Genomic DNA, 60,948 nt, shown 5'->3' with positions numbered 1-60,948 from the left:
GAGGGAGGTGCCACATGGCTTTAAAAAAAGAGCTGCATGATTTTGACAGCAAGTATCTGGACAGAAGACAGTGCTGATAGAGAAAAGGCTGGAGATAACCAAAGCTGAGTGAGACTTTTTGCTAAGAGGTCGAAGAGAGTCATATTTTTGTTATATTGCATAGGGAGAAGCAACATGACTGGACAGTGGAGATCAACAGAATATAAATGTGAAGCTTGGTCTTAAATTTATTGAGTGAGGCAGTGATAAAATATCCCAAGCAGAAATTTAAGATACGCAGTTAAGATGTGGGCTAGAGAGGTAGTGCTGGATGTCAACAGCATATAGGCGATACTGAAAGCTGTGGCATTTGATAAGAGGCACCCAGGAACAGTATGTAGTGAGAAAGCAGGCAGCTCAAAGAGCCTCGAGAGGCTCTAATGGAAAGGGGGCAGGATGAACTTTCCTTGTAGAAACACTGACTAGCAAAGCAGAATTACACAAAACAAGAATGCATACTTTCAGTACTAATTAAGCATATTTGTATATCTGAGCATTCAACTGTCTATATCATGGAATATGGGTTTCTTTGGAGCAAAATTTTGATTTTTCCACCAGCTCATTATATTTCCTTAGAAATATAATGGTGCATCAATATTACAGACAGTTTGTTTAAGAAAAACTGGGATTGGAATATTAACACCAAAGCCATGTGGAGCGATTCTGCTACATAAACTTAGTAGTAGGAAAATGAGTTATCTCTAATTGCCATCATTTAGTCAGTTTCAGAGAGGAAACTTTGAATTATCTAAAGGTAGTTTTGGCGCAAAGCCCAAAACCCAATGTTAAAAAAAGGGGGGGGGGAATGGTTGGAGAGGCAAAAGGTTCATAATGCTCATCTGCTTTTCACCAAAATTGAGATGGGATTAAACAGTATTTCATGCCAGTCTGCACATTAGTTTTACATAAATCCCAAACTATCAAATTTCTTGATTCTAGAAGCTTTCTAGGAGGGGAAGAGACCTGGGGGTCAGATCCCTATTCAACATTAAGCTCACTGGCTGACTTTGGGCCAGTCAGTTATCTTAGCTTAACTCACCATACAGGATTGTTGCGAAAATTAAAAAAAAAAGCCATGTTCATTGTTAAGCTCCTTGAAGGAAAAGCATATGAATGTTAAAATAAAATAAACAGCACTGTCTTGGAACATGATTCTAAAGAAAATGTCAGCTTGCAAGTCTAAGACAATTCTGCTGTGCATTAGCATCTCTCTCACAATAGAGACAAGCTATCCCTGCCCCATTTCATAATAATCTAACTGCACCATCACAGACTCCAGTCAATTTAAAATGGATATTAGAACATCTCAAAGTAGATCCAAGTCAGCAACATTTGAAGCCACACCCTTATTTGCAAACCTGTACTCTGCAAATTACTCAACAGGTGCCTGCAACTGTGGAAAAGATGGGGAAACCACCTGCAAGAAACAGCATGTTCTAGTCTAGCCAGAGAAGGAAAAATCTCACAGCTGGTCTGCTGAGTCCAAGGTGTTATATGTGCACACAGACACAAGTACAAAAATCAAGGAGTTCAGTAAGATTTTATTCCTAAAACTCAACATTCTTCCAAGCTGACAGGGCAGAGCTAGCTCAGATGTAGTATTTTGCATCCACATGGTGGGTTTCAAATAACTGCTATACACACAGGAAGGGTGTGTTTTTTTTTTTTGGTTTTTTTTACAGGTCATTAATACCAGTTGGCTCAAAACACCAAAGCTTGGATGGCTTTAACAGGGGCTTAGACAAATTCAAAGAGGACAGGTCTATCAATGGCTCCTAGCCTGGTGGCTATAGGCCACCCCCATCCTCAGAGAATATGCCTCTAGGTATCAGTTGCAGGGGAGCAATAGCAAGAGAGGACATACTGTCCCCTCTCCCCTGTGGGCTTCTCAGAGGCATCTGGTGGGTCACTGTGTGAGACAGGATGCTGGGCTAGATAGGCCTTGCGCCTGATCCAGCAGGACTGTTCTTATGAATCAGTTTTCTTTTGTAATCCAGTAGTCCAGCCTCATCAAACAGGGCTGCATTTGAATCAAATGCTCTTGTAACACATTTTGGTGGAACAATAGTCTATTATATTAATTCTCCTGCATGTGCCTTGGAATGTGCATCCTAGTTCCCAGCTGATTGGCTGGGCAGCAGACACACCTGATTGGCTGAGGTGCACCCAGGAGAATTGGTCACTGTGGCGGTGGCGGGCTGGCCGCAGAGGCCAGAGGCAGCAGCAGGCCCAGCCCGGCCACGGAGGCAAGGCCCAGGAGGAAAAAAAGAAAGTGGGGGGCAGAAGTGGCAGTGGGGAGGAGAGGCGGCTGGGCCCGGCGCAGCTGGCCGTGGTTAGGAAGAGGAGACTGGGGCAGGGGGGGGGGGAGAGGTAACCGCTGGCCCTAAAGAGTGCACAGATGCTCTGTGCGGGGTTGGCTAGTAAGAATTAAAGCTCCTCATCCCATTCACATGGTAGGCAGAATAGTGTGGAAGCATGTGAGCCAAATTTAACATAAAAGCTTTTATATGAGGGATAGGTGTGTATTCAGTTTGTTGCCTTTTATTCAAGGGGGGACTCTTAGTTGAGACGATGAAGAAATAGATTTAGAATCATGCTTAATCATATGTCAGACTGCCATTGCCCATAATCAAATACTTAAGCAAACAGCAAAGCTAAGGAAACCATACATCACTTGTCCTTTTGAACTGAACCTACAGACACATCTGTCAACAAGGACCAGAACTTACCCTCATGACACTGGAGACCAACGCTGGTGTTCACTTACAAGATCTAAAAACTGATTGTGAGCAGCTTTACGTGATTTCAAAGAACATGCTTCCAGAAATGTTTACAGAATAAACATCATGAGTGGTAGTTTTAGTCATTCTTAACTGGTTTCACTGACATTTTAAAAATGCAGTATTTTATGCTCCAGTCTAGAAGGTTCTGACGGAATCTGCAGCTGCAGATTCCATACATGTGAATACAGCGAGGACATGAAGTAAAAACACCGAAATACACACAGCAGTGTTGTAAGAAATTTCACAAAGAAATCTGTTAAACCCAGGTGCATACATTAAGTTTCTGTTTAAAGTTAACACATTTTGGTATTTAAGTCTGGCACTGCTTATATCTTGTTACATTTCAAGAGAAATGAGGGGCGGAAAGTTTACCATATTTTTATTCTGGTGCAAGATTTTCCATTTCTAAAGTTTCCTTGGCTGACATGCCGACTAATTGTGCACGTGAAGCAGTGTGGTAGTTCCAGACTACCACTGCGCTGTGACTTGAACAGGGGAAGGGATGACTTTGGCCAATCTTCCCTTCCCTCTGAAGCCTACTGTGTATCACCAAAACATGTCCCTGACATTGCATTACACTCAGGGACATTTTTTCTTAATGCACAATGGGCTTTAGAGGAAAGGGAAGATTGGCAAGAGTTGCTCCCTCCCCTGCTCAGGTGACAGCACAGCAGTAGTCTGGAACTCACAGTTCTGCACATGTGCAATGCTAGTCCAGATGCCCATCATTTCATAAGATCCATTAGTAACAATGGACATCAATGCAATTTTAGGTTCAATGCTGCCATTTTAGACAAGCTCAGCAATTAAAAGTGGTAATTAATGTTTTTCAGGTGATTATATCTAGGAAGTATGTGAGAGGGTACATCGGTTTTACTGATTTATTATTTTAATAAAAAATTCTTTCTACATAAAGCTTTGGATTTGTTTCAGTATAACAATTAAAGCACATGAAGTGTCTATATTGATTCCCTCCCCATCAAATATTTCAGGTCAATTACTTGGCTACTTGAAAAACATTTGAAATACTGTGTGGGAAGATATGGTGGTGGTTTTTTGTTTTACTGTAAAAATAGGTCAAACATACCAAATCAGACAATCTATTTAAGGCATCAAGAAAATTTGTATAGTAGAATTTGAGGAATGAAAATGTCATCCATGAGGAGGAAATTTGCATGAGAAAACCTAACACCCCCCCCTCCCCATTTCTATTCTCCTAAAGTGGTCATTTCCCCCACATAAGTAGCAACTTGTGAAGAAGTTTGCTTTTTTGTAGTCAGGAAACCCAACAGCACACTGGGGAGCCACAACTGCTGTTCAACCATTAATCTGAAGGTGGTCATGTGTGATGCCAAACATTGCTCTGAATCATATTTTCTGTACTTCTAAACTCTCATCCAATAAGTTCAGAACAATATCAAATAACTACTGTAATTTGAAATATCCATGACTGAGCATTCATGATTGTGTCAATATTAAGCTTTGTCCATAGGACATCCAAATATGCCAAGAAGGGCAAGTGATTTCATGAACAAAGATTGGAATAACCAGTCAGACTTCAAATCAATTAAACAACTTTACTAAATGAAAAAAACCTACATTTAATATATGTTTAAAACAAAATGGAATTAGAAAAGAGACTTAAATCCATTTTAGAGAACTTTTCACTTTGCAGAAATCACTTGCATAATACATGTCAGTTCATTAAATGCAAGTTACCAGAATCCTCAATTTAACATTTGCAAAGACAATATTAAAGAGTTTTACATTTATTGTTGCACATTTAGAATGGTATAAATCAGAAGGTTCCCTTCCAAAGAATCGTACGAATTTGACAATGTTCAATAAAAATTTGTACTCTTATCCAATCAAATCTCTGCCCTTCAATGTTTATCCTCCTACAAACTTTCATTTCTTACATTTTGCCATTAATATGAAACCTTTAAGGAAAACAGGAAAAGAAATACTGCATTAACTCTTGATCATGTACAGAAATTATTGCTACTATAATACACTACAAAGCAGAAGTCTTTACAATAGTATATGAACTTCGATCATGAAAATCCAAAGGTTATCATCTTTAGTGACGTAAGCCTTACAATCATGTAGAACATTCACATGGCAATATTAGACAGTCCAACCACCACTAGCCATAGTTAACCTACTGCTCACTGATCAACATCCATTTAAATACACCCTCCTGGAGGGCGGGGCAGAGTGCAGAGGAGGGTGGGGGAGAAGAGTCAGCTTTTCAAGGCTTGTCAAGAAGGATCTTCATGTTCGATGAGCTATGCAGGATGCACTTTAATGCAAGTATGGCATTACCAGGAAGCTAAGCATGCCAAAAGGTGTTTCATGCTAATAAAACCTAATGCACGGTACCACATAATCAAGTTACCAACTAAATAATACCATTCTTGCCCTATTTTAGTTAAATGAAGTGCCATTGTGAGTGTAATGTTAATTTAAAATGGTGCAGTGCACAAAGTCATTCTGTGGCAGTCAAAGAGAAAAAGCAAGGAGTTTTTTGTCAGAAATATTGACTGCTGGGCTGTCTAAATAGGGAGCTTTATTGAAGTCATCATCTTAGACTTAGTTTGTCTTTAGTCACTATACTTCTAATGGAGGGGCACATGTTTAGTTAGCAAGATTACTAGAAAGGAAAACAGCAGCAGCTGTCCTAAAAAAAAAAAATCCCTTCCACAATTCGTTTTCAGCCAGGGAACATGACTAGATACTTTGCCATCATTCTAGCTACAAAATAATAGAAATAAAAGCAATCAAGCAACAGTAAGACCACATTACACAAATGAAACATCATGCTCTCATCTGGTTTAACTATTACATCAAGCTTAAATTGGGATGTTGGTCAGCTTTAAAAACTGTGATGTGAGTATGCAACCAAAATAATTTGTTTAGATCTGATTTCACTCTATGTTGGTTATTAGAACTTGGAGTATACGTGTTACAACACAGTGTTGCACATCTGTCAACTAGAAAATATTAAAGATCCTTTACCCGTCTCTTTAAGTTAAAGATGTGACATCATAAAGGGTGTCAAAATGGCTGGATGGTTTTACAGTGCACACTTATTATATACTGTATATATGGAGTTTTGTCCTTTATAGATCTGATGGTTTTTCTACTGTGTTCCTTTCTTCACCTCTTCTTCGGTGGATTAGCTGTGCGAGGTGGAGTGACTGGACGTCCAGAGTTCAGTCCACCATACTGGTACTTTGCTTTCTTTTCAGATGGTTTCAGAATCTGAAGAGGACAAAAATATTTTCTTGTAAGCAATCAGCAAACCACTCCAACTACTCCTTTGAGTTAAAAACCACTGTGAAGATTAAACTCTCTTGAGCGAGCATTAAAATGATAATGTAGGTAGCTCATATTACTGATTAATCTAATCCCAGCTATCTGGGCAAAGAGGCACCTTTCAAGTGATGATCCTCTATATATTAAGCAGGGAGGAAAAGCAACTGTCCTTACTGAACCCCAGCACAGCATCCCTCCAGTGACTGTTGCTGGTTTCTAACTTGTGTTTCTATTTCAACAGTGAGTCCTTTGGGAACGGAGAATCATCTTCCTCTTATACTTTTTCTATGTAAACCACTTTGCAAACTTTTGTTGAATAGCATTATCTACATAGTATTAGTAGCAACTGTAACCCAGGAGGGACTATAGCTCAGCAACAGACGGAATGCATTTCATTTAGAAGGCCATAGTTTTACACCCAACATCTCCAGTTTAAGAGATCTGATACCGATTTTTGCCCAAGACTCACTGCCAGTAAGAATAGGCAGTATTCTGCTGGGAGGGACCATAGCCTGAGTCTGTATAAGGCAGCTTCAACTGTTCATGTGCATTCAGCTGAAGAGTAATTAAGAGCTGAGTCACATTAATCCTATCCAGTTCAGAGCTACTCATTATTTTACATGTCATCCATAACAGTTCCCACATTGAGATTCCATCAGGAGTTCTACCCTTTCTTGACCTTCGACTACATCGAGTATTTATATACCGCTCTTCAACCAAAGTTCTCAAAGCCGTTTACATAGACAAATACATAAATAAGATGGTTCCTTGTCCCCAAAGGGCTCACAATCTAAAAGCCCACATAAGGCAGATACCAGCAACAGCCACTGGAGGGATGCTGTGCTGGGGTTGGAGAGGGCCAGTTGCTTCCCCCCTGGCTCTTAATGGGGAAAACCTTGTACAGCTTTGTCCCCAAAGTCCACTGCTATGAACAAAACCCCTTTTGCAAATTGGGGGGTTCACTGCAAAGATCTTAGCATTCAGCCAGAATGCCAGCCTTCAACAAAAAAGACTTGATCAAAGATGCATCTTACTGTTCAAGCACCTTTTTTCTTTTGCAGTTCTTTTAAAACTCTATACAGTGCTAGTAATTTAAGACATTCAATCTATCCTCAAGTTAGAAACACTAAAAGCAAGCTGTAATCTAAGTTTACTATACCTGAAAAGAGCACATCAAAGTTTCATCCACACTCATCATGCCACCAGCATTGTCGAACTCTCCACAGTAATTAGGAGCAGAAAATAGGGTTACCAGCTGTCGTTTGGCAAAGAATTCATAGCCATCTTCAACCACCTGTTAGTGAAGGGAACACATATAATCACAATTAAACCTACTAAGATCAAGCAATGCCTTAAGCTAAGTATTACACTTAATAACCTGAACTGTTTGGGAAAGTAACTGAATGCACTATGGCAGTAACAGCCATCATGGGACTGAGTTGTCAGGGGCAGCTGAGGAGTTCATAGCTGCCATGACAACCGTGGACCTACCCCAAGTAGTCTCTGGGCTGATGCATGATGCAGGTCACAAGCTCGATTTGGTCTTTTGCTCTGATCGGGTGATGTCCCGTGGGTGGGGACTACTGTTATCTCCCCACTGTCATGAACGGACCACCATCTGGTTAAGGTAGGACTTGCAGCCATAACCCACCTCTGCAGGGGTGAAAGACCCATTAGGTTGCTTCGCCTAAGAAGGTTACTGGATCCAATAGGATTCTAAGTAGTCTTTGAAGGGTTTCAAGCTGGCCCTGCTAGTGATTCTGTCAATGCTCCGGAGCAAATATGGAATCATGAACTTAACAATTCTAAGTGTCCTCTCCAACCTGCTTTAAAGTCAGCCCCATGGCATTCGGATGAACTGCCCGAGTTGAAGCAGCGAGGCAGACGACTAGAGTGCACGTGGAGGAAGACTCGGTGCGAATCCAACAGACTGCAACATAGAGCTCATTTGGAGATCTATGCTCTGGCAGTGCCGACAACAAAGAAGCGGTTCTTTTCTACCTGCATTACTTCTGCAAATTCATGATCCAGCTGAGCTGTCTAGGGGTGCGAGGGGGCTAGTTCATGCCCCCTCCACATTGAATTGGAATCTGGAACTATCCGTCATTCGCTATGATGTTTTAAACAACTTTTTTGTGGATAAAATCTCTTGTATTTGTGCTGAACTAGACTCCATAGTTACTGCACAGTCTATTGTATAGGTGCCAGCAACCCCTCTTGTAGGACTGAACTGGATCACTTTCAGTTTGTTACTTTTGAGGATGTGGACAAACTGCTTCAGACTTTACGCCCCACCATCTGTTCTTTTGACCTTTGTCCAACTTGACTTATTTCATCTGGCAGTCATATTTTCAGAGGAGGTCTGGAAAAATATAAATGCTTCTCTGAGGGAGGGCAGGATACCTCGCCTTAAGGAGGCTATTAGACCTTATTTGAAGAAATCTGCATTGGATCCCTCAGAGTTAGCGAATTGGAGACCTGTCTCTAATCTTCCTTGGTTGGGCAAGGTGACTGAGGAAGTGGTTGCTCCTCAGCTCCAGGCAGTTTTGGATGAAAAAGATTGTTTAGATCCATTACAAACTGGCTTTCGGTGGGCTATGGGGTTGAGACTGCCTTGGTTGGTCTGATGGATGATCTCCAATTGGCGATTGACAGAGGGAGTGCGACTCTGCTGATCCTTTTGGATCTCTCAGAGGCTTTTAATAACATTGACCATGGTACTCTGCTGGGTCGCCTGAAGGAGGTGGGATTGGGTGGCACTGTTTTACAATGGTCCCGTTCCTACCTCTCTGGCAGATTCCAGATGGTGTCACTTGGAAACTGTTGTTCTGAAAAACAAGAGCTAAGTGTGGGGTTCCACAAGGCTCCATACTGTCTCTAATGCTTTTGAACATCTACATGAAACCGCTGGGAGAGACAGTCAGGATGTTTGGTCTGGGATGCTATCAATATGCTGGTGACACCCAGATCTATTTCTCCATACCAACTTCATCAGGAAATGGCATGGCCTCCACTAAGTGCCTGCCTGGAGGCTATATTCGCCTGGATGAAGGATAACAGGCTGAAGTTGAATCCAAACAAGACGGAGGTACAGTCTGTAGGGGGTCGTAATCCGAGAGATTGTTTAGATCTGACTGTTCTGGATGGGGTTACATTCCCCCTAAAAGATCAGGTTCGTAGTCTGGGAGTGCTCCTGTATTCCAAACTCTCTCTGATTTCTCAGGTTGTGGCTGTGGCCAAGAGTGCTTTTTATCAGGTTCGGCTGATACGCCAGATACATCCATTTCTGGAGACAAATGACCTTAAAATGGTGGTATAAATGCTGGTAACCTCTAGGCTTGGCTACTGTAATGCACTCTACATGGGGCTGCCTTTGTAAGTAGTTCAGAAACTACAACTGGTACAGAATGCGGTGGCTAGATTGGTCTCTGGGTTTACCCAAAGGGACCACATATAACACTGATTCTAAATGAACTGCACTGGCTGCTGCTATGTTTCCGAACAAAATACAAAGTGCTAGTTATTACCTATAAAACCCCTAACAGCTTGGGTCCAGGGTACTTAAGAGAACACCTTCTCTGTTGTGAACCTGTTTCCTGTTAAGATCTGGAAAAGATCTGATTATGGTTGCTGCCAACTTGTTTGGTGGTAACTCGGACTGGGCTCTCTGTGGCTGCTCCAGGGCTTTGGAATACACTACCTACTGAAATAAGAACATCTCCTTCTCCATTTGATTTTAGGAGCACCCTGAAGACGTACCTGTTTCCCCAGGCTTTTAACTGAAATTTAAATTTTAAATCTTAATGTGGTTTTATCTATTGTGATTTGTATCTGTTTTATGAATTTTAAATGTTTTATATTTTATATCTGTACACTGCCTAAAGATTTCCATATCAGACAGTATAGAAAATCAATAAAATAAAACAAAAATGCACATTTCTAGAGCAATCTAAGTGCCTTCGAAGAAGTCATAGCAAATGAATGTGACAATTTTTTAAAATAGAAGCACAACTAGTGGTGCCAATTACAAATAGGTTTAAAGAAAATTATTAATGGTGCTGTAAACACATCTCTGCAAAGACCTCCCAGCTTTTTTGCTGGTGTAGACAGAGGCATGTTGTAAAGCTGCCATTTGTCAGAAAAACTATTAGGTTGCACAGTGTTCAAGCTGGGTTCTGCCTGTCACCCAGCTAGGCTAGTATCACAATACTGTCTGGACCTCTACAAATCCACCTATCCTTTCCAGTTTTTTTAGTAATGCATTTTAACCTGTGCAAATGAACACATGTATACATTCACATTTGGCCTTGGGACCAATCATTTTTGGCAGCCAGAAGAGAAGTGGATAGCATTTTTCAGTCTGATCTACACTAGTCACCTGTTTGCTAGTTCAGAATAGCACCCTGTACTGCTTAGTGATTCCAGAGGGCAGATACCCAGAAACTAGGGGGTGGGGTGGGGAGGACAGATCAAAGCTAAGTAGCAGTCAATTCATACCTGATGAGCTCGACAAATCAAATCCAAATCATGACGGTTCAAAAATTTGCTGACCACATCAGCTCCAAAAGTGAAGGAAACTCCACGATCATTTTCACCCCATCCTTGTACATCCTTGTCTGGATCAGACCACAGCAGGTCACAGAGCAAGCCTTGGAGAAAAACAACAACACTTGTTTAAAAACTGAATCCTAGTATGCAAGAAATGTACCTAGCATGGTTAAGATTCTGTTAATCATGTTTTATGCACTTGATAATATGGATGCATAAAAACAGGTTGCTCAGTTGTAACTGATGATCTGGTAGAGATCCGTTGTATTCATAATGAATGGGTTCTGTGCCTGCACAGGAACCTCGCAGATAGATTGACTAGCTCCTCGTGATGCCCCCACTGCCCTGCACATGCTCTGTGCTTCCGTTGTATTCGGCAGTTGGAGCATCCTCTTACTCAGTTTCTTGCAGACCGCCATGTATTGACGATCTTTTAGTGTCCTTGTAAAGTAAATATGTTTGCTTTAAACTACTGTTGTGGGGAGGTTAGGGTGGGTCTTATGAATACAATAGATTATTACCAGATCATCAATTACAGGGAACAACCTGTTTATCTGGATCATGATCAGCTGCATTCATAATGCATGGGTGATTAGCCAGCTTCCCAACCAGTGGTGGGCACAGTAGCACCTGAAGCTATAGCAGCACTCACTTTAGAACACTCCTCCTGAAGCCTGCCTCTTTTGCCTGTCACATGTCAATGGTGTAATGCTTTATGAATGGCTGCTGAGACGACCATGTAGCAGCTTTACAGATATCAACAATTGATACTCCTGATAGATGAGCTGCAGAAGATGCATAAGCTCTTGTGGAATGAGCCTGAATGGTACATGGGGGGTCCTTCCCCTGTTTATATGCCAACACAATCAGTTGCACTCACCACTGGGCAAGTCTTTGTCTTGATATTGGTTGCCCTTTGGCCTTTCTGTTGTAAGCAATGAATTATCCCAACTGCCGAAAATAACGGAAGCACAGAGCACATGCAGGGCAGAAGGGACGTCATGAGGAGCTAATCAAGCTATCATGCGAGGTTCCTGCACAGGCGCAGAACCCATTCATTATGAATGCAACGGATCACAATCCAGATCTTCTAGATCCTGAGTGCATTCCTGTTCCTACTGGAACCAATAGCAAAATCCCCACTGGTTCAAATAAAGCAGAACAGCAGCCTGCCTTTATTTCCAACGTCTCTCAACAGTTTACAAGTGTCCATGGACACCAGTTTAATGCTTTCCTTATACTTACGAGCAGGGCTGTCTGTCAGGCATCAGACCCAATAAGCCCTCTGTTGCACATCATCAGAATAGTTCAGCAACAGGAGGGTCCCCTGATAGTTGGAACTCTGACTAAATTCCCTCCTACCATTGTACAACTCTGTTGGAGTCTTGACATGCTTGCTGGATGTACCCCTGCACTGCTCTCTCCTGTCCCTCTGCCTTACCTGGGACCATATAGTAGGAGAGGGCAGGCACTATCCTCTTCACTCCTGCAATACAAAAGGTCAGCCTCTTGCCTTTCACTGCAGCTTGAGTTGGGGGGTGGGAAGAGATCTTTCTCCCTTTAAATTTCAAGCGACACTGAAGGCAAGCAGCTTGCTGGCTGGCTTTTGAACTTTAGGAGCAAAGAGAGCAGGCAGTGTGCAGCTCTTGGGCTCCTGGAAAAGGGGGAAGGAGAGTTCCCTATGAGAAGCTTGTCTTTCCTCTTCCTTCTCTCCACCCCCAGTTTCTAGGATGCAGCCCTTCAAACACATTCAGAACCAAAAAAGATTCCCCCACATCCTGCTTGGCTCAGAGGATGTTTTTGAAGAGCTGCATCCTGGAAATTCTGTGGGCGAGGGAGGAGAGAGAATAAGGGCAACCCATAGAATCGGGGGATCCTCTGATTCTGTGGGCCCCCATTAAGGCTGCTCTCCAGGATGCAGCCCTTCTCCTACTCTTTTTTGACTCAGAGTACTTTTGAAGGCTGTATATACTGAATATCAAGGGGTCAAGAGAAAGGACGAGCACCCACATGGGGAACGCATGCAACTTTCCAGGATGCAGACCTCACCAGGCACTGAATGTACCTCCCTCTTCATACCTGAAGCAGAAGAGCTAGCCACAGTGGCTTGCTCAGGAGCAAAGAGAACATTATGCCTGCCCTTTTCTGCTTCCCACATCATCCCAAGGCAAGGGTTTGTGTGTGTGTGTGGGGGGGGGGGTCCACTGAATGTCAGGAAAACGTTGGTGTTCCAACCCTAATGTTTTGGAGGCCATGTTGGCCTTCCTGTCAATTTGCATATTGGATCAGATCTGACATTTTTCAGCACGTAAAGGTTTAATTATTAGATCTTATTTACCACTAACAGGAAAAATCAGATTTGAGGATGTGTGCTATTCAGCAGAACTCCAGAATACCTTGATATCTATTTCATATTGACCAATCCGGCACTAACCACAAAAAAAATCTACAGAGTACAGGTGGTTCTTGTTTTTTGCGGGGGTTCCGTTCTCGCCTATAGGTGTCAATACAGAAACCACGAATAATGAAGCCTTACCCCTATGTGAGTCCAGGGGTTCGGTTCCTACACGCACAAGAGAGCTAACAAAGCAGGGAGCAGGCACAAATGAGAAGAGTTACTGTACCTTGCTCTCCAGCAATCACGCCCCCCCATTCTTCATGGGAAAATGTTTCTCTTGAAAAAGAGCCACAAAATGGCTCTGCCCTGTAAAATGGCTGCAGGAAACAACATCTGAAGTCATTTCTGGCCACTCAAATGAATTTCTAGCCCCCCTTTAGCCTATTTTTATAACGTAGATAAAGAAACTGGGTCTCCAAGACCCATCCACGGATATGCGAAACCGCGGTTGTTGAAACCGTAGGTAACGAGGACCACCTGTAATAATTATATGTTGCCATTGCATTACAGTTGCAACAAAAACAATCTCTTTCATTAAATTTATACAAGTGACTAGAGTTTCCTCAGTTTTCCATCATCTACTATAGAAGCGCAGTCCTTGAACTTCAAGTCAGGCAAGTCTTCTGCCCAATATCTGCTTTTGTCATTAACTCTGTAGGTGGTTTTCGGCAAGTCACTTTCTCAGCCTCACATACATAGGAATAAGGCTAACTAGAATAAAACTTGAGAGTGCTTCAAATAAAGTATCACCCGACAGACCATTCTTAATTCAAGCTATAATCCAGAAAATATAAATTACAAAGCAGCTGATAACACATACTTACACACTCAACCAGAACCAGTTCAAGAGCTAGAAACCAAATAAGCAGTATAGCTGATCTGGATTAATGACTTTCACACCCTTATTACTACTTTGTTTGCATCTACAGAACAATTTAATATACAGTATCGAGAACTAGAGAAAAAAAATACTAACATGCCACCTTCTAATTATTCAAATCCTCCAAAGGGGGCAACTTGCAACTAATGTGATATTTGTCAAGGTGGCAATTTTGTGAATTCTCAGTTCCAAGGCTGCCACACACCAGTTCATATAACTAAGAATCTTAATTACCAAGCAGCACAAAGTGTCTTAGAGCTGGTATATTAGTAACCTCATAAAAATTAGAACATACTAGTCAAAAAGCAACGGAGACAGGTTGGTGTCTGGGTCATCTCTGAGAGACCACATTACTCCTTTGCGGATGGAGTTACACTGGCTGCCGATAGGTTTCTGGGCAAAATACAGAGTGCTAGTTATAACTTATAAAGCCCTAAATGGCTTAGGTGCTGGTATTGAAGACAGCGCCTTCTTCGCGACAAACCCCACCACCCATTGCGGTCATCTGAGGAGGTCCGTCTCGTTACGGCCAACTCATTTGGTGGTCACACAGAGACGGGCCTTCTTGGCTGCTGCCCCGAGATTGTGGAATGCGCTCCCTGCTGAGTTACGATCCTCCCCATCTCTGGCTATTTTTAAAAAACATTTGAAAACCCTTTAACCACCCAAGCGTTCTCAGGTTTTTAATTAAAAAATACTGTTAATTTTATGGTTTTTAAATTATTGTATTGTTTTAACTTTTATATTGTGTTTTAACTGTTAGCCACCCAGAGACTTAAGTTTGGGAGGGGTATAAATTTAATAAATCAATGAATGAATAAACTGCAGAGATGGGTTTTTAGAGATTTCTACTGCTACAACATTTCACAGTTTATGATAAGCAACCAATCTCACCAGTGTCAGGAACATCTGTGGGTCTCATAATTCTTCGGATCTGTTCCATTGACTGCAGATCTGGCGATAATCCTGTCAACATAAAAGAGACAAACTAATTTTTCCTTGTTTGTGGAAGATAAAGGAATGGACCAGTATAGGCTCTATTAAAGTAAAATTTGTGCTGTCGAGTCGGTGTCAACTCCTGGAGACCACACAGCCATGTCGGAGGCTGGGAAACATACCAGTGGGGATTTGAACCAGCAACCTCTTGCTCCCTAGGCAGGTTACTTCCCCGCTGCGCCATTAGGTGGATTAGGCTCTATTAGCTTCCATATTTTTCTCTGCAATAAAGTCTCATCAGTCAGGAATATTTTACATGTTATTTCATTTTTGTAATTATACCCTACCAGATGGCCCAATGGCTACAACCTTTATTTTTTAATTCTGTTTTTCAACTTGAATTTCCAGGGCAGGTTACAATGTTAACAATAGTATACAACCAGTATACAGTACTGGTTGCAGATCGGCACAGCTCTTGCAACCAAATTACAATTGGTCCCAGCAAGGCTAATGGAGGAGATCTGGCTCTGGCCTCTCCCTTCTGTTTCAGTCAGGTGCAATGGCTGGAAATGGATCAAATTCTTAGAGGGGAGGAGCCAAACAGTTGGTCCTAGACAGTATTTACTTTTAAAATGTTTTTTCTACTAGTAAATATCCTTCCCTTTCAAGCAATGTAAGAGTTCTGTTTTATGTCACTCAGAACTATCACCAACATTTAAAAATGGATGTAGAACTAAACGCTGCCGGAAAACTTTCCCAATAAAAGACATACGTCTGCCTAAGTTGAAGTACAGACTGCATGGAAAGATCCATACTTTGTTAGAATCACAAGCTTATTGATCAATGAAGAAAATACATTTAATACAAATGAAGAGGGGTCAAGGTATGTTGGCTCTGTTCATCAGCCAGACAAAAATTGTACTCAAGCTATGGTGGTACATTACTCATCAAGATTTTATTTACTCATCCGGCATCATTTTTCCCTCATCACAGACTAGTGAATTTCCCAAGCCCTGCAAATGAAGGCACTGAACTTAAGATTAATGTCCTTACTTGGAATTGTTTCATCATTAGATACACTTGGCAATATAAATTTCATTCCAAACCCAATGTATTCCATTAAACAACCAATTCAAGTAGCAATCATATTGGGGGACCCACCTAACAACCACTATGATTTGGATATAAACTAATCTTTATCAGATTTTAAGCATTTCCTTTCTTCGAAACTTACTCCTCCACGATGTCTAAACCAACTGCGTCACTGACTTAAGCAATGGATGGAAAATGGACAATGTAGCTCAAATAATTTTGTGCTGGCTCAAAGTCTAAGAACGTAAACTGATATCAACTGATGTGTAGAAGAGAGAGGCAGTTTTTACTTCTGTCTGATCCATTTCTGCTTTTGCAAACCTTTTATGTTCAATGAATGCAGATGCTTCTCAACTATGTTCTCACAGCAAGGTGAAGTAGTAGCAGCAGTGTGAAACGGTACATGTTCCACAAACAGACTGGGAAGCAGCTAAAAATAAACTTCTGGATACGTATTCTCATAGCAAGTACTTGTACAATACTTCACTACTGAAACCAGTATATTGGCTTCCCTACATGATAATTATCTAAGAATTTCTTCCAAGTCTGGCTCCTGCAGTCTTTATAACAATTTATTTCATGACCAAAGATAATCACTTAGAATAAAATTCTTGAATTTCCTAGGAAAGAGTCTAGAAACGCTCAATAGAACATGGTATTCTCTCATGAATGCACCACTGAGAGTTCAGAATATCATTTTCAGAGTCTGATTTCCTTTCAGAGATCCAATAGACTTTGGTAAAAATCCTCCCTATTGAGGGGGTGGGGGACGACACTGGCAGAAAAATGGCTTGATTAGGAACTCTGAAATTTAGCACACATAGTGGAGAATGGCAGAGTTCTGTGCATTTAATTTCAATTAGATTGGTCCATTCTCATTACACTTTTTAAAGTAACCTGGAGACTGTACTCACTTCCAAGAATTTTGACAAAAAGTTATGTAACATCTGAGAATCACAGGGGATATGATGCAACATCCGAGAACCTATCACTTTATTTTTAAATTTGTGAGCAAATAATCACCTAAATAAATAAAGAAATGCATAGGCAGGCAGCAGAAGATGACTCCCCCTCCCAACCACAAGCTGCCAATCAAGGGAAAAATGTGAATTCCATTTTGTATTTTCCCCACCATTTTAGACTCCAAAATACTGTCTCTTCCACAAATTTTCCCCTGAAATAATATCAGATAATTCTGATATAGGTTTCCCCATTTCAGATCTGAATTCTCAAGTATCCTCCAAAATGGCTAATATCAGACTGTTTCCAAAATCTGAAAATGTACAGGCTTGCAAAATACATTAAAGAATCAGGAAGAAAGCATCTCAAATAGACATAACTTAAGTACCCGAGACACCAGAATTTTGACAGAGCTTGCAATGAAATAATATTCCTGAAAACCTAAAGGAAATGTCTTGAAATAACTGGACACTACCAGGCACAAGATTTAAACTTTAGACTGAACAAGATATATGGACCCTATACTGAATCACCTGGGCTTGCATTTGGCAGAACAGGGTTTAGAATACAGTATCAGCAAAAAGCCTAAAATGAAGGCCAGCAATAAGGCATCTTCTCCTATAAACAGAACTATATCACAGGTAACAAAGGTTATTTTAAGAGAAGGAATATTAGGTAAATAACTTGTGGACACAATATCTCTTTATCTTTGATCTATTAAGAGACTCCCAAGGCATGTTTGGTTCTTAATCTTAGGGGTCCAGAAACCTGTGGCTGTATAGATCTAATCTATACTTCAACATTTCAGGCTGTGGAGGGTTTGCTTTTGTGCCTAAGAACAAACTCACTTTCAAAAGCTGCTTAACAGCATATGGAGTATGTGCCTGAATAAACACAGTAGTTGCACATTCAAGTTAATTCATAATTCTCTCTCAAAGTTCAACTGATAGAACAAAAATGAGCTTTGGGACCTTTTCAGGCCTGGCACACACTGTGCATTGAACAGAGAAGGCATGATATGAAATGAGAAAAAACAACAAAAGAGCATTCAGGACAATAATGAGATGCAAAGAAAAGTCACTCAAAACAAGATAGTCAATGTTTGGAGACAGACATGGTTGTCAGTTGTGTAAGCAGTTCTAAGCTACAGATTATCAATATTTAGCTAGATGTGTCTGCCATCTCAACATTTGCTTCTTTTTGTGAAGGAGCTTTTCATGTCAGCCCTCCATAAGGCAGGCATAACAATTAAATGTGTGTAGTATGTACGTGCCAGCACTGTATACACCTGCTACATTGGGGTAAGGCACATGACAATAGCCTTTTAAACATTGCTTTGATAATCCATGTGGAGACCCGAGTTTTCAATCTGGTCCTTCAACTTGCTGGCAAAACCCTTTGAAATCTTGACTAGGTAGCTTTCCTGACTTAGAATTTCCAGCCATTGAGTATGACTTAACTTCACTGAAAATACCACTGCATACCAGTCTCATTTTGCATTTAACTCCCTAGCACAAAGATGGCAGAATTCTGATTTTAAGAAAGCTTTACACTAGACATTGCAACAGTAACGGCTTACACCAGACACAAATGCCACTACATATTACAGTCTTACAAAGAGGCTCTCTTGCCCTTTCTCCTCTGTTCCCCTGCAGCATGCAAACTCTTTTTCTGCTAAGAGAGGCACATGCAGCAACCTTTCTACTCCATCATACTGTTCCAGATGGGAACACAGTAGGGTGTTAATGGGCTACCATTCTCCAAGCTGAAAGGGGGGAGAGGCACTGCATTTGTCATTCCACTGTTTGCTCAGGGATAAATGCTACTAACCCAAAAATTGTGATTTCCATATTCAACATATTAACAATTTAATAAAGGAAATAGACAATTTATATCTCATCTCTATGCCCAAACAAGATATAGAATAAATGAGAACCAGCTGGGGGGGATCAACTGATAAGCTTCATTATCTGGGATGAATGGGTAACACTTTTTATGCCCATGAACTTTAAAAAAAAATAGTGACTTACTCAAAAGGGTAAAATGAAGGAATGTATACATCTCATCTCCTTGGTCATCTAAGTAGTACAGCAACCATTTCTACACAAGAACGGCCCTGCTGGATTAGGCCCAAGACCCATCTGGACCAGCATCCTGTTTCACACAGTGGTCCACCAGATGCCACTGTTTGGACAGTTAAATAGCTGACCAATACAGCTGAGACCTATCCTTCTAATAATCGCTCTCTAAATATTGTAAACAGCCAACAAAACCAGTTATGAAGATAGAAAGATGGGTCTGAGGAAGAGGAAAATGACCCAAAAGGAGGAAAGGTACCACTACGTCCAGGAGGATGCCAGCATGGCTAATGGGTATTGTCAAGGAAGCCATAAAAGGGAAGAAGACTTCCTTCCAAAATTGGAAGGCCTGTCCAAACGAACAGAAAGGAACACAAACTCTGGCAAAAGAAATGCAAGGTGACAATAAGGGAGGCAAAAAGAGAGTTTGAGGAACATTTAGCCAAAAGTATCAAGGGGAATAACAAAAACTTCTTTAAGTACATCAGAAGCAGGAAACCTGCCAGGGAGGCAGTTGGACCATTAGACAATGAGGGAGTGAAAGGGATTATTAAGGAGGATATGGAGGTTGAAGAGAAGCTGAATGAGTTCTTTGCATCTGTTTTCACGGCAGAGGATACTGAGCATATACCTGTTCCTGAACCAGGCTTTTTAGGGATGGAGGCTAGAGAGCTGAGTCAGACAGAAGTGACAAGGGATGATGTTCTAAACTGTCTGGAAAAACTGAAAGCTAACAAATCACCAGGGCCAGATGGCATCCATTCAAGAGTCCTCAAAGAACTCAAATGTGAAATTGCCGACCTCCTTGCTAAAATATATAACTTAGCAATTGGGCTCTGTACTGAAGGACTGGAAAGTAGCAAGTGTAACAGCGATTTTCAAAAAGGGATCTAGGAGCAATCCGGGCCACCCTGCTGCTTACCCCAGCTTCTAGATCATTAATGAATAAATTAAAAATCACCAGTCCCAGTACAGAACCCTGAGGGACCCCAATTCTTACTTCCCTCCATTGTGAAAACTCTCCATTTATACCTACCCTGTGTTTCCTGTCCTTCAACCAGTTGCCAAACCACACATGTACTTGTCCCCTTATCCCATGATTGCTAAGTTTTTTCAAGCATCTTTGACGAGGAACTCTATCAAAAGCTTTTTTGAAGTCCAGGTATACTGTGTGAACCAGATCACCTTTATCCACACCTGTTGACACTCTCAAAGAACTCCAAAAGTTTAGTGAGGCAAGATTTATTTTTGCAGAAGCCATGCTGGTTCTCCCCCAGCAGGGCCTGTTCTTCTGTGTGCTTTACAATTTTATACAGTTTCTTGGTCTCTGTTAGACAAAACTGGTATTGGTCTGGATGATAAATTTATTTCCTGTCTAAAATATTGGACTATGGTAATGAACAGGTGTCAAGAAATGTTGACTCAGTTCACTAACCAAACAAAAAATGTTACTTTTAAAAGAACATTTTATATCCCGCTCTTCCTCCAAAGAGCCCAGAGCGGTACTACATACTTAGGTTTATTCTCTGAGCTATGCACTTGTCAAGACAATTTTATATTTTATATAAAAAACCTGGTAATGAAGGCTCTTTAGCTTATTTTAACAAGTGGACATGTGGGCTTTCTGGAAAATTTTGGACTGTAAAATTTCCCCATGTAAATTTCCCCTTCATCTGCATAAGGTTTACATTAATTTTCTTTTCAAAAAATTACTATACAAGTTATAAATTGTGATCAGATTTGGCATGTTACTTGAGCTATTTATACAGTGAAAAACACTTTGAAAAAAAGTTTTTCAAGTAGACATTTCAGAATAATTTTCCATGGAAAAATAAATATGAGAAAAAATTTTCTACCCTACACCTCTGCTAAAAGGTACATTTCACTTTGGTTAAGCCAACTGGCTTCTTGATAGCCAGTGTCCCAAATGTGACCAGTTGAGAGATGTGCCTTCCACTTAGGAGAACAGAAAAGCAGGGCTTCTTGGTTGAGGAGGAGTTCTCTCAGTAGTGGACTATAATGGGGATACTATTTTTCTCCTCAAGAAATTGTGTATCCCAGTGCTGGGAGTTCTAAATATTGAAGGACCCTCTCTATCTGGGATGACACACAGATGCTGCAGTCACCAGGTATCCTCCAAGCTGCTTTCCTATAACAGTGGCCTGAATGCTAAAGAAGTATAAAGATGTATGCCCTCTTGTTCAAGAAAGGCTGCCAAGATAGTGAGCACAATCTGGGCCTGAAAAACTAGTAAAGGCCAAATGGTTAAGAAACCAATTGAAAGTGTGGGCTGTAGTTTAAAAAACAAACATATTTTATGTTTGAAGTGCTGGCTGCCATAATGCAAATATTGTGGAAGTCCACATTACTGTTCTGAAGGCTCATAGTTCAAACACACCTCTTTAAATCTATAATAATCTTGTAGCCTTCTAGGACTCTCAGGACTGGCAAATGAAGTAAACTACCAAACTCCTCCTTTATAGCTCATGCCTAAAGGAACTGAACTGAGTCATTTGTCAGGATTTTTTTTTTTATGGCTACCTGGGAAGTGGTATTTTAAAAGGTGGATTTGAAATTCATTTCGAATTTGAGGCTAGTTAAGAGGTAAGCTCCAAATTTCTTGGTTAAATTTTTGTCCAGACTTAAATAACATTTAACAAATATAAAAGAGGAATTTGGTTACCTCCATGACAGCAGAAAATCTTCTCATCTACAATGGCTGCAATAGGCAGACAATTAAAGCAGTCTGTAAATGTCTTCCAAAGCTTGATATTAAACCGCCGTTTACCTAAGGGAAGAGTGGCATATTAGGTACATGTCCACCTTGACATTACACATTGTAGCATTACTATTCAAAAGAAGTGCTAGTAGAGCCTATAAACCACCTAAATTAAACAGCTATAAGTGAGAAGAAACCAGACTTACAGTTTGGCAAGTATAAAGAGCACCCTGAACCATTCATTCAGCAAGTTCCAAAGCAATACAGACTTCAAAATGGTTAAATACTAGAAGCATGTGTGGCAATTTTTACTTACATTCATCATAGAATCCATAAATGCGATTAATACTAGCACACTCATGGTTTCCTCTCAGAAGAAAAAAATTCTCTGGATATTTGATTTTATATGCAAGTAATAAACAGATGGTTTCCAAGGACTGTTTGCCTCTGTCCACGTAATCCCCCAGAAAAAGATAATTGGCTTCAGGTGGAAATCCCCCATATTCAAACAAACGAAGTAGATCTGTATATTGGCCGTGAATGTCACCTAACGGGGAAAAAAATAAAACTGTAGATATAGGCATTAGGAACCATATATTATATTCATTCTAAAAAGTGTTGTAGTAACGGAGATAATATGCTCCATTTCCTAATGGTAAGGTATTACCTATTGCTGGTGAAGTACTAAATTCTAGGACTGAGCTTAAAGTTCTCCTAGTTCACCTTTTACCTTTGGGGGGAAAAAATCATTATTTCAGGATAGAATCGCCCTAACCCCTTTATTCTGTTTTTTATGGCTGTTTGCAGACACAGACCCTCCACCCTCACCAATTTGTTGCCATATTTTCCTCTATTTAATTCCTCCAAGTGATCTTAGCAAATCAGGAACCACTACTGGATGCAGAAGTATCTCAGGAAGTATGCTATTTCACTACCTGTTGATGCTGCTAGAGCATCAATAAAACTCTAAATGATTTAGAGTGAAGACAATGCTTCTTATATTGGTCACATCGGTGATCTTACCTGAACACTTTTGCAGCAATGCCTGTAAAGTGTCAGATGGGGTTTCCTCTTCTGGCATGGATGAACCTTTTGCACACATCCCTATGGTGCAACCCTGCTAAGCTCAACTACTTTGATATATAAATTAAAACATACTGACACCTTCCATTAAGCAAAACAGTATGGATAAGATATAAGAGCTTAAAAAAAAGCTGTTTGAATCTTAAGGACCTGGATTTAGAACAAAATACACACTCACTGTTTAGGCTACCAAGCCAAGTTATTTGAATTGACTTACTTTTGTTTCAAAGCTGAAGAACGTTAAAGTGCTTCTGGAAAAACTATAGCATTCTTCCCGCTATTATGGATTAATACTTGCAATCATTACCTGGCTAAAGTTACATAGGTTGTGAGAGGCAAAGCTATTGTGTTATCCAGAACAAAATTCCCTACCAACGTAACTTGGTGAAAAGGCTTGAAAAGGGTATTACAGCTGCTGGAGAGCTCTGACCATTCAACAGAGGCAAAGAAAAATTACGAATGCTCCTGAAATGCACCGAGGAAGGCAACAGAAGTTACTCTGTTGGTGTTTAGAATCACTCGCAGGAAATGAAGTTATAACAAGTTATGTGCCATGTGTTTATTATTGTTTGTTCTAGTTTGGTTGTTAGTAAGCTCTTTTTGGAGGATTCTTCACTCCTGGGATGATGATGATGATGATGATGATGATGATTATTTTACATTTATATCCCGCTCTTCCTCCAAGAAGCCCAGAGCGGTGTACTACATACCTAAGTTTCTCTTTCACAACAACCCTGTGAAGTAGGTTAGGCCAAGAGAGAAGTGACTGGCCCAGAGTCACCCAGCTAGTTTTATGGCTGAATGGGGATTTGAACTCGGGTCTCCCCGGTCCTAGTCCAGCACTCTAACCACTACACCACGCTGGCTCCTTAAATTAAAAATTAAATTGGATTAAAAATTGTTTTTATCTGGAGAGAACCCACATCCATTTTATTTGCTCATTTTTACCTACAGAAAGAGAGAAAGCTTGTAAGTACTGAGTTTATCTTCTCCAAACCTCTCTGCAATTTCAGAGACAGAATATTGTCCAAGCAGACTCTAGAGAGGAATCTTGCTTTAAACATCTTGATTTCTGGATCCACTACTCTCAAGATGCTCTTCACACACACAGGGCAAGAGTCTGTAAACTGGTAATCTTGCAAGCCAGCATGGTGTAGTAGCTAGAGTGCTGGACTAGGACCGGGGAGACCCGAGTTCAAATCCCCACTCAGCCATAGAACTAGCTGGGTGACTCTGGGCCAGTCACTTCTCTCTCAGCCTAACCTACTTCACAGGATTGTTGTGAGGAGAAACCCAAGCATGTAGTACACCGCTCTGGGCTCCTTGGAGGAAGAGCGGGAGGTTCTTTCATGCACATTCTTTAAATATCAACCAAGGAGGCACTCCTGCATGTCCCATCTTTATCAGATGTCTGTTTTGCAAGAACGTGCTAGGAGGCCTTTTGAAGACTGATGCTTAATCCTTGACTCGTTGGTTCTCTATTATTTTATTTTTTTTTAATTTTTGTCATCTTCTCGTCCATGTCTTGTTTGTTTTGGTTTAATTCATTTACTGATTAGCCACCTCAGGTGTTTACATAAGTAGAAAGGGAAGAGTAAAATTGTTAAATAAATCAAATATTCACAGTCTGGAGTGAGCCAAGCATGCACTTTGAATATGGGAGTCTAGGTTCAAATCCGTCAAGGGACTTTGGATTCTTCATATGTCTGTTATAGACACCACTGTAAAATGAAGTATTCAGGTTTCACTTAGCATTTGAAGAGCTCCTGTTTGGGGTGATGAAAAAACTAAATGCTAATGCCTTTTTCTAAACCTGTTTAAAGATATTTAAGATTTCTCCTTACTGTAAATAAAAATATTTCACTCCAAAAGTACATACTGGGTAGCATCCAGATTAACAATTTACCTGCCCTTTTCTTCTCTCTGAAGCCTTTGAAAGGCTGTTCCTGAGAGCCGAGGGACTCCACAGCCAACAGTGTGAACTGCAACGTGTGTGTGTGTGTGTGTGGCGGCAAGTGGGGGTGGGGAAGCAGAGGAATGGGAAATCTCCAGAAATCAAATGGAGACATCTTGTGCGAGTGGGCTTTGTTTGCATAAAGTGTCTCCCTTTCTGAGAATTCCCCCTCCTCCTGCAACCACCTTCAAGAATAGCTCGGTGGAGAGGCAGACAAAATCTCATCTATGAACACTGTTACTCTGGATGCTATCCACTTGTTCCTGTAAGCTGGACTGTGAATACTTCAGTTAATATTACACACACACACACACACACACACACACACACACACACACACGTGCGCAAACCTCACGTACAATTAAAAGCTAAACTAAATCTGGATGGATAGCTAGGTGTTTTTGTTTTTGAATTTGTACTGTTTCCTCCCTCCCCACAGCTACTCAGAGTTGCAGCTCAGCTAGGAGTAGCAAAACTTTCCCAGTTGGTGCTGATTTAGAGGATGGAGAAGATCCAGACAGTGATTGCTGTGGCATGCTGCCACACCTCCAAAGCCCCAAAGTTGCCTAGCAAGCAGCTCTGGCGCTTTAGATCAAAGACATAAGAAGTCTATTTTGGGTCCTACCCAAAAGTGAAAACACCAAGCAGCTTTAAGCAACTTTAGAACACGTGAAACATTTTAGCACTTAGCCTTGACTTATATTGTTTTAATGGAATGGGAATGAATAAATCCATGATTAATTCTATAATATACACTCAGAAACATTTTTTCTGAGTAATAGATTTTGAACATAAGACTATTGGCATGAGTATTTACTATATAAATTACTCAAAGTGTAACAAGTTACAACATCGCAGCTTAAGGAGGCCATCTTTTTACATTAGAAGATTTTGCTGCTCTTTACTAGTCTCTATTACATACAAATATACTGGATTAATTTGTCAAAAATTAATTTGTCAAAAATTCATTGTTACAGGACCTTCATTAGTAGATACCATTAAACAATCATCAGCACATACCACAAATCTTCAGTGGTGCCTCTAGTTCCAGAAGAATGGGCTGGCTAAGAAATATTTCTCGTGATTTTATGCACAAGCCCCGAACTTCAGCTTCTGTCATCTGCACAATCTTGCCTGGACGACATCCTCTCACTGAAAGACAGACAATTAATGCTTATAAATTTATAAAATCTAAAAAACATGGAAAACAGAATGGAACTATGGTTCAAACAGTAAATACCTTGCTGAAACATTTATAAATGATATCATGCTGAAATGTGTTAAATTCATAATGAATTTAGATACAGATAAACATCTACATACAAGAAGTTTTACTGTGATTTTAAGTTTGAATTGGCCCAAATTCCCTCTTGCACTAATTCCATCTTGCACTAATGCCGATATGTTTTAATATACACTTTTAATATACACAGGGATGATCAAAATGCAATTTATGTCCAAAGTATACAACAAAGACTGTATCGGGTGTCCAAAGGAAAAAGAGTAAGCTTAAACAGTAGCCTTCTAACTCAGCATAGGTCTTTAATCATTTCAGAATTGATATACCAGTGACCATTCTCAGTTTCATTTTAGCGAACGCATCAAAGTGTCATCAGAAAAAAACTGGAGCATCAGAAAAGGGAAACCCCTTGCCTCCTCCTGTGTTCTAAGCTCTGTGAGAGACTGCTGTATGTGCTCCTAGGAGTGGGAGAGAAGAGAACCGTTTGGACTGCTGAGCTTGGAGGAAGAAAGAGGGCCTCAGCATAGTTGCACTGCTAATGCAGTTTCCCCCTTGGCTGGAGCTCTTTTGGGGTGCTTTGGTCATATGCCCTGATGGCACAAATGTTTGGGTGCTATAATGCTGAGGTCTCTCCACTGAGTTGAAAGATGAAAGTCTGTCTGAAGCACTTTTTGAATTGACAGTAAAAAAAGCAGCCACTCCTCCCAACAATCTCTGTTGTCCTGCTTGGAGAGGGCTAAGAGATCTCCCCTGAAGGGAACCATTCAAGCCCACAGGATACCCCACCCACCCCCACCCATGGCTAATTAAAATGGGGAAGCGAATAGTTGTTGCTGTTCTGGAAAAAGGGTCCCACATCACTGCTCATCACTGCACAAAGCAGAGCTCAGCTCATCTCCCCTCCTGTCCTTCATATATAGACCTTAGGGAGAGGTATCACACGTCTGACCAGTTATTGCCTCTTGCAATGCCAATAGTTCAGAACCTTCTGTCTAATCAGATGACGACATAAAGCTGCAAACTATATTATGGTTATCTTTGACAGATTTTAAGTTTGAAATGTTGAGTACAAGTCGGTCACAGTCAAGCACGTGCTTAACTTCCTAACTGAAGCAAGACAGACTTGAAAGTACTTAACTTTGAAAAATACAGAATATAGATTTCTATACTCTCTTTTCAAAAAAGATGTTTTAGAGTCTGCTATAGATGGTGGAAGGATGATCAGCACAGCAACAATATATTCAGGTTTAGGAGCGTATATGACCAAAAGGTAATTATACAAAGATAACATTTTTGAAGAAGTAGGCTGAGGAAAGCTCAGTTCTCTGTTCAGCTGGAAATGTCTGAATACTTTGCACATTTGTAGAATTAGTGTCTGACACATCATACAAATTAAATGGCAAACATTTCTGTTAAGTATTCAGGAAGAAGGATTTAGAATCCAACACTATTAACACGTTTAAATAAAGGAAATTACTGTAATGCATACAGATAGTTCTTGAAAAAGACAAACCAAGAGACACAGATTTTCAGAGTTGTTCAGCCAGCTAATGGCGCAGCGGGGAAGCAAGAGTCTGTCAGTTCGAATCCCCTGATATGTTTCCCAGGCCATGGGAAACACCTATATCGGTTAGCAGCAATATAGGAAGATGCTGAAAGGCAGCATCTCATACTCTGAGGGAGGAAGCAATGGTAAACCCCTCCTGTATTCTACCAAGAAAACCACATGGCTCTGTGGTTGCCAGGAGTTGACATCGACTCGACGGCACAATCTTTCCTTTTCCATTACAGAGCCAAACAGCAGGCCAGGCAACAACCGATAAATTAGAGCAAGAGATTCTATTCCCTGTTACAAGCAAGCTGTTATTAGTCATGTGGATGGGGCTCATCTCATGTACCACTTTTTCAGAAGTATGTTATGAGCATAATCAACATAGTAAATCTGGACAGAGTGGTCATAACTGCTGATACAGCACAGTGAAGTACCTTCCCTAAATATATGAAGTACCTTCATATCACCACATCTTTGCTTAAGTCAAGATAACCCTATATTACAATGTTTAACTAGAGAGAAACAATCAACTCAGCTCTGTAAGTTGACCTTCTTGAGAACTATATCCATCCATTAAGATATATAGATCATTTCCCCTGCTGGGGAAAGAGGCACCTTTTACAGTGGTGATTCTCTTTATTTAGCAGGGGGAGAGTAACTGGCCCTATCCACCTCCAGCACAGTACCTCCAGTGACTGTTCCTGGTGTCTATCTTGTGTTTTTTTTAGAATGTGAGCCCTTTGGGGACAGGGAGCCATCTTATTCATTTATTATTTCTCTGTGTAAACCGCCCTGAGCCATTTTTGGAAGGGTGGTATAGAAATTGAGTTAATAATAATAATAATAATAATAATAATAATTATTATTATTATTATTATTATTATTATTATTATTATTTCAAAACAACCACTAGCACTACTGCCAATCTTTGCTAATCCCAAAGGTTTACAGTCATAAAAGCAAAAATATACTAGGTAATAAATGCCCAATAGGCAAGGGTAACCAACTGCTGTCCCCTAGCCCCAGGCCAAATATTACCTCCTCAAGGGATGGGTGCTGACAGCAAGACAACTCTGCCAGGAATCCCCCCTCCCCCAGAAAACCGAATTTCCCCAGACAGAGGTGGGGAGGAGTCCTTATAAAGCAAATGCAAACATGTACACTGCGTGACATCTTTATTAACTAGAGTGAGCTACACAAGTTACCCTGGTCACATTCTTCATTTGCACTGGAGCTTTGGGATGCCCAAAATGTATACTAAAGATAAAGTGTGCTGTCGAGTCGGTATCGACTCCTGGCAACCACGGAGCCCTGTGGTTGTCTTTGGTAGAATATACAGGAGGGGTTTACCATTGTCATCTCCTGCGCAGTATGAGATGCTGCCTTTCAGCATCTTCCTATATTGCTGCTGCCCAATATAAGTGTTTCCCATACTCTGGGAAACATACAACAGGAATTCAAACTGACAACCTCTGGCTTGGTAGTCAAGCCATTTCCCCGCTGTGCCACCAGAATCACCAACTGACATTTTAACAAACAGTGCTCTATATAGTAGTGCGATGTTAACAGATCCAGGACGCAAACCAAGGTCCAGGGTCTGTAGAATTTAGCCTCAGTGCTCAATTTGGGTACAACATAGAAAAGGGGTTTCCATTAGCAGACAATAATGCAGCTCTGGAATGACTGTGCAAGGTATGATACATGGTTTCTTTACCTGCTTGGTAAATACAGCAGAACCCCTTCTGCCCACTATCCTCGGCTCCAGCTCCTGAAATTGATTGCAGTGGCACTGGACAGGATATCCAACCCAGGCCTCATCTAGATGCTAATACACAATGCCACATTACTGGCAGGAAAGACTGTCTGTATTTGTAATGCACTTTATTATTGCTTTTAGACAGAGTTCAACAAGATGTCTCGTAAGAACATAACAGCTCTGCTGGATCAGGCCCAAGGCCCATCTAGTCCAGCATCCTGCTTCACACAGTGGCCCACCAATGCCACTGGAAGCCTACAGGCAGGAGTTGAGGGCATGCCCTCTCTCCTGCTGTTACTCCCCTGCAACTGGTATTCAGAGGCATCCTATGATCTATAGCCCTCCGACTAGTAGCCGCTGACAGACCTCTCCTCCATGAAATTATCGAAACCTCTCTTAAAGCCATCCAGGTTGTTGGCTGTCACTACTTCTTGTTGCTTATGTGTTTTGTGTAAAAAAGTACTTCCTTTGGTTGGTCCTAAATTTCGTTGCAATCAATTTCATGGGATAACCCCCTGTTTCTAGTGTTATGTGAGAGGGAAAAGCATTTTCCTTTGGTAGAATACAGAAGGGGTTTACCATTGCCTCCTCCCGCGCAGTATGAGATGATTCCTTTCAGCATATTCCTATATTGCTCCTGCCTGATATAGGTGTTTCCCATAGTCTGGGAGGGATTCTAACTGGCAACCTTCTGCTTGTTAGTCAAGCATTTCCCTGCTGCACCACTTAAGGTGACCACACAGTAAGTACTTCCATCTTATTTGGATTCATTCTCAGTTTGCTATCTCTCATCCAGTACATTACTACATCTAGGCAGGCATTTAAGGAGGTTATGTCTTTTCCTGATGAAGTTGACATGGAGAAAGATTTGATAACAACCTGCACCAAATCTCCTGATGATCTCTTCCAGCAGTTTAATGTAGATGTTAAAAAGCATTGAACACAGTATGGAACCCCTCAGGACTCCATACAAAAGTTCATGTTTAGAAGAGCAACCATTTCCAAATGACACCATCTGAAATTTGGCCAAGAGGTAGGGGAGGAACCACTGCAAAGCAGTACCCCACTCCCAACTCTCTCAGGTGACCCAGAAGGATACTATGGCCAATGATATCAAAAAATGCTAAGAGGTCCAAAAAGACCAAGAGTCACACTTCCTCTGTCAATTCCCAGTTAGAGATCATCCATCAGGCTGACCAAGGCAGTTTCCATTCCACAGCCTGCCCAAAAACCAGTTTGAAATGAGACTAGAATTCAGGCCTGCTCAACTTAGGCCCCCCGCCATCTGGTTTTGGACTATAGCTCCCATAATCCCCATTCACAATGGCCAATAGCCAAGGATTATGGGAGTTGTATGCCAACATCTGCCAAAGTCGAGCAGCCCTGATCTAGATAATCTGCTTCCTTCAAGACTATCTTGAGCTGAGGGAACACCACCCTCTCAATTATCTTACCAAACCATGGAAGTTTGGAGACGGGCCTAGAATTGCTTAACTCTGAAAGATCCAATGCAAGCTTCTTCAGAAGAGGTCTAATAATTACCTCCTTAAGACAGAAAGGCATCCTGCCCTCCCTCAGTTGTACATCTCTGGTTCAAGCAACATGATGTCAAATTCTGTGGACTTTTACAAAGCCTACAGGTCAAGTTGTTGCACTGTTATATTTCTTCAATTCTAATTGGAACCATAGGCTATATACCACAGAGTCTCTAAGGTTAGCAGTGACAAGTTTACTAAAGAATCTCCCACAATTAGGAGGCATGATTACTTTTGAATTTGAGCTTGCCTGATCAACACCATAAACAAATTATAGCTTTATAAACTAACTACCTCAAGGTCTATCTTTGTCATGAAGCTTTTGGCTTAAGCTAGTTATCATCTGCAAGTGAAAAGAAGCTGCCACCTCTCCCTTTCTCCCACCCTTAAAAATGTTTTGGATTATAAGCTCTTTGTACCAGGCACCTGTCTATTTTAATATGTTTTAAGTTGCCTTGAATACAAATGAAGAAAGAAGAGACATAGTTTTCAAAAATACTGAGCAGGCAAGAAACAGTAACGAACAATATTAAAGTGTTCCAGACCACAGGAAAAAACATCATCTAAACCAGTTTGTTATATTGAAAGGTGCAGGAAAACTGAAACAGCCAAGTTTTAAGCAGATGCAGAAAAGTTTGGAGGGAGCATGCCAGTCACACTTCCTAAGTTACAATTTTGCTCTAGTGCCCAGCAATGCGAGTCAATTCATTTCTCTTTGCATAGACTAGGCCTGCACAACTTACAACCTCAGTCAAATGCAGTCCCCCAAGAGCTCAATAAGTCTCACGTGTTTGCTGCCTGATTGGGTCTGTAGAAGTGGGATTGTGTGCACAAGTATCATCTAGAAAGTTACAACCTAGTTGACGTGTCTAAGGCTTGACAAGCAACAAGCTCTTTAGGAACATAAATCCTCAGTTTCCTTGTTTGATGCAACATGCCATAACAGAGAAATCCAGCAGCCATTCAGAAGTGTTGCTTTAACATACCACAATGCACTAAGTCTTGATCACTGAAGGCGTGGCTTGTAAAAGGCCCTTTATTTCTGTTGATTCATTGTGATAATTTTTAGCTACTGTGAATTATTTGCTCACTTTATTAGGCAAATTATATTGGTATTCTCAACAACAAATATCACAAGAACTAATATCGATTTCCACAGAAGCTGACTGCTGCAGAAACTTTTAAGTGCAGAGCAAGGCTGAGAGAGTAGCCTTAACTTGCACCATTTGTAATACCACCAAGCATTAAAGTCACCACTATGACTATTCTACCATTATGTGGGGTTTTCCCCTTCACCTAGACAGAAACACAGACCAAGGGTGTTTCCTCAATTATGATTTTAGATAATGGGCAATGAGAAGGAAAAGACCAGCTGCTGTGATAATCCCCCACCCCATCTAACATCAGTAAATAAATACCCTAATCAGATAAGCTAGTTGGTTAATGCACAGCTAGCTATAAGCACCTGTTCTTAAATGAGGTATGAAGCCCCACATACAAAAATGGGAGCAATTTTTCCTACTTGTGAAAGTTTTCCTTTTCATAGAGAAACATTTTTTTAACTAGTGCGTTAAGCTGAGGTTGTTACACCATTAATTGTAACAATTACTACTATTACATCTACTGGGCTAATACTGCAAATCTTCTAGAAGATCTAAGATTCAAATATAGTGCTAGACATCCAGAATAAATCCACGCCAATGTGCCAAGGTTTTCTGCTGTGCAAAAGGGGAGATTTCTGACATTAAAAAACCCCTTACCTCTGCAGTTGCTCACGCTTCCCAAAATAATATTATTATTTCGATTTCTATACCACCCTTCCAAAAATGGCTCAGGGCGGTTTACACAGAGAAATAATAAATAAAATTATGTCCATGAGGATTCCCCCCCAACCCTCAGGGACATAACTTGGGGAGGCACAGTTATTTATTTATTACATGTAGAGTCCACCCCATCCAAAGGATCTGGGCAGTGCAGAGGGAAGGGAGAGTAATCAGAAATCATTCCCCTCATGTGACAGAAGAGCCCGGCAGATTGTCAAAGGGTTGGCCTAGATACAGGCATTTGGTAACATCAGTGACAGCACTGCTACAACATACAGCAGTGTTGCAGAACACACAGCATCTTAAGCTATTTACCTGCATTTTATTTATGCTTAAGTTCACCAAGCCTGAGGCCTGCGAATCATATTCTTTCTACTATAAAAGTGACAGGATAGCACACCTTCTGCATCAAGTGAACACATGGATATTTGAAACTACACATACATATCAAGAAATAAAACTTCTGAGAACTGCAAAACTTGTTGCAGTTCATAGAAACTTTCCATTTTCTGAAGTCCATGAAGCTCAAAGTAAAAGTTCAGAAGCAAATATAGATCTTTCAGACAATTATTCTGATTACATAAATACTTTAGTTATGTTAGTATTTTCAAGGATGTATTATTTATGGAGATGGAGTGGAATATAAATAAAATACAGGTTCAAGATAGCTTATGTTGACTACAAATACTATGACACTTGCAACCTATGTATGTTTATTCAGAAGAAATGCCAATTGAATTCAGTGGAGCTTACTCCTAGGCAACTGCATATGTGGGACTGTGGTTTGTGTATGAGTATAAAGAAAAGTTCAGCATTATGAAATCTACCTACATATACAAGTTTATTGCTGCTCCCAAATTATACTACAGGGCTATTTTCTAAGCAATTCCCTCTAAAAAGTTTCTTCAATTGCCATGTACATGCTGAGGAGTACACTGTTACCAAAATAAGTTGTCGTCTTGTTTACTGCAATATTGATGGCTTCTATTTTTAACTTTTTTCCTACTGGCAAAAATGTACAGTTTGGCTTAAGGTGTAGCAGCTTGCAGCACCATTTCTACACTGTGTATCTGTAGGTTTATTTATTTATTTTGTTGTTAAATTTGTATACTGCCTTTCATTAAAAGAATCCCAAGGTGGTTCATGCAGAAAAATTAACACAAGACTATAAAAATTACACAGTTAAAATATTAACCTAGAATATAAAGACATAGATCTGACTAAAAAGATTTAAGATACAAGTACAACATAACCATACAAAATACAAAGCAGCAGCAGTAGACACAATCATAAAAGCCTGGGTAAAAAGCCAAGATTTCACATGCTGTCTAAAAACTGTGATGGAGAAAGTCCTATAAGTAGTAATACTGCTCACTTCTAAAATATTTAGATGTATTTCTTCCCTCTCTACCACCAACTGGGGGGGGGGCACGGCAGGGGCAGAGGTTGTGGCTTCAAAATTTGACAGGTGCTTCAAAATTGCATCTGTCATTAAATATCAGGTTGATTATGACAGGTGCAGTTAAAGGTTGGAGGTTTAAACAGACTGACTTAAAAGTTCCACTGAAATCAGCAGTACTTATTTATATAGCATCATCCAGGTACACAGAGGAGTTACAATTAAGTCATCAACACAGGGGAAGCAAAAGATGGTGAGGGAAATAGAAGTGGTAAGCAAGGAAAAAATATGCAGGCATTTCAAGTACATGCACTTGAGCTTCTTTACACTAGTGAATAGGGATCAATGTGTCCTCCCAAAGGCTTCACGGAAAAGGTGGGTTTTAAAGCACATGAGAGAGGGCATTAGGCAAATGTTTTGGGAGACATAAGGGGCAGCAAGATAAGAAAGGCAGAGATGTTTCAGTGAGCCAGAGACTTTGGATAGTAAAGCTGAGAAAACTGAGAAGTAAAGAGAGGCAAGACCACAAGGGGTTTTGAATGAAAGGACAAGGAGCTTGTGCAGATCCAGGAGAAGACTGGGAGGCAGTGAAGGGATTAAAGAGGGAGTCAAAGTGGTTGGAGCAACAAGGAAGGTGAATCATTTCAGTAGCAGTTTAATGGGGGCAAGGAGACTAGAATTAGCCAAAATGGAAGACTAGCAAGGAGGTAGTTATGGTAATCTTCCTAGTACACGTCTAGAACTACTGTGTAATCAAGGAAAAACAAAGACCATTCATTTGCTTGACCGTGCTTTTACCTATGAAGCAGAGCTCAATGAAAAGAACAAGGAGCTACATTGACCCATAGTACAAGGTGCCAAAGGGACAGCAAGGGAGACAAACAAACAGATAACCAAAATTAAAACTGAAATGAGATCCCCAAACTGCCATCAAGACAAGGATTTTAAGCAATTCAGTCTCCTGGTCTAGTGACACCAGGACAAACCAAGGCATACATTAGTGAGGACCACCAAAGCCATAATTAGGAGCCACTGCAGTAACATACAACTGAAGATAGGAAATAGTAACCTCTCTGATCATAAAGCCCTGCCCCAACTATGTAATTTATACAAGTCATTACACAACTGATAAAACTGCCTCAGTTAAAATCAGTTAAATGCAATGACATTTTCCAGAACTACTTTAACTGAAAAATCTAAGTGCAGCTTCACCTGTTAAGAAGAATATAGCTGTGCTAACCACAGACAGCTTCAAATTTCTAGATCTCCAATGCACTGCAAGCACTTACAAGCTGGCATACTATAAAATTTGCTTCCTCGTCACTTAAAATATGGCCAGTACAGTCATATGAAGTGAAATGAAGTGATAACTGGATAACTGCTTCATGTATTTGAGAATCCTGCCAAGCATAATCAGAAAGAGACTATCCAATATTCAACTAACTTTACTGAAATAACTTCATTTTGTGTTCAAAAGATTGCTTCTTTTTTGACTAATAAAATGCTTTGAGAATGGCCAAAACTATAATAAAGATTCTAGAAAGTCTTAGCTACTTCACTTTAAAAAACGAACATTCAGCCAGTAGAAATAAGGGACAAAACCACACACAATATCACAGGAGACAAAAAGGGACATTGGACTTACCTGTGAAGGGTCCTTTCCCCCGGAACTGGACCTCATCATGAGTGGGATCTGGTAGTGCACCTGCTTGAGATAGGCAGGAAACTCAAACTGCTGGCTCCTCCCACTGGAGGCTCCAACCCCCAGTTCCGGAATGTAGCCAAGAGTTGCAGTACGGAAGATAGCTAAATCATTGATACAATATTGGAGAAAGAAAAAAGAGATAACAGGAAGAGAGACAAGTGACCAGGGAAGGGTTCACTATGACTTATTCCGAGAGCTGCCACCACCCAAAAATGACCGCCATCCCAGAAGAAGTGGCGGATCCCCAACTTTATACATATATATAGATCAGCAAGGAAAAAAGAGGCAGGACATCCGGGAGGGGCTGATGAGATCCAGTTCCAGGGGAAAAAGACCCTTCACAGGTAAGACCAATATCCCTTTCTCCCCTGGAATGGATCTCATCATAAGTGGGACATGCCCAAGCAGCCTGATACATAGGGTGGGACAGAGGATGTCCTCAAAGCACCTGCTGAAGCACCATATGCCCAAAAGCCTCCTGAGGAAAGTAGAAGGATTGAATCTTATAATGGGGTATGAAGGGGGTGATTGAGGACCAGGTAGCCACTTTGCAAATAGTTCCCAATGAGGCATGGGCGGCAAAGGCCGCAGAAGTGACTGCGCTGTGTGCAGAGTGGGCCATGATCCCCTCTGGAACTGGAAGGTGCTGCGCTTCATATGTCAACCAAATGCAAGCCTTTATCCAATTCCCCAGGGTGGCCTTTGACACCTTCTGCCCCAGGGACATAGTCTGGAAGGACATGAACAGGGACTCTGAGAGCCTCCAATCCTTGGTGCGTGTGTGAGGTAAGCCTTGAGTGCCTTGCGGACATCCAGGTTGTGCAAGAGCTTCTCTCTGCGATGCTGAGGGTTGGGACAGAAGGAGGGAAGAACCATGTTCTGTGAGCGATGGAAAAGAGAGTTGATCTTAGGGAGGAATGTGGGGTCAGGCTTCAACAAGATGCTGTAGGGACTGGCAAGGGTGGAGATGGCTCTTCCCGGTGTTGACCCTGAAGCCGTGGTCGTTTAGGCACTGGAGCGTTAAGACGAACGTGAGCTTGGGCCAGATGGAAAAATGAAGACCAGATCAGCAGGTCATCTAGACACCCCCTGCTGTTGCAAGTGTGCTACTATTGCCACCATGAGCTTTGTAAACACCCTCGGGGTGGATGACAGCCTGAAGGGGAGTGACCGATATTGGAATTGCTGTGAATTGTACATGAACCGGAGATAACGCCTGTGGGCAGGGAGGATGGGGATGTGGAGGTATGCCTAGTAGTAGTTTGGGCGGATGGCTTCCTTGATGGAGCGCAGGGACTCCATCTTGAATTTCTGCTTCCTCAAGAATCTGTTCAGGTGCTTCAGATCCAGTACGGGTCTCCACATTCCATCTTTCTTGAGAACCAGAAACAGCAAATAGACACCTAAGCAGTCTTGTGTTGAGGGCATGGGTTCGATGGCCTGAATCTTCAGTAGATGACGAATGGTCTGGTTCATTTGATGGTGTTTCTCTGGCTTCCTGGAGTGTGGGGTGACCACGTAGCCATCGGGGGGCATGGATAGGAACTCTATAGAGTAGCCATCGGGGGGCATGGATAGGAACTCTATAGAGTAGCAATGGTAACCAGCACCCACCGGTCCTGAGTGGAGGACATCCAGGTGATGGTGAACTGAGACAACCCGCTCCTTATGTGGTCAGTGTCATTGCTTCTTATTCTGAGAAGATGAGGGGTTGGCCACCTTGGTTCCTGTATGTCCCCCTGTTGCGGGGCCTCCACTGGGGCCTGCCTGAAGCCCGGGCTCCTATAGTCACCCGAGCAGAAGGATTGAGCCCTCTGGAAGTGTTGCTGGGGGCGAAAGGAGGAGGAAGGGCAAAAGGAAAGCCTAAAGTCCCTCCTAGTGTAAGGCATGGCCTCCTTTTTATCCCTTGTCTTGACTAACACTGGGTCGAGTGAGGGACCAAACAAGTTAGTCCCCGAATAAGGGCAAGATAAGAGAGAAACCTTGGACTTGGGTCTACCTGCCAGCTCCGTAACCAGATAAATCTATGTATTGCAATCCCCAAGGTGAAGGATTGAAAGGCCTGCAAGGCGCAGTCCAGGCTGGAGTCTGCCATGAAGGCAGCAGCCTTAGCCATCTTGTTGAGACCCTGTCTAAGTTTAACATTTGCAGGTGGAAGGAGGGCAGCTAATTCCTTGGCCCAAAGGACCGAGGCCCTAGTGAAGATGGAGCTGGCAGAGGCTGCGCAGACCACGGTCACAGAGGCTTCATGTGCCTTCTTTAATAAGAGGTCGACTTTCCTCCTCTCTATGGTTCTAAGTTGTTCCTGCCCCTCCGTGTTCATGAGGGTCCCCAAAACCATCTGAACGATGGGGGGTCTACACGGGGAGAGGCTAGGAGGGCGGCAGCCTCCTGAGAAAAGGTGTAATACTTCCTTGGGTAAGAACTGATAGGCCTACAGGATGCTGGTTGCTGACATCCCACCAACAATACCTGTTTGAAGAGATCTGGAAAGGGAACTGAGGACAGGGCTGTTGATGCTGTGGGAAAAATGTTCTGATCCAGCTCTGATGTCTGCATGGCGGTGGAGGGAGCCACGTCATTGATTGTGTGTTTAGCCTTAGATAACAATACATCAAAATCATTAGTAGCAAACAATTGTGCAGAAATAGGCGGCACAGGTGTAGTTTCCTCCTCAGAAAGTTCTCCCTCTTCCCGTTCAAGATCAACAGGCGCCTGTGGGTCAAGGGATGTTGGCAACCTAGGGTGTACCCTGCCAGAATCAGAATCCGATCCCAGGGGTACCCCACTGGGGGGGGTAAAATAGGGAGAACGGGTAGAGCAGAGGGGAAGGGGAGACTAGGTTCCTTGGGTGAAAGGATGGGAGTAGAGGGGCCTTTGGGGCAAGGACGTTTGGCAGGTGCCGGTTCCGAGTGTGATGGAGAGGATGAAGAGTGCCTACTGCAACCTGGCTTACGAGGCCTGGGGATGAACTGGCCCCGTTCATGGACAAGAATGGCTGACCGGGCTGGGCTGCAGTCAGGAGAGGAAGATGAGAGCCTCCTACGTGGGATCATGTGTTGCTGTGGAGGAGCTGGAGGACCAGGAGGCTGAACAGAATGACCCATCAATAGCAAGCACTCCCTTGTGAAAAACTCCGAGCCACCCAGTAACGTCGGGGGGAAAGGTTGGGCTGGATTCCCAGAGGATACGGAGGAATTACCTGAGGGTGTAGCAGGTTGGCGATCATCCCCATGGGGTGGAGGGAGGTCGGGCTCTGGCCTGGCTGACAAAGGACTGTGAGGCTCATTATTTGACATGGGTGGGCTAAGTGACCCCGCCAGTTCCCCTCCAGTGCTTTCGCTCGAAGGCGATATTGGGTGTAGGGTCCTACTGGTCTCCAGAACGGAGGCACGGCACCTTTCCTTCCTGGCCTTCTCCAAGGCAATATCACAATGCGGCTGCGTCTTCTTGCAAACCACCTGGATCAATCGCTCACTCGAGTGATGCCAAGGCTTTCAGGCGCTTCCTGGTCTTAGCCTCCTTCTCTTTTTGGCATTTAGCTTTTTTAGAAGACTTGCGCAGGGAGCGCATGACGCCCATTTCAGCAGCAGCCGCCGGAGCGGGAAAGGCTATAGGCTGTGCGACCGATGTAGCCAAGGCGGGCTGGGCAATCTCATGTCTCATGGGAGGCTGAGCAGGGTGTGAGCTCTCAGAGAGCAAGCCTGCAAGTATCTCCTCCGCATGAGAGCATTCCATGGCCGAGGGAAGCGGCCGCGCCCAATGCCCGAGAGCCAAAACAAAGAAAAGGATTAAAAAAGAAAGCAAAAAGCAATGGGCTGAACTGGAAAACAAAAAAAGAGTTTAGAAATAAATTTGCAGCAAAAAAAAGTAATAAAAGGCTGCACCAGCTCTCTTCCCACCCTCGCACAATCGGGGTGGGAGGGATAAGGGAGAGGCAAAGGGCCGAACGGAGTCTAAAGAAGTATTTCCAATAGAGCCTACTGAGAGAGCAAGAATCTGTGCTGCATGTCTCGAGCAGACAGGACTGGAACTAGGGATTGGAGCCTCTGGTGGGAGGAACCAACAGTTTCAATTTCTGGCCTCTCTCAAGCATGTGCACTACCAGATCCCACTTATGATGACATCCAGTCCAGGGGGGACAAAGACAAAGACAGAATCACAAGAGATACAAATGTTACCACAACTGAACTAATAATCATACGCTTTCCACAAACACCCTATAATACAAGCATATATGCCAGATAAAACTGCAGCAAGAATATCGAAATATAAAAGATGAGAAAATATAATGCCTTGGTACTTATAGATGTAAAAAATATCTCCCACCAAAGTATTTATGTATACCAAAGGAAAAATGCTAATAGTTGAAGTGGAACATGCAATGAAGTAATGCTGAATAAGCATGCAAAGTAAACATTAGCAGCTACCAAATAAAAGTGATGCACAGAGCTTAAAAATTCTATTGCACTTAAAAATAAAAATCCAATCTGACACTACATGAATAGAAGTGGCTACTACATGAATGCAGAGTCCAACTAAATTCCAGAAGCAAGAGGATTTTTCAGTGAACTGGAACTGAACCCAAACTTAAAAGTCTTGGCTGCCTTGATTGGACATGAACTGAAGCCTTAATACAAGCAATGGTAACCAGTTCAAAATTAAGTTATTAATTAACTAGGCACTGTGCTTTTAACTGCATGATTGTTTTGTTTCTATCTTGTATTATGTATGTAATAAACCTAATTAAAAATGCAACTTAAAAACATCTCAAATTAGTTATTGTATTCCTTTTATAGAGCAACATTGTAAGCAAAAGAGTGATATTTTCCTGTATGAAATGTATCTGAACCAGATACAAAAATGTCTGAACTGAATACCAATTTTCTGAAGCTGCTATCTGAACTGGAGAGTTAAATACTGAAGAACCTGAACTGAAACAACTTTTTAAAAAATCATGTATATGAGTGAATTAAAACACTCAATTTAAAGTTAGTTATGAGAGAAGATGGGCTGCTAAGATAATGTAGTAGGGATTTTCTTGGAAGTGAGAGAAAGAACTATCAGAATTCCTCCCACTGAAGTGTGATTCTTCTGTGTTCCAAGAAGAAGCTGACAAAGTCTAGTTTGTCAGAGGCTGAAAACCAGAAGAAAAGAAAAAGGTTGTACATCCATTAATGAGTCTTCAAGATACATCATTATGATGGTAAAACACCTCTATTGAACCAAAATCAAGAGGATCACAATATGTGGATCTAATTCTTCATTTTATAAAATTATAAGAGGCATGAATCAAGTATTTAGACTTTGTGGAGTAAAACAAAAGGGTGGACTTTATGTTATGGAAATAATAGTCTCAATGAATGCCAAAATAGGGCAAATATTGCTGCTACACTTCAGGTGCTACAACTGGTTTGTGGAAACTAAGTTACTTTGAGACAAGACATAAGAAGCACTTACTTGAAGGGCTAAACCAAGTAAGTTATTTTCAGTGAATCTTTGAGGTTTGCTCTCATTTTGCATTGCTACCCAGACATACAAATTACAGTGCATGAAGGTCTAAAGCAGGGCTGCTCAACTTCAGCCCTCCAGCTGTTATTGGACTACAGCTCCCATAATCCCCAGCCAGTGGCCCATAGCCAGGTATTATGGGAGCTGTAGACCAACATCTGCAGGAGGGCCGAAGTTGAGCAGCCCTGGTCTAGGGTATTCTGACAGTGGCATTTTTATTTATTTATTCAGCATATTTGTATACTGCCCACTAGCGAAGTATCTAGGAAGTCTAGTGGTATTTTTATTTTAATCCCTCATCTTGTTTCAAGAGGGTGACCATTCAACTTGTAAATACACCCCTTCGGGGGGGGGGGGAGAGGAAAGGTTGTGCCGCTGAGCCAGCGTTGACTCCCAGCGACCACAAAGCCATGTGGTTTTCTTGGTAGAATACAGGCAGGGTTTACCATTGACTTCTCCTGCACAGTATGAAATGATACCTTTCAGCATCTTCCTGTATCACTGCTGCCTGATATAGGCGTTTCCCATATTCTGGGAAACACACCAGCGGTGATTGGAACCAACAGCCTCCTGCTGTCTAGGCAGGTTACTTCCCTGCTGCGCAATTAGGTGGCTTACCCCTTCAGAACTCATGAATTAACAATCTGATACAAACCAAATTCACAGAACATAGGGGAACTTTTTCATTACAATCCAGCAACCTGAATACAAATTATGGTCAGGCATATTATAAGCACTTCCCCTTTAGACCTGTAATTAAAAAACTAAACAAGTCCAAATTCCAAGGATGTTAATCAAGCGCTACTGAATAAGAACATAAGAGAAGCCCTGCTGGATCTAGCTGTCACCCACAGTCATCTACCAGATGCCTCTGGGAAACAGGAGCGGAGGGCACATCTCCTATCCTGCTGCTGTTCCCCCCTGCAACTGGTATTCAGAGGTCTCCTGCCTCTGAATGATTTTCATTCTAAATCTTTAATGTGACTTGGATATTGAAAGTAGCACAAAGTAGGCTCAATTAGTTCTACTTATGAACTACTTGTTACTGCATATACGGATTAGTGCCCAGCCACAATGTGTGGGGGGGGGGGAGAAGAGATTTTAAAAACATTTTTTGCACATGGTAAGTCTCACCCTCTTTTCAAAAGAGTGAAACTGAATGCAGACGTGTAACTGGATGCAAATCTACATACAAGACTCACTGAAAGTATTGCAATGGAGATGGACAGCTACATCATCCTGCCTTAACTAGTCAGTTGTCGTCATGTGTATCAGTTGTCAGCATGTGTGACTGGAGTTGATTAAGCAACAAAAAACTTAGCCATGCAGTACTGTTAGATAATGAAACTGCCAATGCAGCAAGCCAGGAAGCATCAGTCTGGTTGCTGGGACAACTGGAATGCATTACCTTGCAACACTGCCTCTCCCCCAGCAGCTGCAGACTGAAAAAGAATTATTGTGAACAAGCTTGAAAAAGTGTCCCAAAGAATGGAAAGTAACAAAACACGGAATGCCCCGAAACAGCAGCTTTTGTAGTTGAACCTCAGAATTCACAGCAGCACTACTACAGACTAACAGGCCAATGTTCTGATGCATCCTTCTAAGTTTTGAACTATGTAGTTATTCACTACATAATTAAGGCTGTAGAGGAGAGCTGGTCTTGTGGTAGCAAGCATGACTTGTCCCCTTCGCTAAGCAGGATCCACCCTGATTGCATATGAATGGGAGACGTGAAGTGTGAGCACTGTAAGATCACTTAGGGGATGGAGTCACTCTGGGAAGAGCATCTAGGTTCCAGGTTCCCTCCCTGGCATCTCCAAGATAGGGCTGAGATTCCTGCCTGCAACCTTGGAGAAGCCGCTGCCAGTTAGTGCAGACAATACTGAGCTAGATGGACCTGTGGTCTGACTCAGTATACAGCAGCTTCCTATGTTCCTAGTTAAACAGCAAACATGAATGTCTTTTCATGCTGTCTGTTGAATATATAAAATTTGACTTAACCAGATACAAGCAGAGGCCTATGAAGCATCTCTCACTGTTTTCAAGTGCTTCTAAAGCCCAGCATGATGGCAGAGATGAACCCTCACCCATTCCTCACTTAAGGATGAGAGAGGCACTTGCCAGTTTAAAAGGTATTGTTGCTACTGGAGAATTTCTGGAAAACTGTATCAGAAGACTCCCAGAAAAGGTTTCCAAAACTCTAAACTGACTGGGATCCAATTCAGCATTTTGACTTGTATTTAGTAATCTGAAAAGTTAATTTCACATGCTATACAATTCTTAAGAATTCATTCCAATAGCCAGAACTATTTGAACAGAGATTTGATTAGGAAAATAAGTTAAATAAAGCACACTTAACATGTTTTAGGATGTTCTATTCAAACAAGTTGAAAACTTTACTTGGAAGTTTTTTATTTGAATACTTGTAAACATTTAAAGCATGACAATGCAATAGCACATGCTTTGTTTACAATTTGAGAAACAATGCACTGAAAACTAGGGATCCACACGTTTAGGCTCAGCACACCAAGAAGTTAACTCGTTTACAGTTGCCAATATCCCCTCTTCCCTCAAATCCTCAAAGAGAAGTGGGTCTTCTCTTCTAAGAACTCTGTTCATTTGCACTGGCATATGGAGATCGTAAGAAACAGTAGAAGCCTCCTACTGCTCAGAAAGGACTCCTGCTATTTCTTACCTACTCAAAAACAGGAGTGGAAATGAGACCCTTAAGGAGATCTGTGTGGTGCCAAGCCAAGGGAGGGGAGAACATTTTCAGTTATACCTCCTTCCTTCTGAAGCCCCATGAACGAGGGGGGGAAAACATGCCCCAGAACATGATCCATAAGTTTAGGATCAGCTTACTAACAATCCATTATTTGTGATCACAAATCCCTTCTTTTTCTCCAAAATCCTTTCTGGCACACAGGCAAAGGGCTTAAGGAGAGGAGAGAAACAGGTCTTCTCATTTCCACTGGGATATGAAGAGTGTTAAAATAAAAAAGCCTTTCCTGCCATTTCTTGACTTGTGAAAAAAATGGTGAGAGCTCTGGGGGGGGGGGGGAAACCCTGGAAATGAGACTGTAGTGAATAGCGGATTTAAGTCCAGCCTTTGTCTCAAAGTCAGCCAATGTGGGGGCAAAGAAAAATCCTGCATCATTCCTTCCATATTAGCTCAACAAACGCTCTTCCTTTAAAACTTAAATTGCTCCTTTGGTAGTCCAATCGCTGCCACCACACCCACTTTAGTCCCCCATTGCCTCCACGTGCAGCCTACACGTGAAGAGCAAATTTGGTAGTGCGAGTTGCTGAGCAATCAACATTGAGGCATGTTTGCACCAAAGTAAAGCTCCTCCCCCCCCCGATTTAAAAATCCACCCAGAGACAGGTAAAAGACACAGAACAAAAAGAGAAAAACTTTATTCAAAATACTAGACTGCTTCAGCCTGAGGCTCTCTCAGCTTTAAGTTACAAGGTAAAAAGAAATACTCAGTGCTTTACAAGATTACTCCCAAAGATCAATCCAGCTGGTGTTTGGAGTGGGACACTTTAAAATCATGGTTTCCCAGTTGCAAGGATAATTCAACAAGCACCCCCAGGTGCAAGAAGCCTTTAAAAGCACCTTTACAGGGTACAGAGACTTCTACAAAGCCCAGGCTGGATAAAAGGGCTCATGTTCAGTTCCTCTTTGTTACTTTACAGATGAAAACACAATAAACCAATTGTAAGGATTTGCAAAAGCACAAAATCAAAAGAAATCTAACGCAGGATACCTAACACATGGTTCCCTGGCTAAACCTTTCCCCGAAGCCGAAGTCCTTAGTTTCCTTTTCCCTTTAATCACCCCAGGAGATAAATCAAGTTTCCTGCAATCCTGTCTCTCAAGGATCTGCAGATGTCCTTCCATGAGAGTAGTCTCCAGACTGGCTGTTGACCATGAGGCAGCCAGACTTCATGGCTGGTGCTCACGAAGCCTGCTCCCCATCTTCTTTCATCGCCCTCCTGGCTCCTTCTGAGAACAAAGACCCCCTTCACTTCCTGCTGCCAGGCCCTCTAGGTCCTAGCCACTGTGTGCCAAGTGGCTGATCCCTAGAGATCACTGCCTGTTAGTCAGGACAGGGTTCACTTCCGGTCCACTCTTTACAGGAAAGGAAAGGCTGTTACTGCCTGATAGTTAGAAACCTGTGGTGAGAAGATCAATGTGATGTTGAGTGTGCTGTTTGCAAGAAGGCCAGGGGCACTTGTCCCTGGCAAATGGATTTGTGGATGCCTGCCTCAGGGACATATTTTTGAGAAGCACAAGTGACTACAGGTGGAAGCAGGGGGACAGCTGTACATTTCCCCCTCACCTTGCAGCAATGGAAAACACTCTTTCACTGACTCAGCCTGAATGCTGACTACTAGCTCCACACATCCACACAAAGCTATACATTTATTATATACGCTTCCAGTCACCTGACAGACTTTGACTGGTTTGACAAATACCATATTTGACTGGTATTGCATCCATTCAAAAATCACTACTATGAAGCAATACATTTTTAGAAATAAGTGTTTCCATGGAAAAAACATAGCATCAGAAATGTTTTTGTCCCACATCACTGGCTAGATAGTAGCCTTTATGCGTTATATGGGTTCATAAATGTGCTCTTAACAGTCATTCAATAAGTGAACAAATACCATAGTTAGCCTACTTTCCAGTAGGCTTATGAGATCACCTGAAATTCCAAGTGTGTGTCTGTCCATTTGTGTCCCCCACCCCCACCAAACCAACTTCACAATGCCTGGACCAATATGAACCAAATAGGGTACAGCTGTAGGGACACATAGGGATGCCTCAACAGCACAGTTTGTGATTATGTCGTCCATCACAATATAAGCTGGCAGACATGTGAATGTTTGAGGTGAGGAGGCTAACTTATGGTCTGCCTAACTGATTTGAACCAAATTTGCTACAGGTGTAGGGACACATAGGGACAGTTCAAGGACATAGTTTGTAATTATGTCATCCACCCTGATTCAAGATGGCAGATGCATGAACATTTGAGGTGCAAGTGGGCTAACTTGTGAACTGCCTAACCGATTTGGACCAAGCTTAGTCAAGTTGTAGGGATAGTAAAAGTAGGCAGATTAGTTCTTACTAGAACTTGTATTCTATGTGTTATTATGAAAAAGTGTTAACACCAGAAAATACACTCTACAAAAGGAAAGCTGAAGTACTATGAGAACAGTTCAGAATAATCATCTGATATCCCAAATAATGAATAATTTAAGAGTTGTATATAAAACTAATCAGTAAAAAGTATTCTTATACATTGTTTCTTATTCTGATCAGATGGTGTCTGCTCCACATAGCATAGAGGTACTCTCCTTCCTGGAATCTTGAGTTCCCAGCTATTACGCTAGAGAGGAGAATGAGCAACAAGATACAGCTTCTATAGCAAAGGATTGTGCTCTTACCACCACCACCCCACATGTTTCCCCCGCTGGCACTGCATGAAAAATCAGTCCAGCAGGGGCGGCAGCATACCTCCTTGCTGCCCTGGTGTGTCACAGACCAGAAGTGGTCGTAAGTGCCCAGTGCACGTGCGCACCAGGCACTAGGGATGTGAATGGAACTGGTTCGGATGCCTTTTATTGGCCTCCAAACTGGTTCATCTGTTTGAAGGCGGGGGGCATACATTTAAGGGTGTGGGAGGTGACTTCACCCCTCCCGCTGTGTTTTCCCCGCCAGTATTCCATTGATTAAGTCCCCGTCTGGGCAGCAGCATACCTCCCTGCCAGCCTGGTGTCCTCCTTGGCCGGAAGCTGAAGGCAATGCCCAGCACACGCACGTGCCAAGTACTTCCTTCAACTTCCAGCTGACGACGACACCAGAGCGACAGGGAGGTATGCTGCTGCCCTGATGGGGACTTATTCAAAGGAGCACCAGCGGGGGAAATGCAGTGGGAGAAGTGAGGGCACCGTGCCCAGCCCTTAAAAAGGTATCCCCTGCCCCGCCCCCCCGTCTGGTTCCGTGCACATCCCTACCAGGCACTTCCTGGCAAGGAGGTACACTGCTGTCCTGTGTGGGGCCAATTTTTCAAGCAGCACCGGTGGGGGAAACACAGGAGGTGGGGATAAAAGCACCCTTCCCAGTCCTTAAAGCTATCCCCCCCCCCACCTTCGAACTGGTTCGGAAGTCTGTAAAAGGGCCTCCGAACCGGTTCTGTGCATATCCCTACAGAGTATCCAGCTCTGTCTGAAGCTTCACATAGGCCCAATAAACAGTCAGGGAGCCGTACTTAGGATTGATAGGGGCTGCTACTTGACCATGTGGCTTATAATGAAAACCCTGTCTTATGTCTCTCCAATCTTTGCAAAACAAAATCACTGACAGGACTAACCTTTCCTTTAAAACCAGGGGCTTCTATCAAAGACCGAGGATGCTCTGCCCTCCTGCAACTCTGATCTCCTCCTGCAACTCTCCTGCAACCTCCTGCAACTCTCCCACCAGAGTCTAAGTTCAGCAGCAGCCAGATTTCTCAGCAATAAGTTGGGCATTTCAATCCACATCCCTACATAAGCTCTCTTTCTCCAGTCTGCCCCCCCCCACACACACACACCCCGCCACCACTACCACCAAGAGTGGAACTGATATGCTCCGTCTTCTTTTCTTTCTTTGCTGCTCAGCCCAGGGACACAGCTTGCTACCCCACCCCAGGAAGGACCTATGTGAGATGTTTGTAGAGGAAAGCTGTAGAGAGACATTTTTGTAAGCTTTGTGATGCCACCATGGAAGAAGTCCAAGAAAGACAGAACCAGCATTCATAAGTGAGAGTTTCACATATTCACAGACCATGAAGCTCTGCTCTCTAAACTTTGCTTACCCTTACGAACACTTTAGAGTAACCCTTTTCAATCCTCCCCAGTAACACCACATTCACAACAATATTTCCTGCCTTCCCATCTACCTCCACAACTCTTCCTTTTCTGTGTCCTCTCAGTTCATCTCCACTTTGCTCAGGTATGCAATTACCTGAGCAAGATTGTCTGACTTCCACTTTGACAGTACTCTGTTTTGCCTGTCTTCTCCCACGAGTTAAATACAGATCACCAATTCAAAGCTAATACCAACCTTCCATTTCTTTATTCCCTCTTCTGTCTCCTAGCTTCCCCAATAGCAGGATGACTGATTTAAATGAAGGCGATTTAAATCATCAAGAAAAAACAGTCTGAATAGTTGATTTTAAATCAAATATCCAGCGGACACTTCTTCACATACTTCTTAAACAATGGTGCAAATGTGATCACTAAAACCTGTTAATTTATAACACCTAGGAGGATATATTTTGTGTAATTTTTTAGGTGATTTGATTTTAACTAATTTAGGAAATATCAATCAATCAATGTTTATTTTGATCAAAGATAAGATACAGAGTTTAATACATAAAAATATTACAACCAACTGGATCATGACTGCGACAATTGTCATACTTTCACTGCTGCTACGCAAAATTTAGCTACTGTGCAGGTTATGGTTTGATCTGTATCAGAGAGCAATAGCTTGGTTTAGAACCCCTCCAATCTGTCTACATGCCTCTGTAATAGAGGGAAAATATATCTTGTGCAGGAGTCCTTGAAAAGGGGGCAGTATAAGAGGGCATGTTGAATCGCTCCTGGCTCCTCTGCCCTACATGGGCAGGTTCCATTAGCCAATGGCACTTCTGAGTATCTACCCTGCAAGACTGCGTAGGGCAGAACATCATGTCTTGCCATGAAGAATTCCTTTCGCAGCCTGGGGAATTTAGGAAATAGTATACCATACCTGGCTCTTTAAGCCACATAATGGCACACTGGGGAAATGACTTGACTAGCAAGCCAGAAGTTGCTGGTTCAAATCCCTGCTGGTTTGTTTTCCAGACTATGGGGAACACCTATATCGGGCAGCAGCAATATAGGAAGATGCTGAAATGCATCATCTTATACTGCTCAGGAGATGGCAATGGTAAACCCCTCCTGTATTCTACCAAAGACAACCACAGGGTCTCTGTGGGCTCCAAGAGCTGACATCGACTTGACGGCACACTTTACCTGGCTCTTTATGTAATGAATCACCTCCTTGTTGCACTACTGACACGTGACACATTTTCCTTTTATCCAGAGAAGACATTTATTCAAAATATTCCCAGATAAGGAATCTCCTGTGCCCAGAAGCCAGGACAGTTTTCCAGTGGCAAAATGTGGGGCAGTACAGGAAGCTGTGTACTAAATACTACCTTTCCTTCCCGCTCCCACTGTTTTTTTCAATCAAACTTTACTTTCTTTCCTATCCTATAGTGTATGTCTGTCTTAACTCCTGCTAATTTGGCAAAGACGCACCTTTTAACATGGTGATTCTCTTTTATTTATTAGTAAGGGGAGAGTAACTGGCCCTATCCACCTCCAGCACAGTACCTCCAGTGACTCTTGCTGGTGTCTATCTTATGTTTCTTTTTAGATAGTGAGCTCTTTGGGGACAGGGATACTGAGCCATTTTTGGAAGGGCGGTACAGAAATCAAACAAACAAACAAACTTAACACCTCTGTCTTGGCCCAGTCCCAACACAAAACAACCACCTTTTAAAAATATATATATCCCGCTCTTCCTCCAAGGAGCCCAGAGCGGTGTACAACATACTTAGGTTTCTCTTCACAACAACCCTGTGAAGTAGGTTAGGCTGAGAGAGAAGTGACTGGCCCAGAGTCACCCAGCAAGGAACATGGCTGAATGGGGATTTGAACCCGGGTCTCCACAGTCCTAATCCAGGACTCTAACCTCTAACAAAGAAGCATGCTGGCTTCTTTGCTACACACTATACCTTACTATCCAGCTTATGTCTTGACACATGAAAAACAGGCTTACAAACTCAAAGTCCAGAAGTCTCCAAAAGCAAGAGCTGGTAATTGCTGGGCAGACTAGGGTCATTCTGAATGCCCATTCTTGACAGGCAGGTAATCTGATGTGTGATAGAGAGTTAGTTCATATTTAGGAAACTAAACGTTGGTATAGCATGTTCGTGATGGGTTTTAATTTTAACCATTTTTACATGATATTTTAAAATCCAATTTAAAATTTAAAAATCTGATTTTAATTTTTAAAAAATCATTGATTTTTATTCACTCCACTCAAGAGGCATTAACATTGCTTTCTGCTAGTCTAGGAGTGGGTAGGAAATGGTTAATGATGTTTAGTGCAAGGCTGCAGCTGGGGGGATGGGAGGAGTGCCAAGAACGGCCAGAAAAAGCCAGAAAACTCCAGAATCGGGCAGAAAGAGCTTAGGCAGCTTGTTTCTGATGAGTCCGCCCCCTCAATGGTTGGTAAGTGGGTGACAGAAGGCTTGCTGAGTAGGGCAGAGAAGCCTAGGATAGCATAAAGCCCTTCTTAGGAGAGGAAGGAGTGCAGGCTACTTACCAACTTAGCCTTCAAACTTTCTCTGTACATGCACAGGGATATTAAAAAAGAAAGTCAAACAAATCTCTATGGTCTCCAAAAAGGTAAAGGTAAATTCTACATATGTATGTTCTGAATTATGCTCATAGGTTGCATAAAGGCTCTATTTAGTTGCAAATCAATACATTTTAACTGTTAGCAACCAGATAAAATGTATTTCCCCCCCTCCAAAAATATGAAGTTCAGAATGGGAAAATCAGTCTTTTGTTATTTAAATGAATCCACTCTGGCTAACAGTCAAATTTTATTTTTGTGGTTGCTGATCTCCATCATATCAAATGGGAACTCCGTGTTTGTTCTTCTTTTGAAAAACAGGTCATCTTGGATCTCAGTTTACCATAATGGCATTGGGCAAGTAACAATTAAACAAGCATGAATACAGCTAATCTATTATGTGTCAGCCAGATAAATACCGGTACCAAAGTCCCAGCTAACATTACATTCTAAAGATCCCATTCCTTTCAATGCTTTTTAAGATACCCATACTGACTTTGCCAAGTCTACAAGAAGGAAACTCATTCTTATTGTCTCTCCATGCCTTCATGATCTGAGCTTGCAGCATGGGTGACATGATAAGTGGGGGCTATGGGCAGGTTCAGATAACAGAAAATGCCCAAACCTGAGTTTGAAGTCAGGCCCGCTGCCAGGCATGTTGTCCAAACCACCAGTGTCAGCTTATTCCACCTGACTGATGGTCCAGAAGCAGACATCTGTAACCATGATCTGAAGTTGATTCCTGATGCTGTGAGTTGGGCAGAATAAGCCAACACTGGCAGGTTCAAACAACATGACTCGTGTCAGCTTTTTGTCCCTCGCCCCTGGAAGTTGGGCTTGCTGCCAAACTCGGGTTCAGCATTTTCTACATTGTTTGAACCCACTCCATCTTAAGCAAGTCATTTTTTCACACAGATATTATTCAGAGTCCTAAATTATTGAGAATTCAAAACTAGGACCTTGAACCAAGATTGAAAGGCTACAGCAAGTACATCTGCTTCCAACTCTAGGAGTTTATTACCTAGGTCTTGAAGGAACCATCAGAAAAAAACCCACCAGCTAACACAAATAAACTTTTTAAAACAGACATCAACTGGCAAAAAAAGTGTGTGGGGGGGAGGTGTCCTACAACAGCCTCCTCATGCTTCAATTGCCTCTTAACTAAGCAAGATCAACATACTCAAGCATGGAGTTAAGTCACTAGGGAAGCAAATTTTTATTCTCCTTTCTTGCAATAACCCATGGTAGTATCAATGAGTGCGAGTACAAGAAGTTTATCTTCAGAGCTACACTAACATACACTATGGCACTTTTGATTCAAAAATCAATTGTATGAGCAAAGAACAATATACTTTAAAAGTTTTAACACACAGTTCAACAAAAGTAGAGCACAAAGCAGTTGAGGGGGAAAACTCATAAGCGATTATGAGTTAATCAGAGATTAACAGCCATAGTAGAGAAGCAGAAAGGCCCTACCCCACAAATTCTCTTTTTAAACCCATCACTTCAGTGCATGCTTAGAGTATTTGTGATACAGTGGGAGACAAGAGACAGACGGTCAGTAGTAATGTAGACAGGTATAGAATACTGTGTTCTTCGTACTTGAAATATCCTGTACTAGTACCATAGCAACTCAGATTTATGTTGGGCATGTGCACCATCTCTTCTGGCCTTTAAACAGCTACTTAAGTCTTGTTTTGTCATGTCTTTGGAATTGATCAAGATGGAAGATTTTTTTACTGTAGTTTTATGCTGTCCTTATTGGACCACTTGTGCTTTGTTTTTATTGGAGTGTTTATAACTATATTAGGTGAACTGCTTTTGATGCTTTTTGTAGCAAAAAGTGGCCACCAAGTTTAAACAGTGAACATAACAATTACTCCCAAATTATCCCTCCTATTGTATCACAAATACCCTTAAGCATGCACAGCAGGTTTTTAAAAAGAATGCAGTCAATCTCACCCATTGCCAAGGAATAGGTGAGCAAGGTAAGATGAAGTCAAATGACCTTGAATTAGCCCAGCACACACTGAAAGAAGAGAGGATGGAAGCTAGACAGGCTGGAGAGTACAGGATAGTCACTAACCTGCACAGTTGGAAGTAGGAACATCATTCAAGTCTTAGTTGTGTTGCTAGCACTGCTCTTCTGTGGGCTCCCAGAAGCCTCTCTGCTGAATACTTGAGACCACAGACTTGTGGATTCTCACTCTTGAAACACTCAGGAGCCTCATGGGATCGTGAGCCTTCTGTTTGTTAGCACATGGGGAGCAGTCACTTAGTAGGCAGTGGGACAGTTACCTCTAGATTTAGCAGCTGCCATCGCCAAATTGAAAGGGAACTAGTCTCAAACCTTCCCTGTGCCGGGACACCTAAATAGACTCTAGAGTTAACTCCCAAAAGTTAACTCTCCATTCAAGGTCTCTCTCTCTCTGCACAGAGACTGACACCACCTCCCCCTCCCTTGGTCTACCTCTCCTTCAAAGATGTCACAAAGGAGCTAAAACCAATTATCTCAGCAGGGAAGTCAGATAAGGCTTTGCAGTGCAAACTCCCTTCTTATCAGAAGAAAGCTAAAGCAGATGATAGAAACTCAGAGATGCACCCATTAAAACATTGATTAGTTTACTAGGTTCTTCTTACCTAAAGAGATTCCATGTTTGTCCATTCACTCTATTTGCATTAAAGGTGCACTTGAGCCATTCAAGCATTGTGTTTTAGCGCAGCACAGCAAACACAAACAATGGGATCTTTTGAGATTCCCCGGAACTACCCTATTCAAGAAAGAAGAGCAACTAGAATGTTCCCCCAAGGCACGATTTGGGCTTTAATTGCCCCTGGTTCCTTGAGACAGTGTGCCTCACAGTTGCCTCACTTTCCACACTTTGGAGTCACCCATTGTTTGGAGGCTGCAGCTGACACCTGCCATATCATCTGGCCTGTTTTTCTCTGTGGGCCACTCCCTAGATTGGTCCTCTTGCCGGATCTGATCTGCACAGCCCTCCTCGCTACTACCCAGAGCTGGCTTCATGAGAGCAGATGCCCTTTGGATTGATCTCTGCTGTTTAACACACCCATCCCCTTGATTCTTCGCTGCTGTTTGCTGCCTCCGGGTCCATCTCCGAGGAAAGAGAACCGTCCAACTCGGTTGCGCCCAAGCTACAAGCATCCACCCGCCAATAAAAAGGAATGAGACTGTATGATAACTGCTGTGCCCAGTCTGGGCTCCCTCTATCCGTTTCTTCTCTCAAATTCAAAAGCCTGTTTCTCCGAGCTTCCTTTCTCCGGTCAGCCTGGAAGTTACTTTAATTTGGACAATAAGCTAAATTTCCTCTTCGCAGTTATATGATTAATCTTGTAATGTATTTTTAGTAGTAATATTGCTTTAATTGACTCTCTTACTCCATTGTACCCCTTACCTTCAAATAAAACTTTGTTTGCTTTTGAACCTCAGCAATCTCACTCAGTCCATTTTTCTGCCACCAAAGATTTGCACAAAAGTTGTTCTGACATGCAACTGCTCCACTTTGAGCTAATTTCCCCACATAAAGCCTGGACGCAGTTTTGGTGTGTTCACCAATTACCCCGAGGCAGTTCTATTAACAGCTAGAGCACAGATTAGGATGCCAATTATGTTAGGAGATATTTCATGCATGTGATATTTCAATGGTCCTATGCATCTATCAGCATTATAGCAAATTACTTAGCATTTCTAAACTGTACAGGATAGTACTAACCAAGCATTTAGCTCACTTCACATCGTCTCAGTAATTCTTATGAAAATCCTCAAAGGTTGGCTAATATTAGTCCAATATTTCAGATGGGCAGAGGCCAGAACTTTATAGTTGAAGCAACAATTGAACTGGGGATTTCCTGGCTTAGCATTAGCCAATATGCTACACTAACTCTCAGGTATAACCCCACCAACACACCCATAGCATTGGGTGGGAAAGAGTAAATCTTCAAAGCAGGGATGCTATTCAATGCACTAGTGCAAGATAAGCTAAACAATTGGATATTTACACAAGCCTGCTCAGAACAGGCCACAGGACTCTTTCTAAATTCTTCTAGAAAACCTTTCCTAGACTGGAACTTGGCACTTTTGTATCTGTTCTTCAGGAGTGCGACTGCTATCAATGATAATTCTTATTCATAAAACAAAGATATTTCTGTGCCTTATTAAGCACACAAAATTTTAACCATTCTTCTTATAGAGAAACCATCTATGAAACGCATTCTGGTAAAAAGATAGCCTTTATTGGACAAACACAATGCAACCTTGTAAGGCTAACAAGTCTTTCACATAGCAGCAGGAAGAACAGCAAGAGAAGGTTGCTTAAAAGCACAGTTTGACAGATCAAGTTTAACAATGTACTTTTTCAGTCACTTTAAATAATGTCTCACCAGCAAGACTTAAGTTGGCATTGACTTTGTTAGGTAAAGTTACACACATGCACACACCCAAGTACAGGATCATTAAATTAGCTTTTCATCACTGTTACAGTTTCTGGAATCTAGCACAATTATTGTGTACTACTAGCAGTGTTCCCAGCTATCTGTGGACTGATCAAGATGTTGAAATGGAAAGCAAGTACATAATAGTTTTGGTATACTCCTTGGGTATATAGAAACAGCTTTGTACTACTTTTGCTATATCTTAAGTGGGCTTCAGTGATCAACCAAAGAGGTTAAAGCGAGGATTATCTAGCTCAGGAAATAAACACAGGAAAAGCTAGGCTAATATCCAAATAAGTGCTGCTGTTCTTAATCTAAAATTATTATTTCAAAATACAGAAGATAAGCAGTGAATGAGCTACCAAAGGACCATTGTGACGATTCAACATCAGAAGACAGTATCTCATTGTAGAGTTACCTGTATTATAACCTAAGCAAAGATTTTTGTTACTAAACTGATTTCTCCCCCTGGGCATTTTATTTCACATTCAATTTGAAAGCACAAATAGAAGAATATTCCTTCTGGATCAAGACTATCTAGTCCAGCATCCTGCTTGCCACAATGGACTATCAAAGCTTCTCGGAAACAAGCAGGGTATGGCACCAATATCTTTACTGTTGTTTCCCAGCAACTGGTATTCAGTGGCACACTGCTTCTGAACCTGAAGGTTCCATACAGTCATAATGACCAATACTTAGTAATAGACATATTCCCCACGAGTTTGTTTAATCTCCTTTTAAAGACATCGAAGCCTGTGATCATTAGCACACCTTGTGGCAGTAAGTACTATAAATTAATGCCTTATATAAAGTGCTTTCTTTCGCCTGTCCCGAATTCACTGCCATCAGTTTAATTGGATAACCCCGAATTCTAGAAAAACGCTTCTCTGCTCTCTCTACACCATGCAAGAATTCATAAATCCTTTTCATGCCACCTTTTTAGTAATCTTCTAAATTAAGAAGCCTCAAATGTTTTAATCTTCATTGTAGGGGATCTGCTCCAACCCCTGGTCATTTTGATTGCCCTTTTCAGCACCCCTTTCAGTTCTACAATATCCTTTTTGAGATGGGGTAACCAAATTTGCATACTAACACATTCTTCTGAAATATTAAGAATATTTTATACCACTATATTGAACAGTTGCCTTCCTGTTAACAGAGAGCCTTCTTTCTCAAAGCTCATCTTACCTTAACATCATCAAGTAGCAACATTAATTAAGGTGCCATCTTCTACCTTGGTTACATAAACAGAATTCTTGAAGCTAAGAAAACCTTTAGTGCCCAGGCCATTCCTCAATGTATGATATAATGTCAAGGCAGGAAGTGAAGTATGAAAAGTGAACAAAACGTAGACCAAGATAATATCCACTGTTTTAAGAAGCCCAAAATAGAATCCCTAATCAAAATCAGACCTGAGATAGCAGTATCTGTGTTACAGATCTACATCTTTGCTTCCAGCATCTCGAGGTTAGCAGCAATAATCCACAAATAAACCCAAACCTTGCAGTTTCAGTATGACCACACCTCAGTTCGCCTGAAGAGTATTACTAAAATCCCAGTATTAAAAACACACTAGCATCAATCTAGATAACTAAGTATTACAGAACCTTGTATGCCTGCTGCTACATTCACAGTTTTTACAGGGTCAGAGAACAGAAGCCTCTTGAAACCCCAGGGCAAAAGAAGCAAGGAAAAGTAGCATGTTTTTGATTAAGAAAGATAGATGGCATGCTTTGATTCGGTATAGGTTCAGAACTGGGCAGATATCTCACTCAATGACAGCGGTAAAGGCTGCTTCTTTGCCCATTTGCACCCCATTAAACAGCTGCAAGGAGTTTCTCAATATAGCCCCTTTCAATGATAAAACAACAAGGATAATGCTGAAACAGGACTGCCCCCCGCCCCCCAGCACTGACAGACAAGTAGGTTGAGGAATCCAGAGATTTTGTCTCATGACAGTAGGATGTTATACTTCCCCTGGAGCAGATTCATATGTGGAAGCCCACAAGCAGATCACTGGATCAATGATAATGGTGAGTGGCCAGAAGCAAGTCCCATTAATTTCAATGGGATTTTCAAATGCATTATTTAGAAAACTGAAGTTGAGAAGTGACTTTCTCCCATGCAGGATACAGCCTACAATGGTTCTGTTAACAGACTAACAGTTCAAATCTTAGATCATCAATGATCTGCAACACGCATTTTCTATTATTCTCAGCTCCTCATACCAGTAATACAAACACTTAAAATACAATGTAAACTTCTCTCAAACTTTACAATACTAATGCCTTTATAAGTTATTTTGATTACAACAGAATTATGTTGAAATTAAAATGTAAACTATATTTCACAGATATTTTAGTGATTAGAAAGACATCTGGTTTATAAGCAAATTTTTTTAGAAACGATAGAAACCATTAAGAAATAAACACAACCTTTGGAAAACAGAACTGGAGAAGGCACAAGGAGTACATGTGGGAAAGAAAAAAGTGGATTACATTGCTGTGTGTCTCAGACCGTATAAAATTAGTAGAAGCACAAACCCTCAGTTACTATATAAAAGCAGTAAATACGCAAGAGCCAACTTAATACCTAGATATGAAATCATCACACAACAGGGATAGATGTACATTATCTTTACTTGAAGAGTAAAGATGAGATTAAAAAAAACCACCCCAAAATGCATCAGTACTGTGAGGTTCAATTTATAAGTCGAATATCTTTCTAGCACAGGGCTCCCTCCAAAAGGGCTGAACAGTCAACAGTGCTAAAGATTGAGAGAGACTAACCTGACATGGGGGGGGGGGGAATAAACAAGAAGATGGGGGGCGGGGAGGAGCCCCCTAATGCGATCTACCTCATTCCCCGTCTTTGTAGTGAAGGGAGTGCGAGATTGTAGAATCGAAGGAAGGCTACAAAAATTCTAGTGGGAGGGCTTTTTGTGCGTATCTTGAAACACATACTGGCTGTGTGTGTGTGTACACACACGTACACACCCTTCTTCCTGGGAGGGGGAGAGGGGGACGAAGGGTCAAAACTTTAACCAAAAGTGCCCAAGATCTCCACCAGTCCCTTTCACTTCCATCCTAGGGCAAGAGATAACGAATGCACAGAAGAGCTTACGGCTGAGAGCATTACACAGTCATGTGGGTCTGACTGGGGGGGTGGGGTGGGGGTGTCCGTCCGTCCTTATGGCGTAAGAATTCGCCCACTAAAAGGAGGACACCAGACACCCTCTTGGCCGCCTACCCCGAAGGCAAGGCGGCGGGGGAGATTCACCTACGCGCCTCGCACCGACCTCCCGCATGCCCTCAGCCTTGCAACACGCAAGTTCCCTTCGCAGCAGCAGCCGAAGGGAGACACCGTCTCGCTTCCAGTGCCGGGGAGAGCGGGCTGGGGGGGGGGCTTTCCCTCGGCACCACTTTAGCAATGCCCCTTTCCTCCTCTCGGGTATTCTTCACACGCCGCCTGCGCCGGGCTGTCGAGGCGCTCCCTCCCGGAGCCCCCGAGGCGGACACGAACTCACCTTCCAGCAGCCTGGTGATGAGACTATCCACATTCAGTTCCCCGTCCGCCATTTTGTAGCCAATGGACTCGGTCCCGGGCGGGGACGGAGAGAGGGCGCTTCACCGAAGAGGAGGCGGCGGCAACAGCAAGGAAAGCAACAGCTTCCCCTAAGGATCCTCCCACCGGCGGCTCTGGCTCGCCCGCGCCCGGCACCCGAAAGCGCCCAGCCCAGCCGAGGTGTCTCCCTTCCCCGCCCTCCCTTTCCGGCTCCGCTGAGCGAGCGGAGAGAAAGAGACGAAACCAAGACCGCCGGGCCCTCCCCACCCTCCTCCCTGCCTCAGGCCTCGTCGCGCATGCGCAGTGAAATTCTTTCCACAACTCTTCCTCCCGCGCCTCTTGCCGCTGTTGCTTTACTTCAACAACTGCGCGGGAGGATCGGGTTGGACTAGCGCTGAAACGGCTGCGCCCGAGGAGCGTGTGCGCAAGCGCGATGAGATCACGTCTCGCTGCACTCCGAGGGCTCACGTGGGCGCGCACGCGCTCCAATCTGCCAGCCTTTTTCTTTTCTTCTCCGACCGCTTCCCCCCCCCACCGCGCTTCCCTGCCTGCGTATCCTGGTAACCGGTGTGGGGCCTGCTGGCTGCTTACTTTCCCAGGCGTCGTCGCTTTAAGCTGTTGCTGGGCTGGCTTCTACCGCGCTCACCTGCTCTTGTACGGAAGGAGATAGTGCAGCGTTCCCATACCTTCCTCGCCACGCCGCTTATAGGAAAAAGCTGAGAGGCCAAGCCTGCCTCCTGGGCCTAAAAGCGATGTGCTATTTTTCATGCATTGATTTTCTTCCACATTTTGCTTAGGGCAGCCTAGGGTTCAGAATTTTGTTCGTGTGGCCAGTTGTCGAAAGAAAGCGGGGTGGGGAGGGGTGAGTGTGTGTGAGAGATGTGTATGCTATTTTCTATGGGAACCATTTGCTAGAGAACAAAAGATGGTGCCTTTTAGAGTGTGAGCAACTCAAACGGCTCAGAAGCAATCTTCTGTGCGGGGGGGATGTTTCAAAGAGAAATAAAAATCCAGTTATCACCAAGGTACTACCGTCTGCACATTCTCAGAGACATACTTTTAAAGGGAGGAATTATCTTGGAGGAAAGGTATTCTGCATATGCTCAGAAGCACATCAAGGTGCCAGACGTTTTGAACTCAAAATTGTTTTATTCAACACTCAGTTCATAAAATGAGAAGTGAGGGTCTCAAGCCTACATGGATGCCACAGACCCCTAAAAACCTCCTCCTTAATTTCAAATGTCTTGAGTGGTTGTGGTTGTCCTTTGCTTTCGCTTTCTATTTTTAGCATTCTATTTTTACTTCCATCAAGAGAGACCAGGATGGCAAGAGGAATCTCTTTGCAGTTTTACAGAAATGGTTTAAATTTTGGATAGTTTGAACTGTTAAACAAAACAAATGGAATTAGGCATCCCTCGCCAACCACTAGTGTTCTGTTCTGGCAAAACCTCGCCATTGGCAAATTCGTGATTGGCAAGGTATTACAGTCTATGGGAAATGGGGTTAGGGGAACCACGACTGCAAAAAGACCTAAAAATAAAGGGGAAAATACCCCCCAAATGCTAAAAGAAATCACCCCAAATCCTGTAATATCGCCAAGAGTCATCAAGAAGAATGAGTAGATCGAACCTCTGGAAGTTTTTTGAACCCCTCAAAATCATTTTAAATTAGCAAGGTCAGCAAGGGTCACCAAGAGGAATGAACAGATTGCACCTATGAACCCTCCAAAATTGCTGAACCACCACCCCCATCCCCATCACCTCTCCAACCATGGATACTTGAGTCACGGTTGGCAAGACCAGTCACAATTTCCTATTCGCATATACTAAAAACTGCTGTTGGTAAAACGGTGGTTGGCAAGAGATGACTGTACTTCAGAATAAGAGGAATCTGGCAGTCCTTAACGAGCAAATCTTCCTTAAACTCTATAGTTTCATTACTTGATCATGTATTTGATGATTAATGATTAGAGCAGGTGGATTCAGAGTGAGTTTGGTTAATCAATTTACCACATATCTGGCTAGGTATCCTGAACTTTTTTGTTCTTTTAAGGTCTTAGAGTGTAGTGATCCTACTTTGAAGTTAGGCAAGATGGGGTTGCTTCTAAATCTTCATTGACAGCAAGTTCATGCAGATGAAGTGATATATCCTTGTGCATGC

At 42.2% G+C, this 60,948-nt stretch overlaps 1 protein-coding gene across 1 annotated transcript; it reads right to left on the bottom strand.

Moving 5' to 3' along the window:
* Positions 1–4,379: 4,379 nt before the first annotated feature.
* PPP1CB (protein phosphatase 1 catalytic subunit beta) lies at positions 4,380–59,200 on the bottom strand. Its single transcript, XM_053306329.1, has 8 exons — positions 58,751–59,200; positions 25,809–25,940; positions 22,068–22,298; positions 21,716–21,820; positions 14,861–14,932; positions 10,638–10,789; positions 7,300–7,434; positions 4,380–6,086 (listed from the first exon to the last, which is right to left on the bottom strand). The coding sequence occupies exons 1-8, from the start codon at positions 58,800–58,802 to the stop codon at positions 5,982–5,984; spliced, it is 984 nt and encodes a 327-aa protein (XP_053162304.1). The 5' UTR covers positions 58,803–59,200; the 3' UTR covers positions 4,380–5,981.
* Positions 59,201–60,948: the final 1,748 nt, after the last annotated feature.

The sequence above is a fragment of the Hemicordylus capensis genome, chromosome 1 (assembly GCF_027244095.1).
Source record: "Hemicordylus capensis ecotype Gifberg chromosome 1, rHemCap1.1.pri, whole genome shotgun sequence".
Lineage (NCBI taxonomy): Eukaryota > Metazoa > Chordata > Lepidosauria > Squamata > Cordylidae > Hemicordylus > Hemicordylus capensis.
This window is presented reverse-complemented; position numbering and strand designations above follow the sequence as displayed.

Bases quoted from the DNA above. Each gene is read 5' to 3' on its own strand.
- PPP1CB (XM_053306329.1), bottom strand. From the start codon at position 58,802: ATGGCGGACGGGGAACTGAATGTGGATAGTCTCATCACCAGGCTGCTG. The intron at 14,933-21,715 runs GTAACCAAATTC...TTATGTTGACAG, and splicing joins GATTTTCTGCTGTCATGGAG to GATTATCGCCAGATCTGCAG. The intron at 6,087-7,299 runs GTATAGTAAACT...TGTCCTCTTCAG, and splicing joins CTTTGATGTGCTCTTTTCAG to ATTCTGAAACCATCTGAAAA.